This window comes from Dendrobates tinctorius, unplaced genomic scaffold (genome assembly GCF_039654945.1).
Source record: "Dendrobates tinctorius isolate UK_male_01 unplaced genomic scaffold, ASM3965494v1 ptg000151l, whole genome shotgun sequence".
Taxonomy (NCBI): Eukaryota; Metazoa; Chordata; class Amphibia; order Anura; family Dendrobatidae; genus Dendrobates; species Dendrobates tinctorius.
Window position 1 is genome coordinate 15,801,394 of NW_027361818.1, and position 72,089 is coordinate 15,873,482.

At 45.0% G+C, this 72,089-nt stretch overlaps 2 protein-coding genes across 2 annotated transcripts; one reads left to right on the plus strand and one right to left on the minus strand.

Moving 5' to 3' along the window:
* Positions 1-26,605: 26,605 nt before the first annotated feature.
* LOC141049937 (olfactory receptor 10C1-like) lies at positions 26,606-27,541 on the plus strand. The gene has a single exon (XM_073546779.1). It carries the CDS (start codon positions 26,606-26,608, stop codon positions 27,539-27,541), a length of 936 nt encoding a protein of 311 aa, XP_073402880.1.
* Positions 27,542-33,975: 6,434 nt separating this feature from the next.
* Positions 33,976-34,911, minus strand: LOC141049938 (olfactory receptor 10A7-like). The gene has a single exon (XM_073546780.1). The coding sequence runs from the start codon at positions 34,909-34,911 to the stop codon at positions 33,976-33,978; it is 936 nt and encodes a 311-aa protein (XP_073402881.1).
* Positions 34,912-72,089: the final 37,178 nt, after the last annotated feature.

The following is a 72,089-nucleotide window of genomic DNA, read 5'->3' on the forward strand; positions in this document are numbered from 1 at the left end:
GTACCTCCGCGGTGTGTCTGTTGTTGCCCAAACACATCATCTTCAACACAGCCTGCTGGCGCTTACCACTAGCTGTTCGATAGTGGGACAACTCGTATGCAACACTGGCAGCTGCGGATGGAGTGCTCGTGCGACTGGGCTCTGTGGATGAGCTTTCGCTTCTGGAGGAGGAGGGTCGAACGCCTACAGCCAACTGTTTCCTATACCATGGGCTAGGCAGCACTGTCCCACCGCCGCTGTCCCCTGTGGAACTTGCATCCACCACATTAACCCAGTGCGCAGTGATGGACACGTGACAGCCCTGGCCATGCCTACTGGACCATGCATCTGTTGTGAGGTGCACCTTTCCACTCACTGATTGCTTGAGTGCATGGACAATGCGGTCTTTCACATGCACGTAGAGGGCTGGGATGGCTGTTCGCGAAAGGAAGTGCCAACTGGGTAGGTCATAGCGTGGTACTGCGTAGGCCATGAGCTCGCGGAAAGCTTTGCTTTCAACCAACCGTTAGGGCATCATCTCTAACGAGATTAGTTTGTCAATGTGGGCGTTAAAAGCCAGTGTACGCGGATGAGAGGATGAGTACTTTCTTGTCCTACTCAGAGTCTCTGTAGGGTGAGCTGGACTTGACAGCTGCATATGGTGGAACTAGCGGTGGACATGGCCGACTGAGAGAGGGTTGGTGATGGTGATGGTGTTGTTGGTGGTGTTGCTGATGGCCTAGATTCAGTCTTTCGCAGCAATAACATTGTGATTCCATGATTGCCCTTGCGACGACACCTCGACCTTTTCTGCTGGTGGTGTGCTAACCGGTGGGCTTACATTGGGGGACGCAATGTAGCGTTGCTGACTACCTTCATTCGGAGCAGGTGCACATGTGGTACGTGAGGTTTGGTAGTCGGTCCACGCTTGCAAGTGCATGGTGGTTAAATGTCTAAGCATGCAACTGGTATTCAAATTTCTCAGATTTTTCCCTCGGCTAAAGGTCTTTGCGCACTTCTTACAGATAACTTTTGCCTGGTCATTAGGATTTTGTTCAAAAAAGTGCCACACTGCACTCTTCCTACTATGGAAGACATTTTGAGACCTTGCACGCTGTGCTAATTTGACCATCTGGCCAAGCTGTCCTGCAACTCTTTTGGTTTTTGTAACCCGTTTTTGGACTGCTACGGTCCTGCCTGATATCAGCTGTTGCGATGTCCTGGGGAATTCACGATTTCTAACCGAGGCATGGTATGTGAAAAGAGCTCCATGGAGTAATCGGTAGTGTGGCCTGCCACATCCTTCACTTTTGGTAGGGGTGAAGGACACAAGGAAACGTGTTGATCCTGACCAGGAGCCTCCACTGACGACTCAGTGCTTTTAATTTTTTGAAACTTCAGAAGAGGAGGCGATAGAGCTGGAGACTGTGTCAGCAATGTAAGCCAAAACTTGTTCCTGAAGCTCCGGCTTTAAAAGTGGTTTACCTACTCCCAGAAAACAGAGCCTTCGAGGCATTGTGGAGCCAGACGATGACGCAGGCTCAACACCTCCTGCATTAGGTGCTATTGTGCTTTTGCCACTACCAACAGATGCAACACCACCACCACCACTATTGGGACCAGCTGGCAACCCCCGCACACTTCCATGGCATCTTCCACCATACTTCCTCATTTTTGTGAAAATGTACCCAAAATACCACCAGCTATATGGTACTGTAAAACAAGGTAGAAGGTGTATCTACTATTGGTGAGAATTTGAATCTCACTATAGATTTGAGGACGCTGAACTATTGTCTCAGGCCCAGTAGAGATTACACCGCAATGTAACAGGCTGAAATTGGATGGTGAATGACAAGGTGGAGGGTGTCTATAGGAATGTTGAGAATTATAACAGCATAATAAGGGAGAAACAATCTAACCTAGCTATCATTAAGCACCAGTGCGACATGTGCTTAAGAAGATCCGAAACACCCTAAAATATCAAAAACAAGGCGATCCAACTAGTAATTACCTTCAACCAAGATATGGTGATGTTTGTAATCCTGTGCAAAGATCTCCCTTATTATGCTGTTATAATGGCTAAATATGGTACTGGCAGTATGTTTTTTATTCTAGAAGTTATGCAGGGCTTTTGAAATATTTATTGCACTTTTTCATACCTTATGGTGTGTGGTTATATATTATATATACTTAAGCTCATGCTGCATTGGCGTTTAATGATGGTTGGGTCAGATTGTTTCTTCTTTATCATGTTGCTATAATGAATAGATATGGTGTTGATATTATGTCTCATTCCAGAAGTTGTGCAGGGTTTTTGATATATTGATTGCATTTTTTCATACATTATGGTGTGTGTCTATACATTTTATATTATATATATGCATTACTATTAGAAGGATTATTTTCCCTGGTTGATGGTCTGTGCAATTTTCCCCGTTGGGGTATGTTATGAGTAAATCTTTATGTAGTCTGTAATTTTTATAAAAATAAGAATATTTTGATACCCAATAAAATTGTATTTTTTACATGTGCAGTTGGTTCGCTTCCTTTGGGGTTAATTGGTGATTCTCTTTTACCCCAGTGTGTGTATCATTGTGCTTGAAGTGCCAATAATAATTTTAAGGACACTCCAGTGTTTTAGCCTAATAAGCAGGACGGCTGCACACAAAAGGGTGGAAAAATGAACGCTTGGTAACTCTGCAGAAAAGAGGAAGAAAAGTATTTTTGCTTTTAAAAAAGCAGTTTGCACAGCAGTGTTCAAACAGCAATGCAGCTATCAGGGAGCCTTATAAGGCAGCCTAATAACCAACAGAGCTGATGCACAAAAATATATCCTCCCCTGTCACTGCACACAAACTGTTGTGTTGTAAGTGGAAATCTCTACCAGCAGAAGCAGTTTTTTGGATCTTCTTCCCTGCCTAACGTTCTCCCTTATTCTGAATCAGCAGCAGCAACAGCTCTCCCTAATTCTTAGATCGGCAGAAGTAAGATGGCGGTCGGCGTGCACATCCTTTTATATCCCCTGTGACGCCACACAACGCAAGCCAATCACTTACATGCCCTTCTCAAAGATGGTGGTGACCGATGCCTATGACATCGTATTGCCCACAGTGTGCGTCCTCCATCATTGGCTGAAAAAGGGCGTTGGAAGCATCATTTGAAACGTGACTTTGGCGCTCTGGTCGCCGACCTCGTGGCCGACCTCACGCTATGGCTGGGTTTCGTTTCATGAAACCCGACTTCAGCGAAAATCACCAACTTTTGAATCTGACCGACCTGTTTCGCTCAACTCTATAACACAGTAATCAGGCACAGCCCAAGGAAGGAAGTAGCAAGAAATGCCCCCTACGTTACCGCTATTGGAGGAGAGGTACTTCCAGGTCAGGACACAACAGCCCCATAGAGCACAGTAGACTCGAGCGCTCATGTCCTAAGGCCTCTTTCACACTTCCGTTTTTGACAATCAGTCAAGATCCGCCAGTTCTGAAAAAAAACGGATCCTCCAATTTTTTTTGTGGATCCGTTTTTTTCCCCATTGACTTTCATTATTGGCGGATCCTGACTGATTGCCGTCCATTGCATCCGTTTTTTTGAGGATCCGCCAGGATGTTAGTGTCCGTCAACATCCTCAAAGATTTCCAAACGGAGCTTGCAACGTTTTTTTTTCCGGCGGATCCTCCAGACATTGAATTAACCCCAAATTCTGTCTGGGTGCCGGACAAAAAAATCTCTCTCTCTCTCTCTCCTTTAAATTTCCTCATTTTCAGGATCCGTCTAAAAACGGATCCTGTGCCATCCGTTCACATCAGTTGAGAACGGATCCGCTTGTCTGCCTTTTTGGCGGATTGTAACTGATGCAAATAACTGAAGTGTGAAAGAGGCCTAAGCTGAAAAGGGAGCACGCGTGAACACCGGAACCCAGCAGTAGGCCAGGAAACTAGAGAGGAGCGGGAATGCCTCTAAATACGTAATTTATTTTTTCTTCACAGCTCAATGGTATACAATTCTGTAAAGGCACATATGGTGTCAATATGATCACTGCACTCCTAGATGAATTCATTGCTAAGTGTAGTTTGTAAAATGAGTTCACATATGGGGGTTTCTGTTCTGGCACCTCAGGGGCTCTACCAATATGATATGGCACACTTGAATCATTTCAGGAAAATCTTAACTCCAATGTGGCGCCTCTTCCCTTCTGGAATTTTCACTGTGAATCAAAAGTAGCATTCCCCCACAAATGGGATATTGGCATGCTCAGCAAAAATTGCACAACAAATTGTATTGTACAATTTCTCCTGTTTCTCATATGAAAATGCAAAATTTTGGGTCTAAAATAACATTTATTTGGGGAAAATGTGTTTTTATTATTTTCTCGGCTCAACGTCATAAACTTCTGTGAAGCGGTGAAGCAAATGGGGTGTTCAAGATGCTCACCTCACATCAAAATACATTCCTTGAGGGGTATTGTGTCCAAAACGAGGTCACTGGGGGGGGGGGGGTTCCACTGTTTAGGATCATCAGGGGCTCGCCAAAAGGGACATAACGTACGCCAATGATTCCAACAAATTTTACACTCAAAAAGTCAAATGACGCTCCTTCCCTTCAGTGTGCCCAAAGAGTAGCTTTATCCATCACATGAGGTATCGGTGTACTCAGGAGAAATTGCACAACAAACTGTATAAAGCAATTTCTCCTGATACCCTTAAAAATGCAAAATTTCAGGCTAAATTAACATTTTTTGGGGGAAAATTACATAGTAACATAGTAACATAGTTTTGAAGGCTGAAGGAAGACCTTATGTCCATCTAGTTCAGCCTATTTTTAGTGCAGCTGTTCTGCATTGTTGATCCTGGGGAAGGCAAAAAACCCACAGAGTAGAAGCCAATTTTCTCCATAGGGAAAAAATTCCTTCCCCTAAGCTGGGTCAGCCATCTACCTATAATATTCTGTTATTCGTAACCTTCTATTCTGTTACTCACAAGAAAAGCATCCATTCCTTTCTTACATTCATTCAGTGAGTTGGCCATCACCACTTCCTCAGGAAGAGAATTTCAGAGCCTCACTGCTCTTACCGTGAAGAACCCTCTTCTATGCTGGTGCAGAAATTGTCTTTCCTCCAAACGAAGAGAATTACTTTTTTTTATTTTCACGGCTCAACGTTATAAACTTCTGTGAAGCACCCGAGGGTTTAAGGAGCTCACCACAGATCTAATTACATTCCTTGAGGGGTCTAGATTCCAAAATGGGATTATTTGTGGGGGTTTCCATTGTTTAGGCACATCAGGGGCTCTCCAAATTGAACATGGCATCCGCTAATAATTCCAGGAAATTTTACATTCAAAAAGTTAAATGACGCTCCATCCCTACCGAGCCCTGCCATGCGCCCAAACAGTAATGTTTGTCCTCATACCGGATATCGGCGTTTTAAGGAGAAATTGAACTACTAATTGCATCATTCAATTTCTCCTGTTATCCTTATGAAAATGCAAAATTCGGGACTGAAAAACTTTTTTTGAGGGGAAAATGTGATTTTCTTTTTATTTTCACGTCTCAACGCAATAAACTTCTCTGAATCACTTGAGGGTTCAATGTGCTCACCACACATCTAGATCAGTTTCTGAGGGGTCTAGTTTCCAAAATCGTTTCACTTGTGGGGGATTTTTACTGCTTAGGTACATCAGAGACTCTTAAAGCGCGAGATGGCGTCCGCTAATTGTTACAGCAAATTGAGCATTCAAAATGTCAAATGGTGCTCGTTCCTAGATCTGCCATTTGCCCGAAGAGTGGTTTTCCCCCACATGAGGGGTATCACCATGCTCAGGAGAAATTGCACAGCAGATTTTTGGATCCATTTTTTCCTGATAGCCTTGTGAAAATAAAAAAATATGAATCTAACGTAATTTTTTGATCATTTTCTTTTCCACCTTCCAAAAATTTCTGTGAAGCACCTGAAGGGTTTATAAACTTCTTGAAAGTGGTTTTGAGCAGCTTCATCGTGCAGCTTTTAGAATGGCGTCACTTTACGGTACTTTCTATGACACAAATGCCTATTTTTGCTACTTTTAGCTGCATTTACTATAATGTTAGTTGCTGGAAAAGGGCTAGTTTTGCATTCGATGCACCGAGGCATGGGTTATTGCCTTAAAGTCCTTGCTGCTGCAACCTAAAGCCAAAACTCCATATCAGGCCTACATCTTTTCTATTCTGATGTGTATGTCTGAAGCAGGAGACTGAATGGAGAGGAAACAAATGGAGAACGCTACCGGTACGTATGATAGGGGTGTTAATAATACGAGTTAGACTGCTCACCTAGGCTGCTTGTCCAAAATAGGCACAACATTAGAAAAGGCTTTAAAGATTGAAGGAATCCTTGCATCCGGTGTGCCGTTTGTCCAAAATGAGTGAAAAGTGCTTCTCCTGGTGCAACCACAAATCCACGTGAATATAGAAAGGAAGGTGATTCTGGAAGCGCTTCCATTAGGCAGGCGGGATTCCAGTGTATCCGATGGTATTTAGAACGTACTTCCAGCTGTTAACTGGGACAGAGACACCTGATGAAGGCTCTTAGAGCAGAAACGCATTGCGTTTAGTTTTATACATTTTTATTGTTACACTTTTATTGTTATTTTATATATGCATTAACTCTCTAGTGGAATAAACAGTTATAACCCTTATTTGATCCACCGCGGTTTCACGCAGTGCATGGAATGTTGTTTTTGTCCAGCTGGAGGTACGTTCTAAATACGATCTGATACATTGGGATCCTCCCGGCAAATGGAAGCTCCTCCAGAAACACCTAAGTTCCTATCTATTCTATTCTGTTAGCTATTAATACTGCTCATAGCTGTATTTAGAGGAGGGAGAGTTGCTGGAGAAAGTCTAGTTTTGGATTCGATACATCTAGCCAAGGGTTATTCCCTTACAATACTTGCTGCTGCAATATTAAACTAAAACTCCTTTTTGGGCTTACATCTATTCTATTCTAGACCCTATTAATACCACTTTTAGCTGCATAGATCATTTAAAATCTGTAAGGCGTGTAGTAGGGGACTGGGAAGTGGATGTGCTGCTGAAGGTGCACGCAGAGGCAGTTGTCCTGGTGAAACTGTGCCTGCTGCTGGAGCGCAATAAACAATCTCATCCAGGAGACCTAGATTCCTGTCCCACTTTGCAAGGGGTCAAAGGACATGACTGTTGAAGCCAGAATAGTGTGAACAGGCGGTCATTTGGATGGCAGATAATGATTCCAGTCTGTTTCCCAGCACCACACTGTCTTCCACATGGTCCAGTTTCACTAGCCAAGCATGTGAACCACATAATCCTCACCCTGATCCTCCTTCCTCCCACCATGACGACTCCCGGGAGACAAGTGATGCCACACTCTGAGAAGCTCTTTACATTTTCATTCCTTGCTTCTTCTGGCCTCTCACCCTGCACATTTAAAGAGGGACATGAGGAGATCATGTGTATTGATGCCCAAATATTTCATCAGCCAAGATCAGAGGAAGACAATGATGGGCAACTGTCTCAATAGGTGGAAACTACTATATAGAAATAAATACAGCAATTAGTAAATTATGTCCGTGTGCAAGTTCCAGAACAAAATACACCACCTATTCAAAGGCTCAACCATGATAGGTCCAGACCGCAGCAGCCCCACTGGCAGCCCCTGACGTGCGTTTCACGTATGTATCTTTATCAAAGGGGATTATATATATATATATATATATATTATGTAATATTTACTTAGAGCTGACATAGTTAACTAATTGCTGTATTGATTTCTATGTACTGTCGTACTGTCTATGTGCATCTATGATACTCACTCACCCAGCATTCCTAGGTCCATTTATGTTTTGACCCTACACTTGCTCCCTCTCTACCTTAATGTCTCTTCCATTAATATGTATGTTTCTATATGGATTTTGTCTTATCTGCTTTTATTGTAATTCTGTAATAAAATTTTTATCTTTACTCATATATTGCGGCTTGTTGCTATTCCGTTTTTTCTCAGCTTTGGATATTATATTTGGAATGCTCCACTGTGCTTTCAACTTTGATTATATTTTGGGAGAGCTTGATACGAATATGTTCTTAGCCCCATTATTAACCGTATTTTTGGGACCTTAAGGCTGTGTGCCCACGTAGCGATTTTTAAGCGTTTTTGCCGCGATTTTCAGCATGAAAACGCAGTGAAAACATTTAAAAATCGTGTACAGAACGCCCCCCTTGCATTCCTATGGCATTCCGCACATGCTGTGCTAATGCTGCGCTTTTTTCCGCGGCGGAATCGCATCGCGGAAAAAATCGCAGCATGCTCATTCTTTTGTGCGGAATCACAAAGAATTGCCGCGATTCCGCACCCATAGGAATGCATGAGAATCGCTTACTTCCCGCATGTGGCTATGCCCACCGTGCGGGAGTTTAAGCGTCTCATGTGCGGTTGGTACCCACGGTGTGGAGGAGAGGAGACTGTCCTCCAGGCCCTGGGTACCATACCCCTGTAAAAAAAAGAATAAAAAATAAAAAATCGGGGTATATTTACCTTCCGGCGTCCCGCGATGCATTCCCGGCCTAAGCGTTCCCAGTAATGCCTTGCGGCAAGGCCCTGTAATGACGTAGTCTCGCGTGACTCTAGCGGTCTCGTGAGATCGCTATAGCAACGCGAGACTACGTCATCATAGGTCTCGCAAGGCATTACTGGGAACGCTGAGGCCCGGGATGGCAGCGCGGGACGCCGGAAGGTAAATATACCCCGATTTTTTTATTTTTTTTAGCATTTTAACATTCTATCTTTTACTATTGAAGCCGCATAGGCGGCCTCAATAGTAAAAACCTGGTCACACTCGTCAAACACTATGTTTGACGAGTGTGACCAACCAGTCACTCACTTTCCAAGCGATGCTTCAAATCGCTTGGAAAGTGCTTGAATATCGCACGTGAAAATCGCAGCAAAATCGCGAACATAATCGCGGTGAAATCGCGCAGAAAAAAACGCGCGATTTCTGGGAAGGAGTCCGGTTTTTGGTGTGCGTTTTAACACGCACCGTGGGCACATAGCCTTAGACACACCTGACCATACGATGCAACTCAAATTTGGGGGTGAAAATAGCATAAAAAAGGATTTTTCTAAGATGGGGGTCCGTCTTACTGTCCAAATTTAAGAAATCTTAACTGAGGGCTGGCGGTGGTACAGCAGGGTTACAGGAGGCATGGTCCCTTCCTGAGGATAAGTCGGCGGTGCTGATGTTCGGTGTGGGCTGTGGGCATTGCACCTTAGCAGGGTCCCTTCCTGCTAATATGGGTAACGCCGTGGCCTGGTGTACACGGGGGGTTGCGGCAGTGGTGTGGTGGCGGCAGAGGTGTGGTGATGCTGAGGCACGGTGGGCGGTACAGTGTGCACCTGAGTAGGGTCCCTTCCTCAGGTGAGGTGATGCCACAGCCTGATGACCAAGGTGAGCAGCAGAGTCGGGTTAATCACGGGTTTCTCGTTGGTGGCGGCAATCTTCCTGAGGCCGCACATGCGCAGATTGAGTACTCTGCTTCCTGGAGCTTCAGGAAAATGCCCTCGATAGGCAGTGCTTGCACAGATGGAGATCACGGTGGCCATTTTCCTGAAGCCGAGTGAAGCTGAGATCTCAATCTACGAACTCGGCTTCAGGAAAATGGCCGCTGCAATTTCAATCTACGCACGCATGGCCTCAGGAAGACAGACTGCAAAATAAGGGAATTTAGGCCTAAAATCCCCAAATTTTTATTACACGGAAGTATGAGGCGTGTCACAGAAATACCCCACTGTAAAATAAGTATTTTTTTTTAGATGCAAAAGAATGCTGTACATAACGAGAGTGACAGACTCCAAAAAATGGGAATTTAGGCATAAAATGCCACAAATTTTTGCACACGGATGCATGAGGCGTGTCAGAGATAGACCCTGCTGTAAAATGTGGCCTGTTTTGTACAAAAATGCAACAGATTGCTGTGTATAGCTTGAGGAGAGATGAGCGAGTATACTCATTAGGATTCGGTACTCGGCGAGTAATGCCGTACTCTCGATAATCAAAACATAGCGAGTTTTTGACTACTCGCCTTGCAATATTCGGCACAACCCACACACTCCCCGCACAGCCTAGCACAGTCCCGCACAGCCCAGCACAGTCCCGCACAGCCCAGCACAGTCCCGCACAGCCTGCACAGTCCCCGCACAGCCCGGCACAGTCCCGCACAGCCTGCACACTCCCCGCACAGCCTAGCACAGTCCCGCACAGCCTGCACAGTCCCCGCACAGCCCAGCACAGTCCCGCACAGCCCAGCAAAGTCCCGCACTGCTCAGCACAGTCCCTGCACAGCACAGCACAGTCCCGCACAGCCCAGCACAGTCTCGCACAGCCTGGCACAGTCCCTGCACAGCACAGCACAGTCCCGCACAGCCCAGCACAGTCGCGCACAGCCCAGCACAGTCTCGTACAGCCTGGCACAGTCCCGCACAGCCCAGCACAGTCCCGCACAGTCCCGCACAACCCAGCACGGTCCCGCACAGCGCATTACTCGCATTTCTGATAGACTTAAATTGGACTCGCTACTCGTTACGAGTACCTGAGTATTAGCAGGTATTCCTATCGAGTACAGCGAGTCTGAGTATTTCACTACTCGCTCATCCATAAATATGAGTAACAGACAGGAAAACACTGGAATACCAGCCTACAATCCACAAAATTTAATAATACGGATATATGAGGCGTGTCACAGATATACCCCACTGTAAAAATATGTGCCCTGCATTTTTTTAAATAATGAAATATAGTGCTGTATATAAGTACAGTGACACCCAGGACGAAAAAAGGAAAACCAGCCTAAACTGGCCAAACTTTAAGCAGGCACATATATATGCTGGCATGGAGATACCACTACGACACATGTGTGGCCTGTATTTTTTTTGTTTTTGTTTTTGTTTTTTTGCTAAATAATAATAATAATAATCTTTATTTTTATATAGCGCTAACAAATTCCGCAGCACTTTACAGTTTGCACACATTATCATCACTGTCCCCGATGGGGCTCACAATCTAAATTCCCTATCAGTATGTCTTTGGAATGTGGGAGGAAACCCACGCAAACACGGGGAGAACATAGAAACTCCTTGCAGATGTTGTCCTTGGTGGGATTTGAACCCAGGCTGCAGCGCTAACCACTGAGCCTTCGTGCTGCACCGTGCTGTATATAAGTACAATGACTGACAGCAAAAAAAAAGATTGAATTTTGGGCTGAAAAGACCAAATTTTTAGCAGACGGATGGATGAGGCGTGTCACAGATATACCACACTGTAAAATATGTGGCCTGTCTGTATTTTGTTGCGAATTCAGCAAAATAGCGTCAAGAAATTGTGTAAGACACTCAAAACAAAAAATCTACTCACGTGTACCACGTAAAAATTAAATATTTCTCTGTGCACTCAAAGGCGAATTTTGGGACCCCTTTAAAATTTCTGGATTTTCACACTGTGCTAGGAAAAGGATCTGGCTGTATTGTGCCTTGTTAAAAAGCAAATGGAGAAAAAAACGGTCTTGGGATTGATTTGCAATAAAAAAAAGCTCTATTAGCCCTGGCCAAAAAAAATTTCAAAGGCAATTACACCTGGGGCTAGGTATATACGGCCAATATATCCTACGGGAAGCAGCAGCAGCACCAGAACACAGGAAGGGAATGGACCCTCTTGATCTATGCAATGCTCTATATACACACATACAGTGCCTATAGGCCTTGCACTGATATGTATAGAGCAATGTACACCACCCTGCCTGCCTAACACTGGAACCTATATACTCCGGAATTAGTCCTAAGAAGGACTGTTGGTTTTGAGTAGTTTAGGATGGCAGACCCCACACTGACTAATAAATCCCCAATTCTGACCCTATCTCGGCAGCCGCTCTACCTATATTGTCTCAATCAGGAGCTGAATGTGCCGAGCAGAGCGACGTCCGGTCTCTTATACCCCTGAAGATGCTGTGTGGCCAGCCAATCACTGCACGACCACAGCAAAGATGGCTGCGGCATTTCATTGCCTGGTAGACAATCCCTCCATTGTGATTGGGTCTCTAAAGGCCTCCAAAAAAGCTGGGTGGAGACCCAAGTTCCCGCCGAGTAATACCGGAACTGCTTGGTGCTCGCCGAGTACATCAAGTACCGTGATACTCGGGTGAGTAACGAGTAGTGGTGAGCACGTTCGCTCATCACTAGTCCCCACATTTTTTTTTTAAATGTAAAAAAATATATTTCAAAAAACAGCTTGGGGTTGACCTCATAAACACTCCCCATCCTCTTTAACCCATTTCTTAATGTAAAATTAAAAATAATAAAACACCATATTCCTCACCTTTCTGACAACATTCCATTTGTTCAACAAAGAGGCCATCTCTGCTTCATCTGGATTGCCTGACTGAATGGTGGCACGAGGCGACCATCAGCTGTGAATCCAGACAGAGCTTAGCCTAGGAATCTCTGCTTTGACCAGTAGCAACCTCAGTGACATCACCGCAGCACCCTGAAGCTGCACCCTCAGGGTTTGTGCACACGGTGCGGATTTTACTCCGAATCTGCAGCGAATATGCCTCTGCGGATCCGCTGCAGATCCGCAGGCATTGTACAGTACAATGCAATTCAATGGGTTTTCAAAACCTCAGTGCACATGCTGTGGATTCTTCCACGTGGATTAGCTGCAGTTTTAATTGTGCCCTCTGGAATCCACAGTCTGCATGTAACAAGCTTCCTTTCCTACACAGCTACTTTCTGAACAACTCTCTTAATCTGTTGGCCCTCACTGAAACCTGGATTCAGGATTCTGACACTGTCTCTCCTGCTGCCATTTCCTATGGTGGCTTACAATTCACTCATTCCCCGAGACCCACAAACAGACCTGGTGGTGGAGTCGGCATACTCCTGTCCCCACAATGCACTTTCCAGGTCATCCCCCCAGTTCCATCACTCTCATTCCCTTCTTTTGAGGTCCACACCATCAGGCTCTTCCGTCCCCTCTCCCTCAGAGTAGCGATCATATACCGGCCCCCAGGCTCACCCACCCATTTCCTTGACCACTTTTCAGCCTGGCTGCCGCACTTCATGTCCTCAGAACTGCCAACTCTTATCCTGGGAGACTTCAACATCCCCATTAACAGCCCTACTTCCACATCTGCATCCCAGCTTCTATCACTAACCACCTCTCTCGGCCTCTCACAGCTCTCAACCTCTGCAACACACAAAGACGGTCACACCCTTGACCTGGTCTTTGTCCGGCTTTGCTCAATGTCCTACTTAAATAACTCACCGCTTCCCCTCTCTGACCACAACATTCTCTCCTTCAAGCTCACAAATCCTCGCCCACCCCAGCACACTCCTACCTATCACACATTCAGAAATCTACAAGCCATTAACCCTCAAACACTTTCAGACTCCCTACAATCTTGCCTGTCCCCAATCTCCTCTTTTTCCTGTCCTGATCTGGCTGTTCATCACTACAACAACACTCTTACAACCATCCTTGACCAGGTAGCGCCCCTCACCCTCAGAACCTCCAAACACAGAGTAAAACAGCCCTGGCTCACATCGCAAACTCAATTTCTCCAGCGATGCTCTAGGAGTGCTGAACGCCGATGGAGAAAAACCTGCACACCAAAAGACTTCATCCACTTCAAATTTATGCTAAGAACCTACAACTCTGCCCTTCACCTCACCAAACAGACCTACTTCACCACCCTGATCTCCTCACTAGCCAACAACCCCAAGAAACTTTTTGACACCTTTCACTCCCTCCTCAGGCCAAAAGCACAAGCTCCTATCTCAGACATTTGTGCAAATGACCTGGCCTCCCATTTTATAGAGAAAATAGATAATATCCGTCAGGAAATCCGCTCCCAACCACCAAGTGCTGTGACTCCCATCCCTTCCTGCATCTCCCCTGGCTCACTTTCCACATTTGATCCCATCACAGAAGAAGAAGTTTCCAGACTCCTCTCTTCTTCTCGTCCGACTACATGCACTACCGACCCCATTCCCTCACATCTCCTCCAGTCTCTCTCTCCAGTCGTCACAACTCACCTAACTACAATCTTTCTCTCCTCAGGCATCTTCCCATCCTCCTTCAAACACTCTATCATTACTCCATTATTAAAGAAGCCCGCTCTCGACCCATCCTGCACAAACAACTACAGAGCAGTCTCCAATCTCCCCTTCATCTCTAAACTCTTGGAGCGCCTAGTCTACTGCCGCCTTATCCGTTACCTCTCCACTCACTCCCTCCTAGACCCTTTACAGTCTGTCTTCCAACCCCTACATTCAACTGAAACTGCACTCATCAAAGTGACCAATGACCTTCTGACAGCAAAATGTAACGGTGAACACTCTCTGCTCATTTTTCTCGACCTTTCTGCAGCTTCCGACACTGTTGACCATCATCTCCTACTCCATAGGCTCCAGTCACTAGGCATTAAAGACACTGCTCTCTCTTGGTTCTCTTCCTATCTCTCTGACCACTCCTTCTGTGTTTTGTTCGCTGGCTCCACGTCATCTCCTCTTCCTCTCACTGTCGGGGTACCTCAGGGCTCAGTCCTTGGCCCCCTTCTCTTCTATCTCTACATGGCCCCAATTGGACAGACCATCGGCAGATTTGGCTTTCAGTTCCATCTTTATGCTGATGATACACAACTACATACATCATCCCCTGACCTTACCCCCGCTGTACTACAGAACACCAGTGACTGTCTGTCCGTCCGCAGTCTCCAACAGGGAAGCCATTCAGCCAGAATTCTGCTAGTGTGCACAGGCCCTAACTCAGTGTGTGGAAGAACAAATAAATACACATAACTACTTACCTTCTGGATTTGTTCCTTCTGAGTCTTCAGATTCACTTGATATGTTCTGAGGAATGAAATCTTCATCACTGTCAGAATCAAATACATGTTCCTGCAATTCGGATTCGGATTCATCCTCCGGTATGGATTGCAAAGTAGCCAGAATATCCTGAGGCTTTATCAAACGTCTTCTCTCCATATTCCTCACAAATTCCATAATTCTATATAGTTCCCTGCTGAAAAATAGAAATGAAATGAAAACTAAAAGAAATAATAACTGTTCTGCCACCTTCAAAAGTAGGTGGGCTGAATCAGTTGACAGACAGCTAAACTATTTCATAACAATTCATACCTGTATGAGTCTTCAGAGCTCCTATGTCTGCGTCTGTTCTCTTTGTCTCTTCAGCTGAACTGAAAGTAAAGTTACTATCCAGAATACTGTCTCCTGCTAGGACCTTAGAAAAACACCACCCTTCATTAGCATAAGATAAGAGCCTAGAGTAAACAAGCTATTTTGTTCAGTATTACACAGTAATACAAGCAGGTAAAACACAAGGAAAATGTGAAAAGTTGACATGTAAATTGAACTACATCTATATGAACATCAGGGTAAATAAGACAGAGTGAAAAAATTATGCACAAAACTTTATAGCAACATTTAGTGACAAAAGGACCTCAAAATATAGTAGGGAGTCAAAATGACTCCCTTCAGTAGTTCTTGGTAAATTTTGAAAAAAACGCGCAAATTTTTCACCAAAATTATTTATTCTCACAAAATCTTTTTTCACATCATATTTGAGGAAAAGTCACCGAGTTTCAAGCCGGAATTCAGAAAAATGTAGTCACAGAAGAGAAATAAAAAACGAAAGGAGTCAAAATGACTCCATCAGTAGTTCTAGTGTTAAACTGTAAAGCGCTGCGGAATATGTTGGCGCTATATAAAGGTTATTATTATTTTAAATCCGCAGCATGTCAATTCTTTCTGCGGATTCCTCAGCAGTTTGACACCTGTTCCATTGTCCAGGTGTCAAACCACAGGTTAAAACTGCAGGCAAATCTGCAGGTAAAACGCAGGTCACTTTACCTGCGTTTTTACCTGCAAATCTGCGTGGAAAAATGCGCAGTTGAATCCGCACTGTGTGCACTCATCCTGAGGCTCAGTGTCTCCTGGATTCACATCAGAACTGTCAGCCACCATTAAGCCATGCAATCCAGATGTAGCTGAGTTGGCCTCTTCATTGAAGAAATGGATTGTTGTCAGACAGGTGAGAAATATAGTGTTTTATTATTTTACATTTTACCGTAATAAATGGGTAAAAGAGAGTTGGGAGTGTTTATTTGAAGTAAATTATTTTTTATGTGTGTTTTGTTCAATTAAAGGTCTTTTTCATGTGTGTCTCTTTAATTTTCACAACGTTATTAGTAATAAGGGTGTCTAATAGATGTATCTCCTTTACTAACCTGTGGACTTGATGTATGCTGACATAACAAAGTTGACATCAACGCCAAAAATATTACTGGACTTGCCACCACACTAGGGCAAAGCATCAGAATTGGTGCATCTAATAGATGCGCCTTTTCTGGGATGGCTGCGGGCTTCAAATTTTAGGCTAGGAAGGCCAATATCCATGGCCCCGTCCCAGCCTGAGAATACTGGCCACTAGCTTTCTGCTTTAGCTTGGCTGGTTGTCAAAAAATGAAAGGGACCCCATATCATTTTTTAAATTAATTATTTATTGCACAGGTGCACACTGGTGAATACTCTTTTCAGAGTACACCTGTTATCACAGATATCAGCGAGACCAGGCTTATGATGCTGAGAGTAGTACTCACATCAGCCGATGCCTGTGATTGGCGGTACCCTTTTTACTGTCATTCAGAGCTGCGAGCTCCAACGTTCGCTGTCATCTCTGTGACAGTCCTACATGTTCAGTTATACATATTTTTAGATCAATGAATGATTTTTTTGGAGGTGCTGTACATTCTCTTTTTTCAGCATCATGTAATGGGCAGTTTGTTTGCCCAGTAAAGGAGTGATTGTAATGAATTTCGGACTTATGACTGTGAGTTATTGAATAGCTGGGACAGCATTGCTAACAAGGTGTCCTAATTATTATTTAGGATTGCTTTGTTTTATCCTTTTTAACCCATATTAAAGTGTCACAGCCATTTCTTGGCAGTAAATTGTGTTACATTGATATGTTTTATGTTGCTCTTCGTATAAACATGTGTCTTGTCTTCCATTAATAAACTAATTATATTCTAATCAGCGTGCTTGTTTTTCCATCACCCTGAGTCAGTGTAGGTTTCTTGGGAATAATTCACATGGGATTCTTTACAGAATATTTAAGAAGTTCTCCAGAGCCAATGCTTTTCACAAGAGAAAAACCACTGGCTGGAGTGATGCAATGTGATGAATATCCTTGCTTATGTTCTTCCAAACTATTTCCATGATAAATACAAACAGCTGTCAGTAGATCCATGTGTTTAGCTATTTATGCTGTTTTTGTTTATATATACATATTTTTTAATAATTTATAAAAATGGATTTAAAGCAATTTTCACTGAATGGGGACCAGGGTTATCAACCACATGTCACTTTGCTCTCATTGACTCTACTTTTTCAAATATAACCACCATCGCCCTTGCATGTTCCTGGCATCACTGTTAAGGTAATCCATTTGCTCCATGATTTTGTCAGTTCCTGTGATGTTCCCTTTGTTTTTGCCTTCTCCTGGTCACATTCTTTACACTAATTGTCATCTCAAAGTCATATTTATGGTCTTCAAAGAGGTTGTCTCCAACAAGCACTCACCATGCGAGTTGAGTAATTGTCCTGAACTGCATCGGGGATCTTCAATGAAGTAGGCAGTCTAGGTTGGGAGGACATATCTAATGCCGGGAGAAGAATAATATAAATTATGGGACGAAAGTGGAGGCACCAACACTGATGCTCATATTAGGGTGATAGAAGACAATAGAAAAAAAAATGGAAAGAGAAAAAGGTACAGTATGGGCAGGATTAAGAATTGCAACAGAGATACATTTTCAACAAGAAAATAGGTGACTAATGACCACTGTAAGGGAAGAGTTAGATGTAACTCGGAAGGGAATCGAAATGCAATGCTCGGACTGGGCAGCTGCTCTCCAGACCTGAGAGTGACATCTTCTCGTATTTCTACTCAGTTGTTACGTCCTAGTCTGGAGAGGCACTGGCCAGTCAGAGCATTGCATTGTGATCACCGTCCAAGATATACGGACGCCTGACTCTTCCCTAACATTAAGCTGTCATGTGTAAGGAACGTGATCAATATGATCAACACATGTAAAATGTATGTACAACCTTTGCTTCCCCTGCTCTTCCTCTCTGCTTCCTCTCAGCCTCCCTCCACAGCCTTATATATTATAATTGGTTTCTGAAAACTTTCCATTTATATGTTAGGAATAAAATGATTATATTAAATAACCTTTTACTGATTGTGCAGAGGAATGGAAACAAAAGAAGACACAGAGAAAAGTTACCCATGATAATGAGTACTCTATGATAATTTATTAGCCGGTAGAGAAGAGGGAATTGATTCAATGCAAATTAAAGTTGTGACAATTTCTTAAGGAATTCACTCAACCGGGTCACCACCATATTACATGACGCAGAAGATTGCATCACCCAGAAAAGGCTCAAAAGACCTGAATAAGAAGGCTTTGCAGTTATCAAATCACATGGTAGAGCAATCAAGAAGGACTATCAGAGCTTGTATAAAAGCAAGAGCCGGAAATGATGCGACCATTTTATGATGAATCTGGATAGTGAGAGTATGTTACAGCTCACAGCTTAGCCATAGAGATAGGGAGAGAAAGCTATAAAACACTCTGTAAAAACAACAGATAAGGACAAGTATCATTAATTTACTCATAGTCATAAATGTGGAAGTCACTTTGACACTACTTGGGCTATTTGTGTTCAAGGGGACCTGTCACTAGGTAAGGAGTGGCCAGCTTCTGAATTTATTTATTCCTGCTTCTCCCCCGAGTAGCTTTTTTCTTTAATTCAGTTTTAGAGATAAGGGACTATTAATTTACTGCTAATCTTTACAGTCTTTAACAGGGGGGCAATGCTTATAGAGCAGTAATACAAATAATTATAAACATACAGTATGCCCTCAAAAAATTTTGTGAGCAACCCCCCATTGACCAGAAAAAGTAACACCAAGTAAATAGGCCTCCACCTCTGGAACTTTACGGTGGATTTAAAAACAGTAAAAAAAATGTAGGGAGAAGCCGTAATAAAAAGAAATCATAAACTATTTTCTTTTGACTTTGTGAAAGGTCCTCTTTAAGGAAGTCTTGAAAGAGGTTAAATACGGTTCTAGGAGTCCTCAGTATTGTCAATGCAGTTGGAGGCGTCATTTACTTTTTATCACCACGAATCAAATTATTTAAAACATTTCTGTGATTTTCAAAAAGGTTTACTTATGTCTGGTTCTTAAAAAAGAGTGAAGGTAGGTAGGAAATTTTTGAAAGGTATCCAACTTTACAACTCCGGATAGCTCTTGATTCAATTTGGACGAATCATATAAAATGGCCACTGCCTAATTATAGATAGCATAAGACAGAGAAGAAAAATAAAATGGGCTCAAAAATGACCCAACTGGCTTCCTCATAATGTTTCACAGTTAATCTTAATTAAGCCTTTCAATGATGTTCAGATCAAGGGACTGTGAGGGCCATTGCAAAACCTTCAGCTTGCACCTATTGAGGTCATCTATTGTGGATTTTGACTTGTGCTTAGGATAATGATTCTTTTGTAGGAGCCATCCTCCTTTTAACTTCAGCTTTTTTGTATTATGTTTGCATCAAGAATTTGTTGAAATTTCATTGAATCCATTCTTCTCTCTATCTGTAAAATGTTCCCCATGTCATTGGCTGCATCACAACCCCAAAGCATGATTGATATTACTGCAAGCTTAATGTTTGGCTAGATGTTATTTTCCTGAAATTCTATGCCCTTTTTTCTACACCTACCTTGGATTTTTGGGGCCAAAGGGATCTATTTTAAACTCATCGATCCACAGAACTTCTTTACAAAATCATCAGGCTTGTTCAGAAGTTCTTTTGCTTACTTCTGACTCTGAATATTATGGTGAAGATGCAGGAGAGGTTTTCTTCTAATGACTATTCCATGAAGGCCATATTTATGCTGATGTCTCTGAATGGTAGAACAATGTACCACGACTCCAGAGTCTGCTTAACATTTCTAAAGGTCTTTTGCAGTCAAGTGGGGGTTCTGATTTCCCTCTCTAGCAGTCCTATGAGCAGCTCTCATTAAAATATTGATTGTTCTTCCAGACCTTATCTTGACTGCCACGCTTCTTTTTAACTGCCATTTCTTAATTGTATTTTGAACGGAGGAAAAGGCAACTTGAAATCACTTCGCTATCTTCTTGTACCCTGCTCTCTTGTTCTCCTGCTTTGTGGGCCTTAACCGTCTTCATTTTCAGAGTGTTAAGCAGGTGCTTCAAAGAACCCATGGCTGATGTTTTTGGCACAAGGGTAGAGGTGTCTGGATTTTTATAAAGCTGGGAAATTTTCATCACCTGGCCTTTACAAACGATGATAGTGAATAAGCCATAACCAAAACACAATAATTAAAGTCTGAATTCTTGGTCAAAGTTATCTGACCACACAAATCTCCAATGGAGCACAAACATTTGCATTGACCCGTTTTCCCTTTTCTAATTTTTACAATGAAAGGTAAAAGTCTTGTTTTGCCTAAAATATAAAGGAAATATGTGATATTTAACTTTATTTTTTAGAGATCAATTCATCTTCAACTTGCTTAACTGTTCACAATAACAGTAATTTTGACCAGGGCTGCTGAGACTTTTACATGTCACTGTATATGGATCAAGAAAATCATCAATACAGCTAATATAATTTTGACAATATTTTGCAATACTTGCGATATATCAGCTGCATAGAATGATGTTTTGTTTCATCAAAAAGAAAGCAACGCTAAGCTTCCAGATATTGTTAAAATGCCCTGTAAGCTGCTATTCTTTATATAAGATGTTCTCCCAGAAAACAGACAACTACAAGTATTCTTCCAACAGAAGTGTCCTTGAAACCTAATAATTGCTTATGTTTTGCTCATGAATCATTATTACTGATGTTGAATTTTCTTTTGTCTAGACATGCCCAGAAAGTCCATGGCTGTGAGACAGAATATTGATATAAATACCGCATCCTTTAAAAATTCCGATCTTTCTCACATACTTATAGGGATTTCATTTATATCTTAGTTTAATCTGTCACTTTTAATTGTAATCTACTCTAATCAAATTTTTTCTTTTGTTCAGGTCACCTGTAAAAATGAAAATCTTCAACAAATATTTCATGATTATATAAATAAATTTATATATATGTGTGTGTATAAATACCATATTTTTTGGACTATAAGATGCACTTTTTTTCCTCCCAAAATGTGGAGGAAAATGGGGGGTGCATCTTATAGTCCAGATGTACCGGCTTTGGCTGTGGTGGGGAGGTGGAGAAGCGGTTTTGGCAGAGCAGTGGGTCACAGAGGCAGGAGTCGGCGGCTACGGCTACCTACTGTGCCCGCTGCTAAAGAGAAATGAATATTCACTGTATTCCATGCCCATGGGTGAGGGGGCAAAGAATATTCTTTTCTTTTTAGGCATCCTACTATGATTGGCCACATCCCGTTCCTGATATGATTGGTCCCATCCTTATCCTGGTATGATTGACTCCATTCTGGTCCTGGTATGCATAATTGGACAAGATGGGGACCCTGCATACCAGTATAGGAATGAGGGCGATCATTCCTGCCAGGATAAGAATGAGGGGTACCATGCATACTAGGATAGGGATGAGGAGGCATGCATGCCAGGATAGGTATCAGGAGACCATGCATGCCAGGATAGGGATGAGGGGGACCATTCTTACCAGGAAAGGGATGAGGGGGCCATGCATACCAGGCTAAAGATGAGGAGGCATGCATGCCAGGATAGGTATCAGGAGACCATGCATGCCAGGATAGGGATGGGGCCATGCATACCAGGAAAAGGATGGGGATGAGGGGACCACATTTACCAAGATAGGGGATATTAAGTACAGAAGTGACCACATTTTCTACTTCAGTTTTTTTTCCTAATTTCCTCCTCTAAAACCTAGGTGCGTCTTATGGTCTGGTGCGTCTTATAGTCCGAAAAATACAGTGTGTATGCAGGCTGTGTAAGGGCTATTTGACCAAGTAGGAGAGTGATGGGGTGCTACGCCAGATAACCTGGCCTCCACAGTCACCATATCACGCTTACCCTTATCTGCAGGAGTGTAGCGTGACCGGTCAGCGGTCCCGGCGTTGGGGAAGGAACTCAGACAACGGGGCTGTCAGAGGGGCCAGTGTAGGAGCACAGTTTGGGAGGTCGCAGGACCTGTGGAAGGGGCGGAGCGCTTGCAGAAGCACTCAGAGGCTGCAGGACCTAGCACTCCGTGACCTGTGACATCACAGGGGGCGGAGCTTTTCGCAGGGATGCTGAAGTGACAGGCAGAGGGCTCAGAGAGCCTGGGGTTTATACAGTAGCGATGGTCGAGCAATCCAGAAGTCATACACAGGAGAATCAATGCGGTACAGAGTCAGGCAGAGCAAGAATGGTCAGGGAAGCAGGAGGTCAGGCACGGGTCGGGCTGCACGGTACAAAATCAGAAAGTCAGAGAGTAGTCTAGGGGAGCCAAAGGTCAGAACACGGGTTGAGCAGGATGTTACCAAATCAGGAAACGAAGAGACAAAAACCAAAATCCAGACCAGGTCATACACACCACAAACACGGAAACAGGCGAGAGGCACTTAGCAAAGGCAGGGTCGGACACACTCAAGTATGAAGTATAAATGGCAGGGAAGGTTGCTCGCCTGTGACCATAAATACCCTCCCTGAGACCAAAGAGAGGCTCCAACCATTAACCCTTCGCTTGTCAGACCAAAATTCCAGATACCATGACTGTACCCCTCCCTCAACAGGGGGCCTCTGGACCCCCAGGTCTTCCTGTGTATCGAGCATGATATGCCCTGACCAGGCGATCTGCGGGCACTGATCTGGCCGGTACCCAGGAACGATCCTCTGGGCCATACCCTTTCCAATGGACAAGGTACTGCAAAGAGCCACGAACCCATCGAGATTGCACAATTTTTTGCACCTCGAACTCCATGTGGCCGTCTACTGAAATAGGCGGTGGTAGAGGAGTACGTTCCTCCCTGACTGAACCTACCGGCTTAAGCAAGGACCTATGAAAAACGTTGTGCACCTTCAGGGAGTATGGGAGACGTAGCCAATAAGTTACCGGGTTAATCACCTCCGTTATGACGTAGGGACCAAAAAATTTGGGACCCAACTTTGCTGATGGCAATTTTAGCATTATATTCCATGTTGAGAGCCACACCTTGTCCCCACAATGCAAGTCCTGACCCGGGCCCCTTTTTCTATCAGCAAAACGTTTGTACCTTCCCTGAGCCTTTTCAATACTTGCGTGAACCCTTGACCATAAACCACTGATCTGCCTAACCGAATCCTCTACCCCTGGACAATTTGAGTCCAACCGCGAGAACTCACCAAAATGAGGATTTAATCCAAGATTAATAAAAAAGGTGACCTACCGGTGGACTGGTTAATTCGGTTATTAAAGGCGAACTCCGCCAATGGTAATGCATCACACCAGTCATCTTGCAGTGTTGAGGTCAAACATCGAAGGATTTGTTCCAAAGACTTGTTGGTGCGCTCCGTTTGGCCATTACTCTCCGGGTGGTAGGCTGAGGAAAAAGACAAAGATATCCCCAACTTCTTACAGAACGCTCGCCAAAATTTCGCTATAAATTGTGCCCCCCTATCCGAAACGATATTGATAGGTACCTCATGGAGACGAATGATTTGGGAAAGGAAGTGTTTAGAAAGGTCCTCAGCAAACCTATCTACTACTACCCAAATGATGGTATTACCCTTGGAGGGGGGAGGTTGGTAATGAAATCCATGGACAAATGAGTCCATGGTCTTTCTGGAATTGGCAGTGGTACCAATTCCCCGGCCGGCCGGCAATGAGAGCTCTTAGAACGGGCGCACACCCCACAGGCCATGACATACACCTTAATTTCTGAACACATTGATGGCCACCAAAACATTCTCTTTACCGCCTCATAAGTGGCCGCAATACCTGGGTGGGCCCCCAACTTAGAATCGTGAAACTCTCGTAAGAGCTTGGACCGTAAGACCTGTGGTAAAACAATTTATTAGGCGGTTTTGCCCTTGGAGCTAAAGATTGAGCCCCCACAATCTCCCACTCCAACATTGACGAAAGCTTGGCTATCACCACCCCGGGTTGAAGAATAGACGAGGGAGGATCGGGGGCAGAAACTTCGTGACAATGCGTCCGCCTTCACGTTCTTAGAACCAGGCCGGAAAGTTATGGAGAACTGGAACCGGGGAAAAAAAAGTGACCACCGAGCCTGTCAGGGAGTCAACCTTTTTGCTGTGTTAATGTTCTCCAAATTTTTATGGTCAGTGAGGCGGATGCAGGGCTATGGCGTCCTGAAGGCGTTCAGCTAAGCTCCAACAGAATAGACCGCGGAGAGCCGCATCGTCCCAGGTGACTTCCCCTGCCCACCGCCGAAACTCAGAACAATACCACTCTGCAGAGTGCCGACCCTGATGTCCGCTCATCACCATGTCCTCCGCCAGTCGTACTCTATCAGGCTCATCATAGATACTGGCCAAGGCCTCAAAAAACGCATCCACAGTCATACGTTCTGGTGCGGTGGGTGTTAGCGAAAATGCCCAGGCTTGTGGGGCACCTAGCAACAGGGAGATAACTACCCCCACCCTCTGAAATTCTACCCCGGATGAGCGAGGTCTCAGGGAGAAAAATAATTTGCACCCCTCCTGGAACGCTCTGAACTCCTTTTTGTCTCCAGAAAAGGAGTCAGGCAGTTTAACCGGGGATTCAGGGGATGTAACGGATACATCCCTACCCTCAGAAGACATAGCCCTTGCACAGTATTAACCAGCTGCTGCTGGGTATGAGCTATACTGCGCTGTTCAACACTCATTTTCTGGAACATTTGAGAGAGCTGCTTCACTTGCTCTGACAATGCCTGCATCGGGTCCATGATTGCAGCAGACCCCCGCACACTCACACACAGGTAGTAACAGAAGGATGAGTGGGGGGAGGAAAAGTAATAAGGTCGTTTATAATATCACGCTTACCCTTATCGGCAGGAGTGTAGCGTGACCGGTCATCGGTCCCGGCATTGGGGAAGGAACTTAGACCACGGGGCTGTCAGAGGGACCAGTGTAGGAGCACAGTTTGGGAGGTCGCAGGACCTGTGGAAGGGGCGGAGCGCTTGCAGAAGCACTCAGAGGCTGCAGGACCTAGCAACACGTGACCTGTGATGTCAGAGGGGGCGGAGCTTATCACAGGGACGCTGAAGTGACTGGCAGAGGGCTCAGAGAGCCAGGGGTTTATACAGTAGCGATGGTCGGGCAATCCAGAAGTCATAAACAGGAGAATCAATGCGGTACAGAGTCAGGCAGAGCAAGAATGGTCAGGGAAGCAGGAGGTCAGGCACGGGTCGGGCTGCACGGTACAAAATCAGAAAGTCAGAGAGTAGTCTAGGGGAGCAAAAGGTCAGAACATGGGTCGAGCAGGACGGTACCAAATCAGGAAGCCAAGAGACAAAAACCAAAATCCAGACCAGGTCATACACACCAAAAACACGGAAACAGGCGAGAGGCACTTAGCAAAGGCAGGGTCGGACACACTCAAGTATGAGGTATAAATGACAGGGAAGGTTGCTCACCTGTGGCCATAAATACCCTCCCTGAGACCAAAGAGAGGCTCCAACCATTAACCCTTCACTTGCCAGACCAAAATTCCAGATACCAAGATATTAACCCTTCGCTTGTCAGACCAAAATTCCAGATACCATGACACACCAGACCTGAACCCAATCGAGATGGTTTGGGGTAAGCCTGGACCGCAGAGTGAAGGCAAAAGGGCCAACAAGTGCTAAGCATCTCTTGGAACTCCTTCAAGACTGTTGGAAGACTATTTCCGGTGACTACCTCTTGAAGCTCATCAAGAGAATGCCAAGAGTGTGCAAAGCAGTAATCAAAGCAAAAGGTGGCTGCTTTGAAGAACCTAGAATATATGACATTTTCAGTTGTTTCACACTTTTTTTGTTAATTATATAATTCCACATGTGTAAATTCATAGTTTTGATGCCTTCATAGTGAATCTATAATTTTCATAGTCATGAAAATAAAGAAAACTCTTTGAATGAGGAGGTGTGTCCAAACTTTTGGTCTGTACTGTATATACTGCTCAAAAATAATAAAGGGAACACTAAAAGTTGGATCAGCCTGTAATTTGTTCCCTTTATTTTTTGAGCAGTATATATACTGTATATATAAAGTATATATATATATATATAGAGAGAGAGAGAGAGAGAGCGAGAGAGAGAGAGAGAGAGACAGAGATGTCTGCTAAACAAGTGTTTATAAAAGTTAATGATACTCATGTCTTCCATATTTTTCCATCACAGAATAGTCATCTCAGCACAGTCTGGTCCAGGATGCAAGAGGAGTAATTTATTTTTAAGTTCAGTATCTTGATATCTTCATTATACTTTCCAGTGTCCTGATTCCAATTGCAATTCTACATAAGATATATTATAATAATACATATATTGTCCATCATCCAGTTCTACTAACAATGAACAATGAACAGGACAGTGATAACTGAAATATTTCTTATTGGTTTCCAAAACCTTTCAGATGTCAGGTTCTTCATAATTTGTGTGTGCCTGCTCATGTATCTGGCTGCGTTGATTGGCAATCTCACCATTATATTGTTGGTTTCCAACAGTCATTACCTTCAATCTCCGATGTTCTTCTATCTGGGCCACCTTTCTTTCTCTGATATGTTGCTTATTTCAAACATTGTCCCTTTCTTAGTGCATATTATTCTTTTCAGTGGTGGCTTTGTTTCCCTTACGGGCTGTATAACTCAGTTCTTTTTTTATGGTGTTTCTGCGACAACCGAATGTCTCCTGCTGGCCGCTATGTCCTATGACCGATATCTTGCGATCTGCAGCCCACTGCACTATTCCAATATTATGAGCCCAAGACTCTGCTTATATATTGTTGTATTTTGCTGGTCCCTGGGATTTCTGATTACTTTGGTTCCCGTAATATTGATACAGACATTGTGGTTCTGTGGTCCCTTCGTAATTGACCACTTCTTTTGTGACTTTGGCCCTCTTCTAGAACTGTCGTGTTCAGATGTTTCCATAGTAAAATATGAGGTGCTGTTCCTCTCTGGTCTTTTGACCATTATCCCTTTTTGGTTTATTGTGGTCACCTATGGTTATATCTTTGTTACCATAATGAAGATCACCTCAATCACTGGCAGGCAAAAAACATTTTCCACCTGTAGTTCTCACCTGGCTGTTGTATGTACCTATTATGGGGCACTCTTTGCAATATATGTAGTACCCCGCCGAGGTTATTCTTTGAATATTAACAAAGTGGTGTCCCTCATGTACTCGGTGGTCACCCCGTTGTTCAATCCAATTATATATGGCTTACGAAATAAGGAGATCAAAACTGCCATCCAAAGTTATATCCTCAGGTGTAGAAGGAACAGCAGAAAATAATTTTCTTCTCAAAATTTTATTGAAATTATGTATAAATTTTGACCTCACTGGCTATTAATGATTGAACATGCATGTACAGTTTTAAACAAAATTTTGAGCACCCATTTTCAAATTACTTTTTTCTTTGTTATAGTTGTATTGTGTAGAGATGGGCAGACACCTGGATGTTCAGATACGGTGGGTTTGGCCGAACAGTTACAAAAGTTTGGGTTCGGGTCCGGGTACTGTTCTGTTCTTCACTTGAATGGGGTGCTTGAACATTAAGTGTTTGCTGTGCTGTAATGTGCATGACAGCCCAGAAAACACTGCTTTTGATCGGCAGGGAAATCCTCCCCGCCGGTCAGAGTGTCGCGGTTCCCAGGCTGTCAAAAGACAGCGAGAGTCCTCAGCTGTGATCGGAGGTATAAACTTTCCCTCCCGTTACTGGTGTCAGCTGATAGGACAACATCTCCCATCATCCGATACCTGCAGCCGCTAATTACAGTGAGAGCAGGAGGGGTGGATGGGAGTATTCATCAGCCGCTCCTGCACTGTAAATAAATAATTAAAAAAGGCGTGGGTTCCCCTATATTTTTGCTAACGAGCCAGACAAAACTCACAGCTGGGGGCTGCAAACCTCAGCTTTCAGCTTCAGCAAGGCTAGTTATCAAGAATAGAGGGGTCCCCATGCTGCTTTTTTAATTATTTAAATAAATAATTGAAAAAAACAGCGGGGGTCCCCCATTTTTGACAACCAGCCTTGCTAAAGCAGACAGCTGGGGGCTGGTAATCCCTGGCTGGTAAGGGGCTATGGATATTGACCCCCCAGCCTGTAAATAGCAGCCCGCAGCTGCCCAGTAAAGGCACATCTATTAGATGCGCCAAATTCTGGCATATTGCCTGGCTTTTCCTACTTGCCGTTTAACAGTGGCAGGTGGGCTTCATATTTGTGGGGTTGATGTCACCTTTTTATTTTCAGGTGACATCAAGCCCACAGCTTAGTAATGGAGAGGAGTCTATAAGACACCTATCCACTATAATCCTATAATTGTATGGTAAATAAACACATAGCCAGAATAAAGTACTTTATTTGAAGTAAGACTAAACACAGTTTTCACTGAAGTGAACTCGCCTCTGCACCATGCAACTTTCTCATGGTGTTAGCAGGGATCTCACTAAGGTCACCACAGTTCATCCCAGCAGGGAACGGAGCCTCAGTGACATCACCGATAGTCCGTGAGGCTGTGATCGTAGCTGTTCATTCACCAGTGGTTTTCAGTCTGGTTGGTCGCATCTTGGTACAGTCCAAGTTGAAAATGAATTATCATCCAGATTCTGGACCGTGAAGAAGGTGGGTTCTAACGCTGAAACGCGTAGTCCTATCTGCACGACTTTCCTGCGTTATTGCTGTTTTGAACTGCTTGGACCATTGCATTTTAATGGATTTATGAATAAAAAGAAAAAAATTTTTAACAGCATCCTGGATTGCTCACGTTATTACTGGACTTTGCTTTGTCGTTGTTCACACACACACATATATATATATATATATATATATATATATATATATATATATATATATATTTATTCTATCTATTCCATTCTAACCTGTCACTCTGTGATTTTACTGAACATGGCACATGAATTGCCAGGTTTTAAACTATTTTTTACCGAATGTTACCGACTTTTTCCAATTTTAAGAAAAATGCTCGTGTTACCGATCACGAATCCGGATGTACCATATTCATGCCAAATTTATGTTTGGTGATTGTTTTCCAAACATATTCGCTCATTTCTAATTAATACAACCTATAACCTCAGATACTCAAATTGTTTGTAGGTCTGACAGAAATAGACTGTCTCTTTCCTGCATTACTAATGTTTTATTTTTGCTTTATTAATGTGCCAGCTTTCTTGCAGGGTGAAATCAACCATGTGGATTACCAACAAACAAGAATATGTAATTATTAAGCTTACAATAGCTCTCATTAAAGTATGCAACAATAATACTGCCTTCCTGTTTCTCCCTGTAAATAATATAAACACAGATATTACTGCCTTCCTCTCTCTCCATGTAAATAATATAAGCACAGATAGTACTGCCTTCCTCTCTCTCCATGTAAATAATATAAGCACAGATAGTACTGCCTTCCTCTCTCCATGTAAATAATATAAGCACAGATAGCACTGCCTTCCTCTCTCTCCCTGTAAATAATATAAACACAGACAGTACTGCCTTCCTCTCTTTCCCTGTAAATAATATAAACACAGATAGTACTGCCTTCCTCTCTCTCCCTGTAAATAAAAACACAGATAGTACTGCCTTCCTCTCTCTCCCTCCAAATAATATAAATACAGAGACTACTGCCTTCCTCTCTCTCCCTGTAAATAATATAAACACAGATAGTACTGCCTTCCTCTCTTTCCCTGTAAAAAATATAAACACAGATAGTACTGCCTTCCTCTCTCCCTGTAAACAAAAACACAGATAGTACTGCCTTCCTCTCTCTCCCTCCAAATAATATAAATACAGAGAGTACTGCCTTCCTCTCTCTCCCTGTAAATAATATAAACACAGAGAGTACTGCCTTCCTCTCTCTCCCTGTAAATAATATAAACACAGATAGTACTGCCTTCCTCTGTCTCCCTGTAAATAATGTAGGCAGCGATAGTACTGCCTTCCCCTCTCTCTCTGTAAATAATATAAACACAGAGTACTGCCTTCCTCTCTCCCTGTAAATAATATAAGCACAGAGAGTAGTGCCTTCCTGTCTCTCCCTGTAAATAATTTAGGCACAGATAGCACTGCCTTCCCCTTTCTCTCTGTAAATAATATAAGCACAGAGAGTACTGCCTTCCCCTCTCTCTCTGTAAATAATATAAGCACAGAGAGTACTGCCTTCCCTTCTCTCTTTGTAAATAATGTAAACACAGAGAGTACTGCCTTCCTCTCTTTCCCTGTAAATAATATAAACACAGAGAGTACTGCCTTCCTCTCTCTCCCTGTAATTAATATAAGCACAGAAAGTACTGCCCTCCTCTCTCTCCCTGTACTTAATATAGGCACAGAGTGTACTGCCTTCCTCTCTCTCCCTGTAAATAATATAAACACAGAGAGTACTGCCTTCCTCTCTCTCCCTGTAATAAATATAAGCACAGATAGCACTGCCTTCCCCTCTCTCTCTGTAAATAATATAAACACAGAGAGTACTGCCTTCCTCTCTCTCCCTGTAAATAACATAAGCACAGAGAGTGCTGCCTTCCTCTGTCTCCCTGTAAATAATGTAGGCACAGATAGTACTGCTTTCCTCTCTCCCTCTGTAAATAATATAAACACAGATAGTACTGCCTTCCTCTCTCTCCCTGTAAATAATATAAACACAGATAGCACTGCCTTCCCCTCTCTCTCTGCAAATAATATAAACACAGAGAGTATTGCCTTCCTCTCTCTCCCTGTAAATAATATAAGCACAGAGAGTACTGCCTTCCTCTGTCTCCCTGTAAATAATGTAGGCACATATAGTACAGCTTTCCCCTCTCCCTCTGTAAATAATATAAACACAGAGAGTACTGCCTTCCCCTCTCTGTCTGTAAATAATATAAACACAGAGAGTACTGCCTTCCTCTCTCTCCCTGTAATTAATATAAGCACCGAGAGTACTGCCTTCCTCTCTCTCCCTGTAAATAATATAAGCACAGAGTACTGCCTTCCTCTCTCTCCCTGTAAATAATATAAGCACAGAGAGTACTGCCTTCCTGTCTCTCCCTGAAAATAATTTAGGCACAGATAGCACTGCCTTCCCCTCTCTCTCTGTAAATAAAATAAACACAGCGAGTACTGCCTTCCTCTCTCTCCCTGTAAATAATATAAACACAGATAGTACTGCCTTCCTCTCTTTCCCTGTAAATAATATAAACACAGATAGTACTGACTTCCTCTCTTTCCCTGTAAATAATATAAACACAGAGAGTACTGCCTTCCCCTCTCTCCCTGTAAAAATAATATAAGCACAGAGAGTACTGCCTTCCTCTCTCTCCCTGTAAATAATATAAGCACAGAGTACTGCCTTCCTCTCTCTCCCTCTAAATAATATAAGCACAGAGTACTGCCTTCCTGTCTCTCCCTGTAAATAATATAAACACAGATAGTACTGCCTTCCTCTCTTTCCCTGTAAATAATATAAACACAGATAGTACTGACTTCCTCTCTTTCCCTGTAAATAATATAAACACAGAGAGTACTGCCTTCCCCTCTCTCCCTGTAAATAATATAAGCACAGAGAGTACTGCCTTCCTCTCTCTCCATGTAAATAATATAAGCACAGAGTACTGCCTTCCTCTCTCTCCCTCTAAATAATATAAGCACAGAGAGTACTGCCTTCCTGTCTCTCCCTGTAAATAATTTAGACACAGATAGTACTGCCTTCCTCTCTCTCCCTGTAAATAATGTAGGCACAGTAGTACTGCTTTCCCCTCTCTCTCTCTGTAAATAATATAAGCACAGAGAGTACTGCCTTCTTCTCTCTCCCTGTAAATAATATAAGCACAGATAGTACTGCCTTCCTGTCTCTAATGTAGGTATGAATACAACTGTCTTCCCTTTCCTCGAAGTAAATCATGTAGGTACATATAGAATTGCCTTCTGTTTTCTCCTGTAACTGTTCTGTGTATAGAAAGTACTTCCTCCCTGTTTTCTGTAGATGATGTAGGTATAGTTAGTATTGTCTCACTGGATTTTTGTCTCTCTCTTTGTAAATCAACTTAATGATCTCAGTTTAGTAAAACATGGAATCTGTCACCCCATTATTCGACTATGAGCTGCCGGCACCGCCATCAGGGGCTTATCTACAGCATTCTGTAATGCTGTAGATAAGCCCCCAATGTAACCTGAAAGATAAGAAAAAAGTGTTAGATTATACTCACCAGGTGGTGTGGTTGGGTCCAATGGGTGTCGCGGTTTGGTCCGGCGCCTCCCATCTTCAGACGGTGACCTCTTCTTCTTTGCTGCCTGTTGCGGCTCCTTCGCAGGTGCACTGCTCTGCCCTGTTGAGAGCAGAATATTGCAGCGCACAGGCTCTGGACTCTGCTCTGCCCTCAACACGGCAGATATAGTACGCCTGCACAGGAGCCACGACGGGAATGAAAGAAGAGGATGGCATCGTATGAAGATGGGAGGCGCCGGACCGAACCGCAACCGCAACACCCATCGGACCGGACCGCCCCCCCCAGGTGAATATAATATCACTCTTTTAACTTATCTTTCAGGTTACATCAGGGGCTTATCTTCAGCATTACAGAATGCTGTAGATAAGCCCCTGATGGCGGTGCCGTCAGCTTGTAGGGAAGGTGACCTGACGGACGGAGTTGTCATTAAGTAGGAAGGAGGGTTTGCACATTTTAGGTAGATAGCAGTTATGACAGTGGGGAAACAGCTAGGAAAGTGTAGGTGACATGCAGTACCTGGGGTTGACCACAAGATGGCAGGGAGGAGTGTGAGTTCAGGACTTGATAGCAGCTTAGGGCTTTAGAAACCGTTGGTCATGGGGGGCAGAGTTACAGTGAACCGGGAAAGTTATAAATTTGACAGGAGGGTTCCAGAAAGTTCCTGTCCCCGGGAGGTGCTCAAGAGACAAGGAGTCTGTGACAGTTTGTGTGTTGTGAGGAGAGCCAAACCAGGGGACTGAGGAGAGAGGAAATCAGGGGGGTGGTCCTGACATGAAGTACCGCAGTACAGACTAGACCCCGGGGAAAAGCATACCGTATTGAAGATGATAACTGACCAGTAAAAGTGCTGATGATGTACGGGCCTAAGGCGGCCACAGTGACTGCGCTGACAGAATCGTCACTAAGTGAAAAAGAGACGGTACGTGTATTTATATCCCTGGTGAAAAAGTACGGTGTGTGTAGCAAGGCCTGGAAACGGAAGGCCGTGAAGGTATTATGGTGTACTGCTGAGGCCGTCAGTCGGACGGTGAGGAATAAACTTGGACCTGTTGTACCCGAAACCTGCCTCCATCTTGTGTCTGTGACGTCTCTGCGTGGTATACAGAGGGACCACCCCCCAGCCTGGCCCACACCTCTACAAGTTCATATTCGAAAAAAGGGTTGACAGATTCCCTTTAATTGTTGGAAAGGTTTTCACCTATTTGGGCATGTATGGTATGTGTCCATTACAAAGCTAAAATGGGTTGTATGGGAATATTATAAAATAATTAATGAAAAAAAGATTAATTTCAGTCATCCAGTGAACGTTAGAATTGAAATCCATAGTTCCATAGTTTTTAAGGCTGAATGAAGACTTAAATCCATTGCGTGAAACCTATAGCCTAACCTGTTGATCCAGAGGAAGGTAAAAACTCCATGAGAGCCTTCTTTTTATAATCTGAGATATATGATTAGTTCATTGATGCCTGGTGCTCTGACATTTAAATATATCCTTTTACATAGTTGTTATCCTAACTTTTGAGGTACCGCCTTAAATATCGGCGTAGAGCATCTAGGATATCATGGTTTCGCAGAGTATATATGATTGGATTAAGCAGTGGGGTTACAATGATGTATAGAAGAGAAACCACTTTGCTAATATTTGTTGAACCGTCCTTTAGTGGAAATAAATAAACACTTATCAACGTCCCATAATACGTGCAGACCAAGACCAGATGGGCGCTACAGGTAGAAAAGGCCTTCTTCCTTCCCATAGACGATGTTATCCTAACAATGGAAAGTGATATTAGAATGTAGGTGACAACAATGAAGATGAATGGGAAAAGGATTACGGGAACGGAAAACAGGGCAGCCTGGAACTCCACCATGGATGTATCAGAACAGGAAAGCTCCAGGATGGGAGAAAGATCACAGAAGAAATGGTCAATGACATTAGGACCACAGAAATCCAGTTTATAAACTAGTACTGTAATAATTAAGGTTATTAGATAACCTGTGAGCCAGGGCCAAAAGACCAAATGAAGCTGAAGACGGAGGTCCATAATGGAGATGTATCTCAAGGGGTTGCAGATGGCCAGGTAGCGATCATAGGACATCACTGTGAGGAGAAAGCATTCAGAATTGGTGGATGCAGAGAAGATATAAAACTGTATCAGACAGGCAGCAAATGAAATTGTGTCACCATCTTTGATGATGATGGAAAGCATTTTTGGCACAATGTTGGTGGTTGAAAATATTTCAAAAGAGGATAGCATGCTGAGGAAGAAATACATGGGAGTGCGAAGACGATGATCAGCGGTCACTAAAGAAATGATCAAGAGGTTTCCAATTAAGATTCCAATGTAAATTAAGAGAAATAATGAAAAAAGGAACGTTTTCAGATTATGAATGCTGTGAAATCCGAGAAATAGGATCTCTGAAATCCTGGTCTGGTTACTGTCATTCATTTTAAAGGCCTGGATGGTTCACAGGATCTGATGATAACAATAATAATAATAGGATTTGCTTTTGTAAATTAGATTTTATCATTTTCCCATTTCAGTATCTAACGTCATCATAAAATCTCGGGACAAGTGATAAAAACTTTCTTCGTCTAGGTTGTGCTCAACTTTTTTAAGCTGTATTATTTTACTTTGTGCAATAGGACTCCCGTTTTAAGGACACTCTTACAAAGAGGTATTTTGGTCAGTAATTTGCATGAGCATTTGTAAAGCCTGAGCCAGAAGTAAAAAAAAAAGAGATACAAGCTGTTAGCTATTTTCTCTGTTTATATTCTGTATTTTGTCCTGCAATAACTAATAAAAAATACAGACCAAAATAGATGTATGAAAGTGACCTATGGTGGATCATGGGGACATCCAATCAGCTGTTATAAAAAGGAAACTGTCACTCCTTTCATGGTTTTCTCTGAAACTCTCCAGCGTTTTAGAGGAAATGATTTGAAGAGCCAGCATGAACCATATGGAGACATGTGACTAGTCCGGTGCCACCCCTGGCCGGCTACTCCCTGCACCACTTTAATTGATTGTGTACATAGTTTTTTCCTATGTACACAAGTGGGAATACATCAAACAGAGGCTGGACAGACATCTGTCCAAGATGGTTCAGTGAATCCTGCATTGAGCAGGTGGGTGGACACGATGACCCTTGAGGTCCCTTCCAACTCTACCATTCTATGGTTGCATGTAAGATGTGTCAATTAAGTAGAGCAGTGTGGGGAAAAGCAGGCCAGATACCTTCCCCAGAGATGTGAGGGTTCTTCATAGGGTCCTTCACCACTACTTCAGACTATGTTTTAGCATAAATGTTAACATTTTTTAGAGGAAAACATACCTGGCTGCAACTGTGCAACTGTAAGGGAGGGACAGAACCGTAGTCGTGACCTGAATAACTGCAATATCTATGTCCAGTCCTTCCTCTACAGAAAACTGCACTCTTCTCTCCAGCATACCTGTATCTCCAGATTCAGCTTTCTCTGGGCACTTCCTAGGCGACACCAGTCCCTCTTTCAGGTGACCCCCAGTAATGGAAACACAGTCCAAGTTAACTTCAACACTTTCTTTACTGAGTACTTCACATGTTACATTCACAGTTGGCACATCGTGACATTTACTGGTTTCCTCATCTTTCCCTTTCTGGCTGTTGCTTCTGTGCAGTACAAGCCCAGACTGGACCATCCTAGACTGCTCCCCAGTTCTTTCCTGGCCTAGTCTTGTCATGATGACAATTCCTTCTGCCTATTTCACCCCAGACTCGAAATCATCAGTCACCAGGTTTGGTTGCCTCTGGTAAAGCATCCGACTAGTCTGTACCAATCTTGTTGAAGCTCCAACTTCATTCATCTCATCAGTCCTACCGATTCCTGCCGTAAAAGCATCGGCCCAGGCAATAAGTCACCACATCTCTTCTTTCCTGCGCTGGCACACTGCTATGACACACAGTGGCAGAAGGTAACGTGGTCTACTGCACTTGAACGTTGCATGGCTGCCAAGCTGTCTGGGCCTATAGCCCATGTGGACCCTAGAGAACCCTGGCCCTGTCTGACTTAACTTCCCAACAAGCTTCCCTCTTACTACCCGGCAACCACTCCTACAATTAACCCTCTATAGAATATCCTATTAGCTATACCTAGAATGCCCCCATCTAGTGGTCCACAACAGAACCACACTTACCCATATCTATAGGAACTATTTACTAAAATGCCCCCTCTAATGTCCCCAAAGAAGGATACACCAACTTACCCTAAATGTACATGAACATTAGTCACATATATTATACTATATTAAAAGAAAACAAGACAATATAGTACAGTTCTCTACAGAATGGTAACACATATATACAGTATATATATATACCTGTGGCAATACCATACAAGATGAGCCATAATACGTATTTCTATGTAGCAGTACCGCTGACATTTATCAAAGACATTATCAATTAACAATCTCTAAACATTAATTATTAATAATAGAAGGGCAATCCGAGGAAGGGAAGCAAGAAAGACATTATATCTCACCCCCTTACACAACCAGGCTATCATTCAGGTCGATCATAGTTTAGACAGCCTAATTCAAGTGATAGGTTCCTTTTAAAGCTAGCTGATGTTCACTTACCAAAACACAAGTCTATCTGAGGTCCTGAAGATTGATTAGTATAGTGATTCCAATTCCTGCAATGAGGCTCTTCTTATGTGGATTTCTTGGCCTTACAGGTGATCCGCATGACTGCTACATCTACAACACTACCAACACTTATATGGTGCAAATAACTTTGCATAACAGCATGACACGAGCAACATAACTAAATACACAAGCTCAACCAGAATCTATAGTTCAGTGATGCAAATAGTGGCTGGGGACAGTGACATTTTCATCTTTCTAAATTATGCCTTGCATTCATTTCACATCGGGCAAATTTTGTATTTCTCACTTTGAACTTCTTCTCCTTATACAAAGAGCCATCATTGTTTTATTTTTCCATCAACATAGCCATGTGAGGGTTTTGTTTTATGCTGGATCATTTGTAATTTTGAAGAAAAACATTTGTCGCATAATGAATTTATCACTTTATATAATTTTCTTTCTAATCTCCTGAGACAACTCTTTTCCTTCGCTTCCTCTGGTCCATGTTGAGTGGGATACACACCGTGTCACCACACAGCACAGTGAGGATCTGTAGCCTCTATACAGGCCACTCAGTGATTCCAGGATTCTAGACACCTGTGATGCTAATTAGTGGACACACCAAGATTTAACATGTCCCTTTTGTCACATTATTTTCAGGGGCACCGTCATTTCTCTCCAGGCCTATTTCATGAGTTTTATTTTTGTAAAAATTCCGTGGAAGCATGGCTGAGAAGCGATGTCTGACTTTTATTTGTTCATTTTCATAGATTTTTTATTTACTATTACTTTTGTCAGATTCAAGTTATTTCTGTGACCATTGTGGGTTTTTCTGTCATTAAACGAGGGGTACCAACAATTTTGAACACGTGTGTACATACAAAATCCAAGTTGGGTAAAAATAGTATCAATATTTGGCTTACGTTACCATTTTTGAGATTCACTTTCTAGGGTGTCCAGGGTGATAATGGGGTGTGTAAGTGAGTGACAGAATTTAGCTGCAAAAAAAGCCGCTGTGTGTACTCTGCACATGTCTAAGTGGGAGTTCTGTGCCAAAAAGCTGTGCATGCTCTGCACCCATATCTGTGGGAGTACTGTGCCAAAAAGCCTCTGTGTGTATGCTAAAACCCCACTGTCGCGGGTTTACTGCGGCAGAGAGAAGTCAGAAGACTGTAATGTCTGATTTCTCCTAGTTTTGAACTGATTAGAAGCACTTCACCTTCATATTAAATGGTGCAAGTTTTTTTGAAGCAGTGCAGGGATTAATCTGCTCATTTGAGAGCTCCTGGAAGCTTTCCTGCTTTAAGGCTGTGCACTGTTAGCCACTCCCATCTCCTATATAATCTGGGCCTTGGCTAGCACTCATTGTCAGAGAAGCTTATGCTGCATGGATGGAGGTTGTTGTTAGTGGTTATCATTGGATAAAGCGTTTGGTGGATTTATCTGTGACTTTTGTTAGGTTATGAATGTATCGTATTTCCCTTTCTTCTCGTAGTTTGTTTAAACCGTATACTCCATTGTGCATTCCTCTGTTGTTTGTGTATATTTGTATGCTTAGTATTTTTTGCTACACCTGTTCGCATTACCTTGCTAGTTTGGTTGGTGTATTATGATACACTACTACTCTCCTCTTCCTTGGATGAGGGAATTGTCCACACTGAGGACAGATTCAGGAGCTAATTCAAGGTATGTGAACCCGACATCTTCACCATCAGAAGTAATCCGGTGAGCATGATGAGCTAGTGCACCTCTAGCAGTAGGGACAGGGAAGAAGTCCCTGTTCCCAGGACACACGACAACACAGTTGTGACACTAGCTCAGCCCAAAAATTGTTTATTTTTATCCATTATGGTTCATATCACTGCTTTGACAGGACATCTGCAGCAGCTCAGGCTGGAGGTAGCAGATATCAGCACAGGTCATTTTGCAGCACCCTAACACATTTTTGGGGACCATGACTCCCAGGCTACCCTTAGTGGAGCCCAAGATTGCTTTGCCTGACAGGTTCTCTGGAGGACACGACAAGTTTTTTGTTTTCGGGGAGACCTGTAAACTATACTTCAGGTTACTCAAGGAAAGAGGAGTAACAGGCGGGGATAATAATCTCTCTCCTTCAGGGTGACCCCCAGGCATGAGCATTCTCTCTCCCATCTCACTCCCAATCACTCCAGACAGTGGAGGATTTTTTCCCAGCACTAAGTCATAAATACGACAGCCCCGACCATGTATCCCTGGCTGAGTCCACACTATATCAGCTTCAGCAGGGAGACTGACAACAGAGGGGTATTGCTCTGAGTTTTGGAGGTGGTGCAGTGACACTAAGTGGAATGACCCCATGGTCCATTGCCAGTTCTGTCAAGGGCAGTCAATAAGGATGAAGGATGAAGCCCTTTCTGAGACTCCAGTTTCCCTTGAGACAGCCATGTCTCTGACTATCCAGGTGGATCTGTGTCTTCACCAGAGACAAAAAGAGATACTCCAAATGTGTGGAAGGTATGGGGCCAAGGGAAAACTGGTCTGAGTCATCTGAGGAATCTATGCATTTGGGTGGGGCAACTAGTTTTGGAAATCAGTTTGTTGTCCGGCATCAAGGGGGAGTATGTTTTACTATAAAAGAAAGGGCCATTTTGCGGGTGCATGTGGGTCGCCCTTTCAGGACTGTGGGGTACTCGGTCCCGGGTCGGTGTCAGCGGGATGTGTCACAGCAGCGGTGACCCGGTCCGTGGCCCTGTGACGCCACCCGTGGTGTTCGGCAAGTGAGATGTTAATCCGACGCTGCATGCAGATCCACTGGGACCGATGGTATGGTACAGCAAAGATGTAAAAGCTCCCCACAGGTGAAGCTGTAGTTCCGGGGCAGTGTAGATGTGGTTGGCACAGGGATGTAGCAGTGCCGGAAGGGTAGGAAGCAGACAAAGACACAGCGGGGTGCAATTTCTGTACCTTTACTTGATAAATGCAGTCCAGGGTCCTGATTACAGATGGTACTGGAGCAGGCTAGCCTGGAAGCAGCTCAGGGATTCTCTCGCAGCAGATGGGCTGTGCAATCTCCTTCTTAGCGCTTTTAAGGATGAAGTACTCCTAGTACTGAGTTACACTGGAGTTCCTCCTAATTCTCTTCTACTAGCACTGCTCGTATGGCAGACAGCTGTAGCCGCTATTCCTCTCTTGGCTCACTCCGTGCTGTTGTGCCTCCGAGTCTTAGATGGGAGTAGGGCATTTAAAGCCTCCTACTCCTCTGGTGTCTGTTGCAGGACCATTAGTATCCATACAACCGTGGAGACCAGGCTCCAGTTCATGCGCTCTCACTGTGAGGGTGCTCGCTTTCCTCAGCTCAACCTCCAGCTTCTCTCCACATGTCTGCACACGTGGACCTCCTCGCACTAACTGACCACTCCTTCCTCTTGGCCCTCAGAGAGCACTCCTCCCTTCAATTCCGGATCAGAGTCTCCCGTGCTGGCCTGGAGTGGAACTGTGTTGCATGCATAGGTTAACTGCGAGAGAGACCCTTCACCGCTTCCGGGAGGAAGGCAAAGCCACTGTGGCGGCCATACTCCTGGGGGCGCCACACATGTCTTTCCCTATTTCATTGTAACGGGGAGATTATCAACCCGGGTGTACATGTCTACTCTGTGGGTAGGGCACCATTTTTTCTTCATATTGAAATCCATTTATTTTTGCCTATCTGGACTGAAGAATTAAACCTAAACCATCCAGGGGTTACATCAACAGATAGAGGACATGCACTCAGTATGTATTGACTGTTATGTGCTATTGGACTTACTTGGCTCACTCTGCACAACCCTGTGGTAGATTGTGGGACTTGAGAGGTAGTAAAGTGGAGTCATTATTGTCAAGGACACTGATTGGACACCAGGATTGCTAGGATGAATACCCAGTCTGTGCCTAAGCACCTGTCTAACTTTGAGGATGTTTTTTCAGAGCAGAAGTGCCAAGAACTTCCTCCCCATCTTTTTAATGACAGCACTATTAATCTTATTCTTGGGGACTAGTTGCCAAAGAGCAGACCATACAATATCTCTGGTGTAAAGAGCCAAGCAATGAAGGATTATATTGCAAAAAGTTTGGCAAAGGGTCATATCTGACCATACTCATCCCACATTGCTGAACAGTTTTTCTTTGTGAAGAAGAAAGATGGGGGTTATGCCCCTGCCTAGAGTTCCATGAACTCAATCAGGATCTGTACCCACTCCCTCTCATCCCGGACTTCTTTAATCAGATTGTAGGAACAAAATGGCTTTCTAAATTGTATCTGAGAAGGACTTATAATCTCATTTATATAAAAGAGGGGGATGAGTAGAAATCAGCTTTTAATGCACCAAAGCGACACTATACGTACCTTGTGATGTCATTTGAGTTGACAAGTGCTCTCACAGTCTTTCAACATTTTGTAAATGACACCTTTAGTAACCTGGCAGGTAGATTTGTTGTAATTTATCTTGATAACATATTTATTCATTCACATGACATTGAGTTTCATCAGGTATGGGTAAGGCATGTCTTACAGATAGTCAGAGACAACAAATTATTCGTCAAACCAGAGAAATACATGTTCTCAGTTGAGGAGATCCCTTTTCAAGGATATATTTTATCATTCACTGGTTTTTGCATGGATCCTGGAAAAATCCAGGCGGTACCGGATCGGGATCATCCTGAAGATTCGAAGGCGCTACAATTAGTGTTGAGCATTCCGATACTGCAAATATCGAGTATCGGCCGATATTCGCTGTATCGGAATTCCGATACCGAGTACCGATATTTTTACAATATCGGATACTGGAATCGGAAGTTCCCATAATGCATTGAGCCACTGTTGTGGCTGAGATTGGCTGCTGAAATGATGTCATCATGATGCGCGGTCTGTGCGCATCATGATGCACGGTCTGTGCGGGCCTGCCGGGGGTCTGTGCGGGCCTGCCGGGGGTCTGTACGGGCCTGCAGGCGGTCTGTGCCGGCTGCCGGGGGTCTGTGCGGACTGCCGGGGGTCTGTACGGGCCTGCCGGGGGTCTGTGCCGGCTGCCAGGGGTCTGTGCGGGCCTGCCGGGGGTCTGTGTGGGCTGCCGGGGGTCTTTGTGTCTGTGTGCAGGCATCGTCCGATGGGACTACAAGTGCTACAATGACAGTGATTTACATTCAACACATTAGCCGGATGATGGGACTACTACTGTCCCATCATTGGCTAATGTGTCAATCATTGTCATTGTAGCAGGCATAACCCGATGGGATTTGCAGTCCCATCGGATGATGCCTGCACACAGACACAAAGACCCCCCGGCAGCCCGCATAGACCCCCGGTGGCCCGCATAGACCCCCGGCAGGCCCGTACAGACCCCCGGCAGGCCCGCACAGACCCCTGGCAGTCCGCACAGACCCCCGGCAGCTGGCACAGACCCCCGGCAGGCCCACACAGACCCCCGGCAGGCCTGTACAGACCCCTAGCAGGCCCACACCGACCCCCGGCAGGCCCGTACAGACCCCCGGCAAGCCCGCACAGACCTCGCCCGCAAACACAGACACGCACAGTGTCCACCCACGAACCGCCCACACTCTTTCCCCCTCTCGAACAGGATGTGCAAGTACAGAAAGGGTTTTTTTTAATTCTGATATTTCTGTCCCATTGACTTGAATGTGACTTCCGGTATCGGAATCGGCGATACCCGATACTTTTTGGGTATCGGCCGATCCAATCCGATCCGATATTTCTCAATATCGGATGGTATCGCTCAACACTAGCTACAATGTTTTTATGCTTCAACCACTACTTCTGTAAGTTCTTCAAAAATTTTTCAGTAGTGGCCAAACCTTTGAAGGATATGACCAGGAAAGGGACAGACTTTTCCAAGTGGTCCAATCTGGCTAGGGACGCATTCGATAACGTGAAGGAGCATTTTCCCTTTGCACCAATTCTCATGCAGCCTGAGGTCATTCAGCTTTTTATTGTAGAAGTTAACGTGTCTGAAGTGGGGGCTATATTGTCGCAGGGTACATCTCCTGGTAAATGACATCTACTGTATGTGAATACTTTTCTAAAAAAAACTGTAATCTGTGAAAGAAATTATGACATTGGTAACAGGGAACTCTTGGCTACCAACTGGACCTTTGAAGAGTGGCAGGTTTAACTTTTTGTTAGATATAGGCCGGGGAACAAGAACATTAAGTTGGATGCCTTATCTCGCTGGTTTCCTGGGGATGAAGGTAATAATGAACTTGTTCTTATACTATAAAAAGGAGTGGTTATTGCGTCTATATGCTCCGATCTTGAGAAAGAGATTGTTCAGGCTCAGGGGGTCGCCCGTGCTGTTAGGGAAATATTTGTACCTGTGAATCTTCATCTGAGAGTTCTTAGTGAACATCATGATTTGGTCTTCTCTGGACATCCCAGTAATAAAGCCACCACAGATCTTCTTACTCTGCATTTTTGGTGGTTAGGGATAGATCTGGATGTCTGGGACTATGTAGTAGACTGCAGTGTGTGTGAGCTCTCTAAAACCTCTTATACTCGTCCGTCTAAAGGGCCTGTCACACTAAGCGATATCGTTAGCAATATCGTTGTAACGTCACTGGTTTTTGTGACGTTATAGAGATATAGCTAGCGATATCGCTATGTGTGATACTTACCTCCGACCGCTCCCCCGCTGGTTATCGCTGATCGCGAGAACGTCCTGGACCGTTTCTCGTCGTCACCTTCCTGCTGGGGCTTCCTGCTGTGATGACGAGCGACGCGTGGACGCGGGCGGGAGGACGTCAGGGTCGCCTCGTCTGACAGGTAAGAAGTGATCCCCGACCCCTACAATGTCGCTGGTGAGATCAGCCTGTGTGGCAGCTCACTAGCGACCACTTAGCGATGTACCAGCGATCCTGACCGCATCATATCGCTGGTCGGGATTGCTGGTACATCGCTAAGTGTGACAGTACCTTAAGTCTCTCCAACCATTTGGCAATTCCCTGTAGTCCTTGAACTCATTTATTGCTTGATATTATCACTGATCTGTACATGTCAGCAGGTAATACTATAACTTTGGTGGTGGTGGATAGAGTCATTAAAATGTCACGTTATATTGCGCTACCTGCTTTACCTAATGCCAAATGTAAATTTTCATTGGTGTGATTGTAAAATTACATGGGATCCCTACCAATGTTGTGACTGACCAGGGGGTGTAGTTTGTTTCCAAAATTTGGAGGGCATTTTGCACTCATTTGGGGATCCACCTGTCATTCTCTTCGGCGTTTTACCCGCAGCCTAATGTGCAAACTGAATGGGCTGACCTGAATATTGAGAGTTATCTTAGGTGTTTTGTATCTGAGAATCAAGAAGATTGGGTTACCTACTCGCCTCTAGCTAAATTTGCTGTAAATAATTGTTTTCACTAGTCTACTGGTAAGTCCCGGCTTTTCTCAGCATATGGGTTTCATCCTCAGTTCATCTCATTTAATAGGAATTGTTCTTATGGAGTACCTGAAGAAGAACATTTTCCATCATCAATTACATCTGTGCAGCAAGGGGTTCTTGATAATTTGAGGACGATAAAGAATATATGAGAGTGTGGCTGATCTTAGACATTTCATGGGTCCGGACCAGTGTGTTGGTGACTTGGTGTGGTTGCCCTCAAGGAACATTAAGTTGAAGTTTACCTTTTGGAAACTGGGTCCCAGGCTCATTGGTCCTTGTGACCGTTGTCAATCTCGTAGCATTCTGAATTGCTTTGCCACTCATATTTAGGACCCATAATAGGTTTCATCGATCTTCACTCAAAAAATATCTTGTGTCCTCTGTACGATCACTGCTACCACCATCTTCTGTCATTGTGGATGGAAATTTTGAATGGTAGATAGCTGAGATCATTGATTCTCACTTAGTTAGTCGATCGCTTCAGTATCTGGTACACTCTAAAGGAAATGGTCCTGAAGAGAAAATGTGGGTACCTGCATGTGACATCAATGTGGCCAGGCTGATCTGGACCATTCAAGTGGCACACCCCAATAAACCCAGTTATGTGGTTCCGGAGGTCCCTCGTAGCAGGGAGGGGTACTGTTATGGGACAAAAAGGAGTAAGAAGACCGCTGCCTCTGATTTCTCCTACTCCTGCACTAATTAGAAGCACTTAATAATAAATAATGCAAGTTTATTTTAACACTGCAGGGGTTAAGCCACTCAGTTGAGAGCTCCTGGTAGCTTTCCTGCATTAAAGTTCTCAGCTGTGCACTGTTAGCCACTCCTATCTCCTATATAATCTGGACCCTTGCTAGCACCCCTTGTCAGAGGTAGTTTTTGTTGCATGACTGGAGGTAGTTGTTGGATATTATTGGAGAAGGAGTTTGGCGGATTTATCTATAACTGTTGCTAGGTTTTGAGTGTGTGATAATTCCCTTTCTTCTACTTTGGTTTACCCCATCCTCCACTCCCCAGTGCATTCATCTGTTGTCTGTGTGAGTATATTATTATGTTTGATATTTTCTGCTACCCGTGTTCATATTACCTTGTTAGTCTTGTTTGTGTATTACGGTACACTACAACTCCCCTCTTCCCCGGATGGGTGAAGGGTACTGACTGAAGGCAGATCCAGGAGATAAGGCAAGGTACGTTTAACATCAGAAGTAATCCGGGGAACAGGGCGAGTTAGGGCGCCCCTAGTGGTAGGGATAGGGAAGGAGCTCCTGGTCCCGGTACACTCAACAGCAGAGTTATGACACCCGCCTGTGGGAGTACTGTGTCTTTAAGCATCTGTGTGTACTCTGCATCCTAGCCTGTGGGAGTACTGTGCTTTTAAGCCTCTGTGTGTGATCTGCACCCCTGCCTGCGGGAGCACTGTGCTTTTAAGCCTCTGTGTGTGATCTGCACTCCTGCCTGTGGGAGCACTATTCCAAAAGGATTCTGTGTACTCTGCAGCTATGCCTGTACACGTAACTTGCATAAAAAATAAATCTGCTCTTCAGCCTTTTCTTTGCCATTTGTAGTCCAAATAAATAATTTGATTGTGCCGTTCTGTCTATATAGTGTGTGTAAAAAATAAATCTACTCTATAGCCATTTTTTTACCAGTTGTAGACCAAACAAATAGTTTTACTGTAGCACTGTGTCTATATGAGTATTGTGCCCAAAATACAAATCTACTCTGCTTCTATCGTTGTGCGAATAGAGTGTCATAAAAACTTCCAAAAATGAGGAGAGCACAAATAGGATGTGGATGTGGCCATGGTGGTGCTTGTGTAGTTGCTGGTGGTGCTGCAGGCAGACAACATGGTCATTTTGTGCCTGTGCATGCAGGTGACAGGACGTTCTGCGTCATTTTGCAGGGCCGAGTACCGCTGCATGAATGGTGAGTCCACAAGATGTTGTAAAGGTCTTAGATTGAATGGCTGAAAATGACTTCAGTTCCTTAGCATTTTCTTCCACCCAATCCATTGCAGAAAATGCAGAGCTGGTGTAGGGAAGGTGACCTGACGGAAGGACAGACGGGTCAGAATAGAGAAAGGAAGGTTTGCACAGTTTAGACAGGTGTCTGTTATTACAGTGGGGAAACAGCTGAGAAAGTGTAGTGGACGTGCAGTACCTTGGGTTGACCATTAGAGGGCAGGGAGGAGTGTGAGCAAAGGACTTGACATCAGCTTAGGGCTTAGGAAACCGTTGGTCATGGGGGGCGGAGTTACAGGGAACCGGGAATGATATAAATTTGACAGGAGGGTTCCAGTAAGTTCCAGTCCCCAGGGGGAGCTCCAGGGACAGGAGGACTACGACAGTTTGTGCACTGTGAGGAAAACCGAACCAGGGGGACTGAGGAGAGAGAAAGTCAGGGGGGTGGTCCTGACACCAGAGTACCGCAGTATAGACGAGGCACTGAGGTAAAGCATACCGTATTGAGAGAGAGACGACTGATCAGTAAAAGTGCTGTTGGTTTACAGGCCTAAGGCGGCCACAGTGACGGATCTGACAGGAGCGTCGAAGAGTGAAGAGGCGATGGTGCGTAAATGTACGTCCTCGGTGTAAAGTACGGTGTGCAGGAAGCGGCCCTGGAAATGGAGGGCCGATAAGAGAATTGAAGTGCGGTGTACTTTGGAGGCCATCAGGCGGACGGCAAGAGAATAAACTTGGACCTGTTGTACCCGAAACTTGCCTCATCTTGTGTCTGTACGTCACTGCACGGTATATCGAGGGACCACCCCCCAGCTCGGCCCACCGACCCTACACTGGCACCTAAGGAAAATGTTCATTTGACTTCCACCTCATCCCATTGAAAATCAACCTTGCAGTCTCAGCCCCAAGTCATGCCGGAATCTCTTCTGCTTTTTGATGACTGGCGTTCCGTAACTCATTCACCTAGTCCTGTCCCAGGAGTGGAAGAGAATGAGATGAGTGCACTGATGCACAACCACTTGTTAAGTTGGAGGATCAGTACAGGAGAAGGAAAGTGTACACTGTCAGTGGAACACCACAGCACATCTCAGAGGATAAAGAAACACAGTTGTCAACTACAGCATTGGAGGGCAGGAGAGATGAGTGTGTGGCAGATGATGTGGAGGATAATAAAGTCCTAGACCCTACATGGAGTGGAGGCCATCCTAGTAATGTGTGCAGTTCGAAGGAAAAGGAAGTGGCCACACTGATCCAGCAGCACAGTAAAAGAGTGAGCAGGGTGCAAAAGCATAGCGGGCAGCCCCTAGCTAGTACATTGGCTGCTACTGACCATCGCACCACTGAAATGAGAACACTAAAGCCAGCTCAAAAGAGCTCTCTGGCATGTCATTTCTTCAGATAATGTGCCAACAACTAGCAATGGTTGGTTTGCACGCTGTGCTGTCAGAGCCTGAGGGGAGGCATAAATCTTCTGAACCTGAGCGTCATCTTTATGACAAGGCATCTGAATTCCAAGCATGAGGTGCAGTGGAGTACACACGATAAAATGCATGACAGCTCTAAGCCGCCTCCTGCTCCGTCTTCTTCCTGCTCACAATAAACAGGGCCACCTTCCTCCCTGCAAAGAGAGAATGTGACAGCATCACCCCCACCACCAGTGTCACAGAGCATCTCCACACCATCCATGTCCAGCTTTCCATCCCCCAAATCCTTGAGAAAAAGAAGAGACACCCCCCTACCAACCCACAAGCCTTGGTCCTGAATAATATCATTCCCAAATTACTGTCCTTTGAAATGCTGCCATTTCGACTGGTGGAGATAAAAGTATAAAAATCTAATGGAGTTCTTCACAGCCGCCACTAGTTTTCAAGATGTGTCATCCCTGCCCTGCACATGTATATTGAGGAGAAAATAGAGTGTGACCTGCGCAACGTCATCAGTCACAAGGCCACATAACCACCGGTACGTGGACCAGTAAGCATGAGAAGGGACACTACATCTCACTAACTGCTCACTGGGTAAATATAGTTGTGGGTGGGACAAAGGTGGAAAGCATTGTAGCCCATGTCCTACCACCAAAAAGGATTGCTTGATGTTTCTCTGTCCAAGTTGCCTCCTCTTACTTAATTTTCTCCACCCCTTCTTCATCTGGTCACAGTAATGGCCTGCATCAGCAACTTCAGCAACGCCAGTGGGAAATGACAGCAGATTATTCTTAGACTCCTCTGTTTGGGAGACAAATCCCACACTGCACATTAGCTGTGGAAGGGGATCAAAAAGCAGACACGAGTGGTTGTTGCCGCTGAACCTAAAACTTGGCTTTGTAGTGTGCAACAAAGGGTGAAATCTCGTAGCAGCTCTAGGTGGTTTGAAGCAATGTAGCTGGGGCACCTCCACCACCTCAGAAGGAAGGATTAGCATGATCAAAATGTGGCAAATCTTTATGAGCATGCCACAAAATCCGGTAACACCATCTGATACAGCATAGCGGAAGAGTACCTGTCCACATGCCTCCACATACTAACTGACGAGTCTGCCCCATTTAACTTGTGGGATCTGAAATAGGAGAATGGTCTCAGCTTGCCCTTTATGCTTTCTACTTGCTGTCCAGCCCTGCGGCTAGTTTTCTGTGGAATGTGTGTTTAGCATGTAAGTGGATGTAATCACAGACAGACACATCTGCCTGTCCACATCTAATGTAGGGAAGCTAAAATTCCTTAAAATGAACCAGGCGTGGATCCCACAGGACTGACTAGACAACTATACCAGCCGCAACCAGCCACTCTTCAACTCTACTTGCCATTCATCGTTTGGGTGCCTCCTCCTCAAATTAAAAACCCTCAAAAAATGTGATAGCTCCCTCCTCCTCTGCCTCTTCCATCTGCATTGCCACATCCAACTCCTCCAGTTGGGCCTTCGCCCCCTGGTTGTAGCTTGATATTTTATTTAGTTCCATGAAAAAAAAAAAATCACAAAAAAAGCAAATAAAAAATTTTAAAAAATCCTTCCGCTCCAAAAAAAAAACTTTCAGAATATTCTTCTTGTGCCTTTTCCACTCATATCACTACGTCCACTTCTTCCTCCACTTGGACCTATCCCTCCTGGCTCTAGATTAATAGTTATAGTACTGTTAATTCTAGGTTGTTTAAGTCAGTTCCATTAAAAAATAAATTAATTAAAAAAATGAAGGAAAAGAAAAAACTAAATATAGTGTTGTATTACTGCACCCCTGTCTCTTCTACCTACACCGCCGCATTCATCTCCTCATCTACTTGGACCTGGTCCTCCTTGTTCAAAAGGAACACAGGGACAGGACTCATCTGTAGTGAGGGACAGTAATAGGTGCGCTATGTGTACTCTGCACCCGTGTCTAGGACTGTACTGTGCGTACTGAAAAGTAATCTACAACCAAGTCGGTGGGAGTCATGTGCATCAAAATCATTTCTTCTACTCTTCTGCACTTATGTTTCTGATAGTAAAGTACAAACGAAAAAAAATTCTTCTCTTATGTGCCTATGGCTTGTAGTACTGTGCATTCCAATTTTTTTATAATCTTATACACCAATGTCTCTCGCAAGTTTTTCGAATCTGCAGCCATGTTTGTGGGAGTACTTTGCCTAGAAACCTCTTAAAAAAATAATGAGAGCATCAAAGAAGGGATGTGCATGCGGTCGTCCAGTTCTTGCATTTTGCCATCTTGTTGTGTTTCTTGTTGTCTCATATTGGTATCATCTGCTGGAAATGAGTGTTCATTCTGGTCAAACACATCTCTTCTGGTCCGTAAGTTGATTGCTTTTTTTCTATGCATTCATTGACAGATTCCTGCTTTTTACGCTGATATGCAATTTTACATTTTTCAAAGCAGCCAAAATTAACTTTTCAATGACCGTTTAAAGTTTCCCTGTGCCATCCGTATGCTCACGGTAGTCGTGGAACAGGGCCTCATAGTCAACATTTTTTAAATCTAATTCACTTCACAAGCCTTTTGGGATGACACATCCCAAAATGTGTCATCTTTGCAGCGATTCTACGTTATTTTGAGTTTTTACCTATCCAAATGTGTTTGCTGGGCATTTGTCCTGCTCTTATCCCCATTTACGTTCCTTTTGAAGCCCCTTAGCCCTTACTATGACCATTTTACAGTCATTTTAAAGCACCGAATTTGGGGTTCCCATTGACTTCTACTTGGTTCAAGATTGGGGTCCAGTTCAGGATGACACTTGGATACCAAACAGAACTTTCAACTCCGCTCATCCCTAGTTGCGGACCAACAGGCAGTGGGGTGAAACATTTTTTATTAGGATTTTGCTCACTACAATTCAGCAAAATGTCATCTGCCTGACAACCATTTTGCTAAATTTACATTTATTTAATTACAGAAATACAGTTAGGTTGACAAAGAAAGTGAAAATCTAACCTTACACAATATATATGAACCTATTCTTTATCCGGTGCCTCTAGTGACATCTCTCCATGTACTCCCGGTATCCATGTCGATGCCTCTCGCATTTGAGCAACAGCTGGATTCACACGGAGAAGGTGAACCTGTCGCCTTTATATAATAATATAGCATATGGAAAGGAGAATTCCCTCCAGGATAACAGCTGTGCTACTGGAATCTCACACGGACAACATTCTCAATTAACTAGCAATCAAGACAGAACAGTTGAAGTGCACTGATAGAAGATATTTTTTTTATTTCTCTAGATTATTAAAGAAGCTCCCATCATGCTTTAACTACAGTTTTGAGGTCTTTCTTTACAGGAGCCAAATGAACATTTCAAATTTGAATTCTGGACATGACTTGTTGATTTCCATGGTTGTAATGACCATGTCCTGGACTTATGAAAGGGTCACTATTTCCAAAGTAGTTAACCTATATCTATCATCTATTGATGGAACAATAAATTTAGGAAAATGCAAAGTACCTACAGTGAAGCATCATGGTGGCAGTTTCCTTATGTGGGGCTGCTTGATCACTGCTCATGTCAGAGAGCTATATTTGGTATCAAGATGGTATCAAGAATTCACAGATGTACTACTCTTTAGAAGACATGAGCAAACTTGCTCGGAAAACGTTCGCCAATCTCAAAGTCGGCACGAACACTGCACATTCATATTCATGTTCAGATTTCCAAGCTTTTGCCTCAAAATGTGCAAAATTTGGCCAAAGTTTGGTAAATGATCGAGTTTCCACTAATACTTATGCTAGGACTTTCGTTAGGATATTGGTACTGTATGAGAAGCGAGGGGGACGTGTTTGATGAGGGAAGGGGGTGGGGAGAGTTCACACAAGCGGCAGATTGTATTTTTACTTATTTTTTTAATTAATGTTTGGAGTTTCCAGCAGCCTAACAGGGTGCAGAAATGGGTCGCCCTCCCAGGGCTGTGGGGTACTCGGGACCGGGCCAGTGTCAGGGGGATGAGGTGTCACAGCAGCGGCGACCCAGTCCGTGGCCCTGGGCGCCCAATATCAATGGTGGTTGGTTTTGTGGCTTAATGTAATAGTAGTTCGTGACGCCACCCGTGGTGTTTGGCAAGTAAGATGTTAAGCCAACGCTGCTTGGAGATCCACTGGGACGGATGGTGTGCTGCAGCAAAGATGGTGTAGCTCCCACAGGTGGAGCTGTAGTCCCAGGGCAGTGTAGGTGCAATGGATGAGGAGAGGCCCAAGAAGGTGTAGACGTGGATACCCAGATGTAGCGTTGCTGATGCGGGAATGAATGGAGGACACCAGGGCTTGCAGTTTCAAAGCTTTACGCACAGTTTGTAGTGCACACAGGTGCCCTCTTCAGTACTGTGTCCTCCGGGGCAGAGGTCCAGCCAACCTCCAGGTGAGATAGGACTCTCCCTGCCAGCACCCCGCCAGCATGTGCCTTTCCTGAACGACTCCTCTATTGCACCTTTTAGTGTGAAGAACTCCAGTACCGTGGTTCCCTGAAGTTCCTCCTGTCAGATGTTCCTAACAACTCTACTTGTATGACAGACAGCTGTAGCCTGCTTCGGGGACTCCCTTCTCCTGAATCCCGGCTCTCTATTTGTTTGCTGTTGTGTCCCAAGTCTTTGATGGGAGTAGTGCATTTACAGCCAACTACTCCACCGGTGTCTGCTGCAGAACCATAAGTGTCCATACAACCTCGGGGACTGGGCCCCGGCCTTTGCGCTGAGAACCTATAGGCAGGGTTCCTATCCAACCCACTCTGTTATGAATGGGTCACCGAGGAGAAAAAAACAAAACAAGCTAAGTCACAGAAAATCAGAGAGGTTGGTAAATATGCAGATTGCAGATCCCTGATCCTAACCACACAACTAGCAGGAGCCGTGGAGCATATCTACGGTGGTCCTAGATGCTTCGTCACAGCCGGAGGACTAAATAAGCCTGAAGCAAGAAAAGGGGAAAACTAACTGCCCCAGAGCAGACCCCAAAGGAAAGACAGCCCCCACACATGTATTGACGGTGAAACAAGATGAAAGCACAAACACAGGCAGGAAAATAGGCTGAGCAAATGATGGGGCCCAAACTAACTAGAAAGGATAGGAAAGGAAAGACACTGTCTGCAATCTGCAAAAAAAAAACCTACAAAAATGAAGTCCAACACTTCTGATAACAAAATTAACCCTGAAGTCACTAGACTTCTCCCACTATATCAGCACTCTGAAATATTCTGAGACAGAGCAAAAAGAGGCCAATCTAATAAGGGACAATACAGATAAATAAGAGTGGAAATTTAGCGCAGCCTCAGCCGGGGCTGGCTGACCACACAAAAAACTGAATAGACCAACAAAATCAAGTGTGAGCAATAGCAGAAAAAACTTAGCTTTTGAAGACTGGAGCAGAGCTGAAAACCAAGACCTGACAAGCCAGAAGGAATCACCGGCACCAGACTAGGGCGTCGGCTGTCTTAAATCCAGTCTGAGATTCCTGAGGTCCAATCGTCATCCTCATTATCAGGTGGCAGATTTCTACTGATTAAAATCAGCCTCACTACCTTCAGTTACCACCAGAGGGAGCCTGGAAGGAGAACTCACAACTGGTGGACCTGAAAATGAACTCACAACACCACTCCTCCTCACTGTTCTCTCTCCTCTTCGTTCCGTACTTGTCTTTCTCTCTCTTATGGAAATACAGTTCTACGTCTCTCCTTCTCTTTCCTTTCCCATGCCAGCTGGCTCAGATCACTGAGGCAGCTGCAGCACTCTTTCCTCCATCCCTTCTTCCAGGGTTCCCCCACTCCTCACTGAGTGGGTTCCTTCCCGACTGACCTCCTGTCAGACTCCTCTAAGACTCAACTCTACTCCACTCTAGATCCTATCTTTCCCCTTCTTTTATACTAACTCCACCCACCTCCCAGCACATCTCGTGTTACGAAGCAAGGATCCACGAAAGGTGCTCTGCTACCCTCTAAGCATTGAGCTGCAATCTGGTCCTCTGCCAAACTATCCTGTGTGTGGGATGCAGGTGTTGGAGTGTGGCAAGGAGTTCCCACCTTACCTGGATGGTGGGCCACTACACCTTAGGAGAAGGTGCAGTACCTCTGTGGCGACTGAGCCTCAGGGGCACCACATACCCCCCTTTAAACACAGCACGTCCGCAGGCTGCAAGGCAAACAAAGGAAACAGCAAAGACACATACAAAAATTTTGTAATGCATAATAAACTTTTCTTATACTAAGCTTCCTAATATAGGATGTACTCATCTTGAATGTTACCAACAATCCTATTTAAAATTCTAAGTTAAACCGTGCAATTATTTCTTAATTCTAAGTGCAATTCTTACTTTCAAAGTGCTATACTCTGCAACACATTTCTTTATTACTTTTCTCTTAAACTGTCAGTTTACTCTCAATTTTCTTGTTTCTCATTCTACTAGACGCAAGACACTGACCGCAAATACCTGGTCTGCCACCTGTCTCTTTCAATTCTCTATTCACATTGCTCATCTCTATATCAGACATTCCTAATTCTCACTATATAAAAACTATTTCTCAATTATAAAACACATTATCAAATAATTTTCAATAAAACTGCAAAGATTCTTGTAAGTGCTGGACACCGCTCCCAGCCGGGATTTCTTGCAGTATCCTTTGAGGTAGCCATCATCTTTGAAAAGTGTCCATGCAAAAACATTATCTTCGCAAAATGTCTCTATATGTCAAACCAAGAAAGGGCACCTAAAGAGGTGCAAACTATTTACAACAAAGTTTTGGATCATTCAGCGTCCATGATCTCCTCAGTTCCAATCAGAAACCAACGCTGCCAATCAAAAACTAGGCAACATGATGAACAAAAAGGCACAAAATTTAGCAAGGGCACAACTGGTGCAACAAACCCTCCTGGGCAACGAGATTTGAAAAGGGAGATCTTCTAATGGTGGTCCCCTCCTGGGGTTCTGGAAACCGAACTGGGACTGCTACCAGATGTAAGGTATTTGTTGGCAATCTTCAGGTACTCTCTTTCCCATGGTGTCAAATTGGTAAATTTCAACTTAGCCTGCTGGGTAGGTGTTGGTCCTGGGGCAGCTGGTTTCTCAGGAACGGTAGAGGAACGGTCTGGATGGCAGCCGTGGGTGGAGGGGCAGCAACTGGTCGCTTCGGCTTGTACCTTTCCATAAATTCCTCGGGAATACGGCGGATATTCAGGGCGTACCACTCCCTGAGTCCCTCATGCCGGGTGAATGTCACATACTGCCCGGGTTGCAGGTTCCTGACAGGATGCGCCCTCCTCAGATGTTGCACCACGTCCCGCCGGTTATAGAACAGGTCGCTGATCCTTTTGGGGTCTGCTATAAATCCAAAACCCCTCTCCTGGTTCACATTCAGGACCTGTCCCCAACCAGCTACATCCCGGGGACCACTGTGACCAGCACGGGCTCGCTCTTTGTGGTCTAAATCAGGGCCCAGCACCGACATGTTCCTCTGCTCCCTCTCCCGATATTCAGCTGCCAGCTGCCGTAGGGTAGCTCGACAACGGGCCTCGGTCTCTTCTTCCTCCTCCCAGGACCTGCTCTCACCCACTGGGGGCCCGCGGTACCACTGTAAGGGGTTCAGATGTCTCCCCCTTGGGACTAGCATGCCCCGGTCCCAGATGAGGTCCAACACGACCTGTCCCGCCGCCACTACAGGCGCGCACCCCAGGGCCTTCCCATGTGCAGGGGCTGCAATCATACCTGGGACCTCCTGGCTGTGCTCCGGTTCCGTTACAGGCCTGAGGCGGTGGGGTGTTGCGGGGAACTCTACCCGAATTGCGGGTCAGGGTGCTGGTGGTGGTGGAGCAGATGGCGGCTCCGGATCCGCATGGGCTTCAGTAGGGACCTGCGCGGCCGCGACAGGTCCGGGCGGGAGCACAGTCTCAGTTCCCGGGTCCTCTGATAACTTCTTCGGGCAAGTGGCACTCAGCTGCACGGACAGCATGGAGGTGAAGATCAGCGCTGTCAGAGGACAGTCCGGTGCAGCGGTAGCAAGTACCGGTGGAACGGGTACCACAGGCATAGGCCCTGCTGGGGCGTGCTGCCGTCTCAGCTTCTCCAAGGCCTCCTGCCTCAGCTGCAGACGGGTTATCAGTTCAGCAATTTCATCTTCTAGTTGCTGGCGGTTCATTCCGGAGCTCAGGTTGGAGCCGTCAGCCATGGCGCCAGGGATATGCACTTCCCCGCGCTCTGCAGGCCTCCTTCCCTCACTCTCCAAAATGGCGTTCTGGCATTCTCCTTCCTGCCCCGGCCCCTTTCCCGCCACTGGCTTCTTCTGCCCCTCCTTCCGGGAGCGGCGTCTTCTTCCAGCGCCTCAATACCAAGCCAGTATACGAACCCCTCTGGGGGTGGGCCATGTTGCTGTCACATAGTAATTCAGGCAGGGGAGGCCCAAGACTCTTCGCAGTCTTTTCCTAGGATCTCCCATCTCTTCACGCCCTTCGTCTTTTTTGCAATAAAAAGTGTCTTTTAGCGTGTGGCAGCTGCCAAACATAAAAACTTGCTAAAAGGCCTCTTTCACATGTGCTGATAATTCCGGTACCAGAGATGTCAGTGTTCGTGTGTGTACTTGCAGCACACGTGTGGCATGTGTTAGGAACGGCGGAATGCACTAAATAAAAATAATAATAAAGTGCGCTCGCAGCTCGGGGTCCACCGTGCAGTAGGTGATATAACCGCTGCTAAGTGGTGGCAGGAGCAATATGGCAGAAATGCACACAGGGTTAAACTTCACCCAGGTGCGCAGAGCAATCTCAGTTAACTCACAGAGATGCAAAAAAGTACAAACACAAATGACTGAGCCTGTTGTAGTCACAGTACTCAGTAAAAAATGCACACACGGTATATGGTCACAGGAGTAGCCCAAGACGGTGGCACTACGTCTGTCTAGACCTATCATATGAGCGGCGTTGCAACTGCGAACGCAAAGGAGACTGTTACTGCATCGCGGCGTGGACACTGCCGCTAAATGACAAAGGCAAGGCGCAAGTGCAATGTCGGACGCTAGTAGCTGAGGAGCGCTGGCGCTAATTCTAACTTGTGGATAGGGACCCACAAGTGTAATATCAGAGGGAAGGGGTTTCAAATGAGTCAGTCACCGGAATCATGCATTTGTCCTCATACACATAGCAGCAAGTAAGTCTATACTAGTGCATGGCGGAACAGCCATGCGCACCTTCTTGTAGAAGCCGGGACCTTCTCCACGCCTACAGATCTCTCAGATAGACCAATGAGAACTGGAGCGGGATCTGAGCACATGACTCCCGATCTCCAATGGGAGATCGTCCCATGAGCATGCCCAGTAAGAAGACAGAAGGACTTAGCCTCAGGAGAGATTTGCTGCAAGGCAATCTCCTCTGCAATCTCCTCTGCAGTGGAAAAATAGGATGAGAGTGCAGAATGTGAGGATCTGGATCCCTGCTGAGTAAACGCAGAAATCCGACTCCTAACAGGCATGTGTGCTGCATCAGTACCACACGGACAGGTGCCAGAGAAGAAGCATTGCAGTAAGAGCTGTTCCCCGACTCCGGGTGCTGAACAAGGCTCTCATCATTCTCCCCTGCTCTGCCGGCAATTGGCGCAAGCAGGGGAGAATGATGAGAATTACCACCAATACGCCTTTTAACGGCGGCAGTTAAGGCTACTTAAACCATAGTGCCGCTTTTTAATGAGGTTTAAAGTTATAGCACCATCCAGTGTTGGAATTTCTCTGAGGTCTTGGCTGTCGGGGGTAGCCGAGACCCCAAAGAACATGATTCGGGTTAGTTTTTTCTGAATCCGGTGTTGCGATCATTGTTGTTAACATTATCACAGCGACCGCAAAAAAAAGTTAGATTTTCCATTTAATTTCTCTCTCCTTTGATGTGATCACACATCAGAGGAGAGAAAGAAATAGGGTCTCCCATCCCCCGATCACCCCCTGGCACCTCTGTTGTCCCTGCAGGCCCCCCTGAAGTTCCCTGGGCAGCGGCCTTCTTCTTCTGGGAGAAAATGGCGGGCACATGAGTAGTGCGCCCTCCGAGATCTGCTGGCCGACACCCGGCAACAATAGGAGATTTTTTTCCTATTGGTTCATTTTGATCACTGTGATAGAAATAAAAAAATATTAAATCAAACCCCCCTTCATCACCCCCTTAGTCAGGGAAAAATAATAAAATATGAAAAAGTATTTCTTTCCATTTTTCCATTAGTTTTAGAGCTGGGCTAAAGTTAGAGTTAGGGTTGGGGATAAAGTTAGGGTTAGGGATGGGGCTAAAGATAGGGTTAGGGTTGGGGCTAAAGATAGGGTTAAGGTTGGGGCTAAAGTTTGTGTTAGGGTTAGGGATGGTGCTAAAGTTAGGGTTGGGGGCTAAAGTTAGGGTTTGAGTTGGGGCTAGAGTTGGGGTTAGGGTTTAGATTATGGTTACGGTTGTGATTAGGGTTAGAGTTGGGATAAGGGATAGGGTTGGCATTAGGGTTATGGGTAGGGATGAACAAGTATACTCGTTAGGATTTGGTACTCGGCGAGTAATGCGGTACTCGAATCCTAACGAGTAAATTTCACTACTCGCCTCGTAATATTTAGATCTCCCGCCGGCATGTGTCAGCCAATCACAGTAAAGCCACCGCCTTCTTTGTTGTGGCATTACTGTGATTGGCTGGCCACGCAGCCTCATATATGTGTGAGCGGAAGTCTGTACGGGCTCTGCTGGGCTGATCAGTGGTCTGTGCAGGCTCTGCCAGCCTGACCTCACACAATCACCGCCCGCACACATAGTCTCCACCCATTACTCGCATTTCCCATAGACATACATTGGACTCGTTACGAGTACCCGAGTATTAGGAGCTACTCGTAACGAGTACAACGAGTCAGAGTATTTCACTACTTGCTCAACCCTAGTTACGGGTGTGTTGGGGGTTAGGGATGGAGTTAGAATTGGGAGGTTTCCACTGTTTAGGCACATCAGGGGCTCTCTAATTATGACATGGCGTCCAATCTCAATTTGATCCAATTCTGCGTTGAAAAAGTCAAACGGTGCTCCTTCACTTCCGGGCTCTGATGTGCACCCAGTGATTTACCCCCACATATGGGGTATAGGCATACTTAAGAGAAATTGGACAACAAATTTTAGGATCCAATTTCTCCTGTTACCCTTGTAAAAAATGAAAAATTGGGGGTGAAATATCATTTTTGAGAAAAAAATATTATTTTTTTATTTTTACAGCTCTATGTTATAAGCTTCTGTGAAGCACTTGGGGGTTCAACGTGCTCACCACACATCTACATAAGTTCAATAGTGGGTATAGTTTCCAAAATGGTGTCAATTGTGTGGGGTTTCCACTGTTTAGGCACATTAAGGGCTCTCCAATCGCGACATGGCGTCCTATCTTAATTCCAGCCAATTTTGCGTTGAAAAAGTAAAACGCTGCTCTGTTATGAATGGGTCGCCGAGGAAAAAAAAAACAGCGCAAGCTAAGTCTCAGAATACCAGAGAGGTTGGTAACTATGCAGACTGCAGATCCCTAATTCTAACCACGCAACTAGCAGCAGTCGTGGAGCGTTCCTACGTTGGTCCTAGACGCCTCATCACAACCGGAGAGCTAAATAAGCCTAAAGCAGGAAAAGAGGAAAACTAACTGCCCCAGAGCAGACCCCAAAGGAAAGACAGCCCCCCACATGTATTGACGGTGAAGCAAGATGAAAACACAAACAAAGGCATGAAAATAGGCTGAGCAAACGATGGGGCCAACTAACTAGAAAGGACAGGAAAGGAAAGACACTGTCTGCAATCTGCCAAAAGCCCTACCAAAAATAATGTCCAACACATCTGACAGCAAAATTAACCCTGAAGTCACTAGACTTCTCCCACTATATCAGCACTCTGAGACAGAGCAAAAAGAGGCCAATCTAATAAGGGACAAAAAAAAAACAAAAAAAAGGCAAATTGGCAAATACAGATAAATAAGAGTGGAAATTCAGCACAGCCGAGCCGGGCTGGCTGACCACAATAAAAACTGAATTGACCAACAAGAGCAAGTGTGAACATTAGCAAACACAAACTTAACTTGAGAAGACTGGAACAGAGCTGAGTCCAAGACCTGAGAAGCAGACTGAATCACCAGCATAGGGCGTCGGCTGTCTTATATCCAGTATGATACTCCAGAGATCCAATCATTATCCTCCTCACCAGGTGGCAGATCACTACCAATTAAACCAACCTCACTACCTCCTGTCACCACCAGAGGGAGAACGGAAGGAGAACTCTCAACTGATGGAGCAGAAAATGAGCTCATAACACTGCCCCTTCCCTTCCAAGCTCTGCCATGCGCCCAAACAGTGGCTTACTCCCACATATGGGGTATCAGCGTACTCAGGAAAAATTGCAAAACAACTTTTGGGGTCCAATTACTTGTTGGGGGTTTCCACTGTTTAGGCACATCAGATGCACTTGAAACGCAACATGGCGTCCGATCTCAATTCCAGCAAATTTTGCATTGAAAAGTCAAACGGCGCTCCTTCCCTTCTGAGCTCTGCCATGCGTCCAAACAGTGGTTTACCTGCATGTATGGGATATCAATAATAATAAACTTGGCACTCAAAATAGTGAAAAAGAAAGTTCCATTTACTGGCATCCAGATAAAATTTACTCTAAACATTTTCGGTCCCACATCGGACCTTCATCAGAGAATTTCTTAAGAATGCTGAAAGCTGCTTTGGTAAACAGAAAGCTAGATAGCGCTTGTGAGTGGTGACATACGTTGCTATAGGATTGCGCTGCGATGGTGGCCACTTCGGCGTGCTGTCTGTACCGCTTGGCATCCTCTGCAACAAGAGGAACAGACCGCACGCCGAAGGGGCCACCATCGCAGCGCAATCCTGTAGCGACGTATGAGATAGTGAGACCATCCACTACCTCATCAGGAGCATGCCCAGGCATTGTAGGGAGGTAATACAGGCATGTGGAGGCCACACACAATACTGAGCCTCATTTTGACTTGTTTTAAGGACATTACATTACACTATAATTTTGTGTGTGACTCCAAATCCAGACCTCCATTGGTTAATTAATTTGATTTCCATTGATGTTTTTTTTGTGATCTTGTTGTCAGCACCTTCAACTTTGTACAGAACAAAGTATTCAACGAGAATATTTTAGTCATTCAGATCTAGGATGTGTTATTTGAGTGTTCCCTTTATTTTTGAGCAGTGTATTTTATGTGACTCCTCTGTGATTTAAGGGCATGAAAATTCAAATTTGGAAAACTGTGAAATTTTCAAAATTTTCACCAAATTTCCATTTTTTTCACAAATAAACACAAGTCATATCAAACACATTTTACCACAATCATGAAGTACAATATGTCACGAGATAACAGTGTCAGAATCACCGGGATCGATGGAAGCATTCCAGAGTTATTACCTCATAAAGGGACAGTGGTCAGAATTATAAAAATTGGCCCGGGCATTAACATGCAAACCACCCTTGGTGGTAAAGGCGTTAAATTTTATTGCAATGGGTTAGTGAAGTTATTGACACCAGTTTGCTGGTAAAAATAATTACCAACAATCCAGCTAATTAAAACTGTGGTTTTTCCATCACACATATTACATAAACCTGCGCTCAAAATTCTGCCATTTCTGCACTCCATTTCATTTTTGTTGCAGTGTGTTAGCGAAGTTATTGACACCAGTTTGCTGGTAAAGTTAGTTACCTACAGACCATCTATTTAAAACTGTGGTTTGTTCGTCAAGCAGATCACATACAACTGCTCTCAAATTCTATCACCTTTATGGTAGCCTAAATTAGAAAAGGGTACCACACAATGGTATGTCCATTAAAAATATTTGCTGTATTGAACAATTAATACAAAGTTAAAAAGAAAGGTGCTGGACCAACTAAGAGGGACTCAACACTCCATAGGTGCACCTACTACAGCATTCACATGTTGTACTGTCTCCGAAAGAAGCAGTGCAAAATGCGCGTTGGGGCAGAGGGACACCCAGGGAGTTCCACCAGTCGCATGTGGTAGGTAGCAATGGCTAATGCCTGCATACTCTTTTCACTTTGACACACACAGCATGTATAGGAGAGATGTTAATTAATTTTTTGCACATCAATTACTTTTTATTATTAGTACAACATGCCTAAGGGTGGTTGGTTATTATATAGGTTGATAGAACAGTTTTGTGATTTCCCTTCATGCAATGGATTGTGTGTTAATGACAAATACATATGTGAGTGCTGTAGTAGGTGCACCTATGGAGTGTTGAGTCCCTCTTAGTTGGGACTTTGTATTAATTGTTCAATTAAGCAAATATTTTTAATGGGCATACCATTGTGTAGTACCCTTTTTCTAATTTAGGCTACCATAAAGGTGATATTGTTGTACTGTGGTATGTCACCCTTCGCTGGGGACTGGTAATTTAGATTGGGCATTTTATTGTGAGGATATTGCTCTCAAATTCTGCCATTTCTGCCCTCCATTACATTTTTGTTGCAGTGTGTTAGTGAAGTTATTAACACCAGTTTTCAGGTAAAAAATAGTTACCTACAGGTCATCTATTTAAAACAGTGGTTTGTCCATCACATGGATTAGAGATAAAAAGTGCGCTCAAAATTCTGCCAATTCTGGCCCCCCCTTTAAATTTTGCTGCAGTTTGTTACCAAAGTTATTGACACCAGTTTGCTGTTAAAAATAGTTACCTACAGGACAGCTGTTTTAAACTGTGGTTTGTCAGTCACACAGATCACATATAAGTTCGCTCCAATTTCAGTCATTTGTAGTGAACGTGGAAAATATTGCCCTCCGTTTAAAATAGGCAAAGTGCATGGCAAGGGATGGGGAACTGGACATGATATTGATGGTGATGGTGCATGCAGAGGCCAAGGCGGAGGCCATGGCTGTGGCAAGCTGAAATTGTGCCACAAAAAACACCCACATCTTCTCACCTGACTTTCCTGTTGGAATTTCTATTGAACCCAGAGCAGTATCAAAGGGTTATTGGTTGGAGGGTGGATAATACTTCCAGTCACTTTTTCACCACCACCACCCTGTCTTCCACATGGTCAAGTCTCAGTAGCCGTGAGTCTTGACTGCATATTCCTCACCCTAACCCTCCTTCCTCCCACCATGCCGAGTGCCCGGAGACAACTGAGCTCTCACTTGGACACTCCGAAGAGCTGTTCTCTTTTCCATTTATAGATTCTGGCCCCTCACACGGTCCACTTGAAGTGGGGCAAGAGGAGATCGCATGTAGCGATGCCCAAATAATTGAGTAGCCACAGTCACAAGAAAGCGACAGTGTGAAAGTGTCACAAGAGGTGGACGATGATAAGACAATTGCCAGAAAGTCAGGAGGAGGACCAGGGTGTGGAAGTGGAAGACAAGGTGGTGGATGATATAATAACTGACCTAAGCTGGCATGAGGACATGCAGAGCAAGGACAGCAGCACACAGGGGGAGGGAGGCGGAGCACCCCAACAGGCAGGAAGAAGCAGCGTAGTGGCCACAAACAGAAGGCAGGCAGCCATTTCCCGTAACACCAAAATGACAGAAGTTGCCAGTCCAACAGTTAGGCCTTCCCTAGTCTGTTTGTTTTTTAAAAACTCTGCTAATAACCCCAAAAAGGCCATATGCACCACCTGCCAGGCCAGCATCAGCAAAGGTAGCAAAACTACCAGTCTGACCACCACCAGCATGATCAGGCACATGAAAGCAAAGCCACAGACTTTGTGGGCTGAACTGCAGGGTCCAGGAACAGTGTCTGCGGGTGACACCACTGCGTCTTCAACTGTTGTGCATGCAAGCCAATCTCCTGTCCATGGTGCATGCAAATATGAATCCTGCCCTCCACCTGTCGTTGCACACACTCAAATAGCACCATAAGCAAGCATGTCCATGTCCTTGTCCCAGCGCAGCATTCAGTAATCCATACCCCAGTCCTTGGAACGGAAGTGCAAGTACATAGCCAAAACCCACAGGCCACACTACTAAATTTACACATTTTGTGACTGATTGCGCTCAAAATGTTGTTTTTTAGGCTTGTGAAAATGGAAGCTTTCCGCAACCTGATGGCGGCGACCATCCCTTGGTACTTGGTCCCCAGTCACCAATATTTCTCCCAGTGTGCCATCCCCGCATTACACAAGAATGTGTCCCACAACATTAGCTGTGCCCTGAGCAATGCAGTTACTGGGAAAGTCCACCAAATCATGGACATGTGGACAAGGTCTTGTGGGCAGGGATGGTACATCTCGCTGATGGCACATTGAATTAACATAGTGGAAGCTGGGACCCAGTCAGACCTTGGGATGGAACACGTCCTCCAGGTGCCGAGGATTGCGGGCCCTAGGTCACTCGGGGTTTCCCCCAGCAATAGGTCAATCAGGGTTGCCCTAGAGCTCCAGCACCTCCTCCTCCTCCTCCTCTTCTGCCTGCATCTCAGAAATGAGCACATCAGTCACAAGCTAGAAGCACTGCAGCACTGCTTCAGTCAAGCGGTAGCAGGCTGTGCTGAAGCTATTATGCTTAGGTGACAAAACGCACAATGCTGAAGAGTTGTGGACAGTGCTGAAAAAGCTGGCAGATCTGTAGCTGACACTGCTGAACCTACAGCCAGGCATGGTCATGTGTGACAATGGCCGGAACCTGGTGGCGGCTCTGAGGCGAGGCGAGCTCACACACATACCATGCCTGGCCCATGTGCTTAAGCTCGTGGTTCAGCGGTTTCTGAAATCCTACCTGGAGCTGCCAGATCTGCTTGTCAAAGTACGCCACCTGTGTGCCCATTTTAGAAAGTTAGCAACAGCTTCTGCCGCCCTTGCCGTGCTTCAGCAGCGTTTGCAGCATTTCAGCTCACAGACTGTTGTGTGATGTCCTCATGAGTTGGAACTCTACATTGCAAATGTTGGAAAGGATTTGTGAGCAGGAGAGGGCAGTTGTTGATTACCAGCATCAACATTAACGTCGATATTCAGTTCAAACTCCACACATAAGATCTCAGAAGTGGACATGGATGTTAGACATGTTTACCATCCTCCTAAATTTTGAGGACTCCAACAAGATAGTGAGCGGCGATGACACCATAATTAGCTTACCATCCCACTGCTCTGTGTTATGAAACGCTCTCTGCTCACAATCAAAGAGGAGGCATTGCAGGCAGAGCAAGATGAGATGGAGCAAGGAACCATACAGGGTGATTACACACAGCCCAGCCCCAAATCAACATGGATTGGTGACAATGAGGAAGAGGAAGAGGAGGTAGAACAGGAGCTATAGATGGTACTACCTGCCCAACTGTCATACCATCTGTTCAGCGTGAATGGCCTGTGGACAGGGAGGAGGAGGAGAGCACGGTCAGTCATCCTCTTTGTGAGGACACAGAAGTCTTACTTGATAGCAGTCTGGCACACTTGGTTTATTTTATGTTATGCTGCCTTTCCCTTAACCCTCTCATTTTCCAAATTTTGTGTGCCAGTCATTACTGGATGTGACACTTCTAGACTCACGCTAAAAGAAGAACTTTATATTTCTTATTACTGAGGTGGACAGGTCTACTAAAATGGAGCAGTACCAGAGGGCTCTTGTTGCAGAATTATTAAAAAAAATTCCCATCTGAAAATACTGGTGGCAGAGGTCACAGTTCGTTGGACCAAGGAGTTCAGGTGAGAGAGACACAACTCTAATCCACCAGAGGCAAGGGAACACTTTCAAAATTCTGGGAAAGTTTTCTCAGACCCTCCCATCACACAGGCCCTGAGGTGCAGGGTACTCTCACAAGGAGTGCAAAGTTTGGGAAGAACCTTGCTGACCGTACTAACCTCCTCCATGACTCCTCTGTACCTTATAATAATTGGGTATCCAAGCTGGACACGTGGCATGAACTGGCACTCTACGCCTTGGAGGTCCTGGCCTGCCCTGACACTAGCGATCTGTCACAGCGGGTTTTTATTGCCACTGGTGGAGTTATACCTGATAAGTGCATTCACCTGTCAACTGAAAATCCTGACAGGCTGACGCCTATAAAATTTAACAAGGGCTGGATTGGGCCTGAGTTCTCAACACCACCGAATGATAGCAGCGTAACAAACTCAAATCCAGTGTCTTTTATGGGAGGTCTATTTCGATCGCCCTCCCAGGGACGTGGGGTACTAGGTACCGGGCCGGTGTCAGGGGGATGTGTCACAGCAGCGGTGACCCGATCCGTGGCCCTGGGCGCCCAAAGCAAGGGTCGTTTGTGGTTATTGTAATAGTTTGTGACGCCACCTGTGGTGTTCGGCAAGGGAGGTGTTAAGCCGACGCTGCATGCAGATCCGCTGGGACTGATGGTGTGGTGCAGCAAAGACGGTGTAGCTCCCCACAGGCGGAGCTGCAGTCCCATGGCAGTGTAGATGTGGTTGGCATGGGGATGTAGCAGTGCCGACAGGGTAGGAAGCAGACAATACACAGCGGGGTGCAATTTCTGTACCTTTACTTGATAACTGCAGTCCAGGGTCCTGATTACAGATGGTAACAGAGCAGGCTAGCCTGGAAGCAACTCAGGGATTCTCTCTCACAGACGGGCTGTGCAGTCTCCTTCCTAGCGCCTTGTAGTGTGAAGCATTCCAGTACTTAGTTATTCTAGAGTTCCTCCTGTCAGATGTTCTCAAGAACCTTACTTGCACGGCAGACAGCTGTAGCCTATCTCGGGGGCTCCTCTTTTCTGAGTCCCGGCTCTCTATCCAAGCTGCTGTTGTGCCTCAAGTCGTAGATGGGAGTAGGGCATTTACAGCCTCCTACTCCTCTGGTATCTGTTGCAGGACCTTTAGTATCCTTACAACCATTGAGACCAGGCTCCAGTTCATGCGCTCTCAAGCTGAGGGAGCTCTCCTTCCTAGCTCAACCTCCAGCTTCTTCTCACACGTCTGCACACGTCACCCTCCGCAGACTGACTGAACACTCCTTCCTCTTGGCCCTCAGAGAGCAATCCTCCCCTCAATCCTGGTTCAGAGTTCCCCCTGCTGGCCTGGAGTGGAACTGTGTTGCATGTATGGATTGACTGCGAGAGAGACCCATCATTGCTCCCAGGCATGATATCACCCTCCCTTGGAGGAAGGCAATGCCACTGTGGCGACCATGCTCCTGGGGGCGCCACATTCTCCCCTAGGGAAATTCAGCACTCCTGGGCTGAACAACAACATGAAAACATATAAACAATTGAGCAATAATAATTGTACAAGATTGAAAAAAGGAAAAAATGTACAAAAACCAAATGCTTCAAAAATGGTCCTATGATGATAAGTAGAGTTGAGCGACTTTAGTCGGATCGGGTTTCATGAAACAAAATTTGTTTCAGATGAAACTGGTCCGACTAGGGCAAAAAAAGTCGGAGTTTCGTCCGACACACGACCCCAATGCAAGTCATTGGGAAATAAAAGTCGGCATTGAGCGGATGAAATCCATCCACTCAATGCCGACTTTTATTTCCCATTGACTTGCATTGGGGTCGGGTGTCGGACGAAACTCCGACTTTTTTTGCCCTAGTCGGACCAGTTTCATCTGAAACGAATTTTGTTTCATGAAACCCGATCCGACTAAAGTCGCTCAACTCTAATGATAAGTCCAGCATCAATGTCCATGGTCCATTCCTGGGCAAATGGTGAATATATACAAGAAAGTTTTTGACCACACACAAGTACTGTGGTTCAGTGTCCATAAACAAAACAAGAAAATTCAAAGGGAACTCTTACAGGTTACCTGAAGGCACAAAACTTGAAAAACATTTACATATTTACAGGTACAATTTCAACATTTACGTTACTTTATCTATATGCGATACCTAATGGGTGATATGCCTTGTGTGGTGCGGGTAGACCTGTGTAATACTGGTGTAGTGGGTAATGTACTAGATACACTACTGGGGGTTTCACATGGCACAGGGATTCTAGATTGTCTAGTAACTCTTGGACTCACCATGGGCACAACAGGTTCACCACTGGCAGGGCGAGGGTTCTCCGGCTCCACTGCTGGTGTGGCATCTGCTACCCGATTTTCCAGATTCTCAGGGTTCTCTGGAGTCACGTCTTCCTGTGCTATCACTTGGGGAAATATCAATACTGGCACCACTATAGCATCGTTTATTTTAGTCCAATTCGCAGGAAATTCCCCAAGTACCGTGCTGACCTTCTCTTCTTCCACTATGGGTTGGATGTTATCTGGTTCTTCTTTTATTTCTTTCAACTGGTCAGGGCATAACTTCAAGTGATCTCTCGATACCGCTGCTGAGGTCTCCCCTCCATCTTTGCTAACAAGGCATAACTTAGTATTATCAAAATTTGAGGGTGGAACGGTATAAGATTCAGCTTCCCACTGATCATCCAACTTGTGCAATCTTCTCTTTCTTTTCAAGACTTGCTCTCCCGGCAACAAAGGAACGGCAGGTGCATTTTGATTGCAAAGCTTCTCCTGCTTCTGTCTTGCCTGGGCCAGACTCTTCTCCACACATTCTTGAACTCTCCTGTACTGTTGCTGCCTCTCTATGTCCCAGTCAGCATCTGGTGACGTTGCTTCAGGTGTCATGACTCCCATGTCCAAGTCAATAGGCAGCTTACCAGGTCTTGGTCTCATTAAGTAGGCTGGGGTACAGTTGGTGGAATTCACTGGAGTATGGTTGTAAAGGTCTACCAGATCGGGCAACTTCTCTGGCCACAGATTCCTCTCCTCCAAGGGCAAAGTCTTCAGGAGGTTTATCACTACCTGGTTCATCTTCTCGCAAATGCCATTGGTCTGTGGGTGATACGGTGTTGTCTGAATCTTCTTACAACCATACAGGTTACAGAATTCATGGAACACTTCTGCCTTGAAAGCTGGACCTTGATCAGTAAGCACTCTCTCAGGATACCCATGTGGTCTACAAAAATGTTGTTGAAACGCTCTGGCTGCTGTCCTGGCAGTTAGATCTTTGACAGGCACCACTACCAGGAATCTTGAGTAGTGATCCACAATGGTAAGAGTGTAGATGTAGCCTGACAGGCTTGGAACCAGCTTCACATGGTCCAGGGCTACCAACTCAAGTGGCTGTTTGGTGATGATTGGCTGTAGAGGAACTCTCTGGCTGTCTCGATCCTTTCTGCGCAGGTTACACTGTCCACACTCCCGGCACTACCTCTCAATGGTTTTCCTCATACCAGCCCAGTAGAACCTCTCCCGGAGCAATACTTGATGCCTCTCGCTTCGGGACTACCACCTGCCAAACCAGCTCATGAGTACGGGCATTGATACTCCTCCGACACAGCTTTCCTTCATAGATAAACAGCCGGCCTCTCTCGTTCCACAACTGCTGAGTTTCTTCAGGAGTATCTGATTCCGGGCGTGAGTCAACTCGCGACAGTAGCTCCTTCACCAGGCGGACTGCAGGGTCACCATCTTGCATTTCTGCCCAATCGTGATGGGGCAATGGATTCAGGGTGACCTCCTTCAAGCCAGACCATCTGTTTCTCACTCCTTGAGCACGTTGGGCTGCCAGTGGCCAGTGGAAGGGAGGCAACTCTATTTCTTCAAGAGCCTCCGGGTCTTCTCCTGCATCTGGTAGGTTAGGCATCCTGGACAGCGCATCAGCATTGGCATTCTTGTGCCCTGCCCGGTACTTGATGGTAAACTCATAGTTCGATAGACGAGCCATCCATCGCTGTTCCAGTGCACCTAATTTTGCAGTGTCCAAATGCGTCAATGGATTGTTATCCGTGAAGATAGTGAACTTGGCGGAGGCTAGGTAATGTTTGAACCTTTCGGTGACAGCCCAGACTATGGCAAGGAACTCCAGCTTGAAAGAACTGTAATTGTCTGGGTTCCTTTCAGTGGGCTGTAGCTTCCTGCTGGCGTAGGAGATCACTCTTTCCTTTCCGTTCTGTACCTGCGACAGTACTGCTCCTCGTCCCACATTGCTGGCATCCGTGTACAGCACAAAGGGTTTGTCATAATCTGGGTAAGCCAGAACTTCGTCACTGGTGAGAGCCATCTTCAACTGAGTGAAAGATCTCTCCAACTCTTCAGTCTATTCAAAGGTGGAATTTTTCTGTTTGTTCTTCTTGGACTGCCCCACCAGAAGATTTTGCATAGGGGTGGCTATTTCAGTAAAGCCTTTGATGAATCTTCGGTATGAGCCTACCTGTCCAAGGAATTGGCGCACTTCATGGAGGTTGCTGGGCTTTGTCCAGTCCCGGATGACTGTGACCTTGTCAGGATCTGGTGCCACTCCTTCTGCACTGACCACATGTCCAAGGTACTGTACCTTGGGTTTCAGGAGGTGACACTTGGAAGGCTTCACCTTCAGGCCAAAATTGGACAGAGCCTCAAACACTTCGGCCAGGTGTTCCAGATGATCTTCATAGGTCTTGGAGAAAACAATGACATCATCAAGGTACAACAGGACCATCTTAAAGCTCATGTGTTCCAGGCAGCACTCCATCAGCCGTTGAAATGTTCCTGGAGCAGTGCAGAGCCCAAATGGCATATAATTGAACTCACAGAGACCCATTGGAGTGGTAAATGCGGTTTTCTCCTTGTCTGCCTCTGCCATGGGAACCTGCCAAAACCCACTGGTGAGATCCAAGGTGGAAAAGTAATTAGCAGTTATAAGGGCAGCCAATGATTCCTCAATTCTAGGTAATGGGTAGGGATCTTTATGTGTAATGTTGTTAATTTTCCTGTAATCAACACACATTCTCATGGTGCCATCCTTTTTCTTTACAAACACTATTGGAGCTGCCCATGGGCTACAACTGTCTCTGATAACCCCTGCTTCCTTCATCTCTTTCAACATACACTTAGCACATTAGTACTGTGTTGGGGGTATAGGTCTGTACTTCTCCTTTATGGGTGGATGGTCTCCAGTGGGGATATGATGTTGAACCCCTTTTGCCTGCCCAAAACCTAGTGGGTGTTTGCTGAATGCCCGCTCATACTCTTGTGTCACTATGTAAACCCCATTTCTCTGGTATGAATGAGTAGAGTCAGTTCCCACCTGCAGTTCTGGCACCACTCCTCTGGCTGCTTCATGGAGCCATTGTCCTCAACCTGATCAGATGAGGCCAAGGGCTCTGCTGCCTGCAAAGAGTTGTTATTAACAGTGAGCAGCTTGGCAACTGTGGCATACCGAGGTATTGTGGCCTCCTCCTCTCCACAATTCAAAAGTCGTACAGATACTCTCCCTTTTCTGACATCAACCAGCCCTCTGGCTGTCAGGACAGTGGGCCTGCTGTCGGAGTATACTGGTTCTACCAATGCCTGGTAATCTCTCCCTCTAAGACCTATAGCTGCCCGACACCAAACCAACATTTCACATCTGGGGGATATTGCAATGGGGAAAGCATCACTCACTCTGACGCTGCCAATCTCTCCGCCAGAGAGTTCTACCTGTTGTCTTTGCATCAGGGCTCGGATTTCCTTCTGCAGGACTCTTTGTTCTCCAGAAGCAGCAGTCTCAGCCACCTGTTGCAACAAGACAATAACCTCGGACAGGCAGTTTTCAATTACATTTGTACCAAGAGTCATCATGGGATTACATTCACGTCGGTCAATATCAACAACTATCAGGCCCTGAGATTTCAGCACTACCCGACCCACTTTAACAGTAACCTCTTTATATCCAATCTGCGGAAAAGTCTGACCGTTACTGACAACTACTGTTAGCTCATCAGTTGGGCCACGGGTGAGTTCAGAATCAGCCCAATATCTCTTATACAAAATATACGGCATAGTGGTCACCTGGGAGCCAATGTCAAGCAAGGCGTTCATAGGGATGCCGTCAATCACCCCAGGAAGGATCGGCCTCCCTCCCACATAATTGGCTCACCAGTTCCTTGGGCCTGGGGATCCTACTCCTGGGGGTTGGCCCTCTGCCCCAGGGGTTGCTCGTTTAAAGGACAGTACCTTGCAAGATGACCTGCCTTGAAGCAGCGGCGACAGATGGGACGTACGTCCTGGTCATAGGGATCGTTGTTTCTTCCTCGAAGTGGCGGGGCTCTTCTCCTCCAGAGCCATGGGACATCCTCTGGACTGGAAGCAAGCTGGATCTTTTCTTTGGAGGACACCTGCAGGGACTGCACGGTTTTAGTAAGTGCAGCCATTCCTTTGGTCAACTCCTGGACCTGAAGACGCAGCTCCTCAGTTGGATCTTTATCCAGAGTCTGTGCATCGGCCTCTACAG

Bases quoted from the DNA above. Each gene is read 5' to 3' on its own strand.
- LOC141049937 (XM_073546779.1), top strand. From the start codon at position 26,606: ATGAACAGGACAGTGATAACTGAAATATTTCTTATTGGTTTCCAAAAC.
- LOC141049938 (XM_073546780.1), bottom strand. From the start codon at position 34,911: ATGAATGACAGTAACCAGACCAGGATTTCAGAGATCCTATTTCTCGGA.